General features: G+C 36.4%; 2 protein-coding genes and 2 long non-coding RNA genes across 4 annotated transcripts; 2 read left to right on the forward strand and 2 right to left on the reverse strand.

Annotated features, from left to right (window-relative positions):
• Nucleotides 1-1,489: 1,489 nt before the first annotated feature.
• On the reverse strand, nucleotides 1,490-3,341 carry LOC142169881 (uncharacterized). The gene is made up of 3 exons (XR_012699515.1): nucleotides 3,029-3,341; nucleotides 2,525-2,588; nucleotides 1,490-1,748 (listed from the first exon to the last, which is right to left on the reverse strand). It is a non-coding gene; the product is annotated as an uncharacterized LOC142169881 (long non-coding RNA).
• Nucleotides 3,342-37,917: 34,576 nt separating this feature from the next.
• On the forward strand, nucleotides 37,918-41,098 carry LOC142169882 (uncharacterized). Its single transcript, XR_012699516.1, has 3 exons — nucleotides 37,918-38,180; nucleotides 40,111-40,179; nucleotides 40,803-41,098. It is a non-coding gene; the product is annotated as an uncharacterized LOC142169882 (long non-coding RNA).
• An 8,646-nt stretch (nucleotides 41,099-49,744) lies between these two features.
• Nucleotides 49,745-59,147, forward strand: LOC107799751 (transcription factor TCP2). The gene is made up of 3 exons (XM_016622896.2): nucleotides 49,745-49,878; nucleotides 50,180-51,965; nucleotides 58,855-59,147. Exon 2 carries the CDS (start codon nucleotides 50,670-50,672, stop codon nucleotides 51,933-51,935), a length of 1,266 nt encoding a protein of 421 aa, XP_016478382.1. The 5' UTR covers nucleotides 49,745-49,878; nucleotides 50,180-50,669; the 3' UTR covers nucleotides 51,936-51,965; nucleotides 58,855-59,147.
• LOC107799750 (uncharacterized) lies at nucleotides 56,073-56,920 on the reverse strand. The gene is made up of 2 exons (XM_016622895.1): nucleotides 56,290-56,920; nucleotides 56,073-56,158 (listed from the first exon to the last, which is right to left on the reverse strand). The coding sequence occupies exons 1-2, from the start codon at nucleotides 56,918-56,920 to the stop codon at nucleotides 56,073-56,075; spliced, it is 717 nt and encodes a 238-aa protein (XP_016478381.1).
• Nucleotides 59,148-72,089: the final 12,942 nt, after the last annotated feature.

Genomic DNA, 72,089 nt, shown 5'->3' on the forward strand with positions numbered 1-72,089 from the left:
AGTACTTAAAGAACGGGAAGCTTCCATCAGATCCAAAGGAGTCGAGAACTCTACGCACAAAGGAAGTACGGTTCACTTTGTCCGAAGATGGAACATTGTTTATAAAGACGTTCGATGGACTATTGGCAATATGTTTGGGACCGGGAGATACCGACTACATCTTACGGTAAGTTCACGAGGGCACTTGTGGAAATCATTCAGGTGTCGAATCACTGGTCCACAAAGTAATTAGAGTAGGGTACTATTGGACCCAATATGGGGAAGGATGCAAGGGAGTTCGTTCGAAAATGCGACAAATGCCAAAGGCATGCGCCCATGATTCATCAGCCCGGGGAACTACTCCACTCGGTCCTCTCCCCATGGCCCTTCATGAAATAGGGAATGGACATCGTTGGCCCTCTTCCATCAGCCCCAGGTAAAATTCAATTTATTTTATTTATGATTGATTATTTCTCTAAATGGATTGAAGCACAAGGCTTTCGAGAAAGTCAGAGAAAAGGAAGTCATAGAATTCACTTGGGACCACATCATATGTCGATTCGGGATTCCCTCCGAAATTGTATATAATAATGGAAAATAATTCATCGGCAGCAAAGTAATTAAATTTCTCGAGGATCACAAGATCAAAAGGATCCTATCAACACCTTAGCATCCCAGCGGGAACGGACAAGCCGAATCAAACAACAAAATCATCATCCAAAATCTTAAGAAGAGTTTGACCGACGCCAAAGGAAAATGGAGAGAAATACTACCCGAGGTTCTTTGGGCATACCGCACAACATCAAAATCCAGTACCGGAGCAACACCGTTCTCGTTAGTTTATGGCACCGAAGCTCTAATCCCAGTCGAGGTTGGAGAACCTAACATCAGGTTTCGATATGCAAAAGAGGAGTCGAATAACGAGACCATGAATACGAGCCTAGAATTTTTGGACGAAAGACGTGAAGTCGCTCTCGTCTGATTGGCCACTCAAAAATAACGGATCGAAAGGTACTACAATCGAAGAGTCAATCTTCAACATTTTAACATCGGGGTCTTGGTGCTAAGAAAAGTTATCCTCAACACCCGAAATCCGAATGAAGGGAAACTGGGTCCGAACTGGGAAGGACCGTACCAGGCTCTCAAAATTATCGGAAAAGGATCCTACAAGCTCGGCACGATGAATGGAGAACAACTGCCGAGTAATTGGAATGTACCGCACCTAAAACGATAATACTGCTAAGGTACGACCCCTTCCATTTTTATTTATATTTTAAACTAACCTTTGCAGGTGTTCTGTTATGACCCAATTTAGGATCATGACCGACACTTAAGAGCAAGTTCCCCCAAATAAGTCTCATCGGTATTTTACAGAAAATCAGACAGAGTTTCCCCTGTTTTTGGACTATCCCAAAAAAATTTCTCTGTCTCAAATCAACAACCAACATCCTAATGTCAATTCAAACAACAATAACTTTATCAATTAATCAAAATAAATATCTACCATTAATAGTCCACCCACTAACAGCTAGAAATATTAATTTATCTCCAACTTTGATAAGAATGAGCGATACTCAACATAAGTCTATAATAACAAAAGAATACTCATAACACTAAAAGAATGACTATGGAGCGACTCTAAGAGTTCAAAGAAAAGGCCGTAACAATAAATAAAATCTCTGCCAACGCGAACAAGTATGAGGCTCACCAAGAACTATCAACTTGTGCGCTCTAATTAACAAAATTCTCGCCCGCGTCAACTGCTATCTCTGTAAAAAATTTAGCGGGAAATGAGTCACTAGCTCAGTGAGTAATAACACCTAACCACAACCATTTTTATTGGGAACAAGTCAGAAAACATGCTAGTATGTATATTAAACAGAAAATATCATAAGAATACCCTTTCAGAAATAATAAACAATAATCAGTCTCATCATATTTTTTATGTAATATAAATCAATTGACAATTCGGTAATAAGCTCGGTAAATACTGTGTAATATCAATATTCATGTTTGGGAAGTTTCAATGAACGGATCATGTAATCGGTATAATTGTAGACTTCTTCGCAAGAAGTCAAATATAACGGTAGTCCCTACTCGAGGAAAAACAGTAATGGTATGCTAGTTTTACCTTTCCACTAATGAAGGTTATAACGGTAATCGGTAATTACAAGGTGCACCAGGTCTAACGAACCCGCCGTTAGCTACGGAATCCTTCAAAGTCTACTCCCATTTATACTTATCTATGTAATCCGTATATACTCATAAAAAAATATTTTAAAATAATATAGGGTATTTCGGTTCTTATCAAATCATGAAATTTCATTTCGATAATCGTAAATTCAAGTAACGGTAAAACATATCTAGTGACAACAAGAATATTTAAAACAACGGTAATCATCTCAAATAACTATTTCGGTATCATATCGAGTAAAAGACTTGTCCCACATGCAACTCAAAATAATCGGTAATATATTCATATTAAAAATCATGTGTAAATCATGCAAGTTATGAAAATATAAATTGCGATAAGATTACTACTCACAATACTCGTGCCGAAATAACAAGCGCACAACTTCGAGCGGTCCGTACAACTTCTTTCGATCAATCTATATTATCACAAACACTAGTTAATATCAACTTCATGAACTACCGACATAGTCGGGTATTATTCTATCAAATTCATCCTGATTCCATTTGAAATAACCTCAATTAGGCACCCATGGGCCTATCAAACTATTTTCTGTCATTCTTTATTTCTCAGTTCATGAATCGAACATTAATTAATAACCTTATCATAATAAAAATATTCAAACCCAATTTTACCCATTATAATTAAGCACCAACTAAATTCCAATATCAGATTTAAAGATCCAAACAATTCAAACTTAAACAATCTCAAATACTCTTCAAAATAGGTTATACCTAATTATGTGCATAGCTAGACCCAATTAAAGTTAGTGTACATCATCTTTCTCACTATCATTTAGCTTCAGTTTCCAATGATTACTCGGGGAAACAACTCAAATAGAATCAAAGTAACACTAACCTGTATAAGCCGATGTGTGGCAGTAACTATGAGCTTCAACTCTGGTCCTTCTTTTGTCTTGAATGGTTTAAAGACGAAACTTTATTTTTCTAAACCTTCTTTCACGTTGCTGAATTATTTCACCTTGGTTTTTAGTTAAGTTGTTGTCCAGTATCTTGCTCCAGGTACCAGCTTTCCTCTCTATTGCCTTTTGATTCTTTAATCTTGGAATATGCCTCCCCCAAATCTCTAACTCCCGTAGTGTAATATTATGGCGGGCTCGGTCCATTAATTGCTCTTAGCATTTTTTTTCTTTTGTCTCTGCTTTTATAATATAATGCTCTATTCCCTTTTTTTCCTTTTCCTTTTATTTTATTTATTAAATGACCAATAAGACCCTAACTTAAATATGGGTTACTACATGTTCGACCAGAAACAACGATAGATTCTTCGACACGAAGCCTTTAGGTATGAAAGCACACGTTGCACTCTTTTTTCCTTAGATCGGTTTTGCCCCAAATGGATTTTCCGGCGAGGTTTTTAATGAGGCAGCCATTGATCGTACTAACTTAGAACAATTCAACAGTATCCGAAGTTTTTTTACAATCAACCTCGAATACTGGGGGGCATTGCCCTCGAATGTCAACTTTGATGCGAAGAAATTACTTTATGGCAGCAGGGTCTCGATAGGAAAAATTTGTAAGAGCCAAACGGTCAAACGAACCGTGCTCACGTAGTTTGCTCGAGCCTTGGCATAGAACATGTACGCATGTATAATCATTTATAAAGAGAAGTATTTTTCTTTGCCGATATCTCATGCCTTAGAAATATTTTTCTACTTTGCAATTTCATACTCTCGATCTATTATGTAAACAAGCTTAAGGGTCAACCATAACCAGAGTTTGGATAATTACCCCCACGCTCGGGGACTGCCGTCCAAAAAATAAACGAGATCGAATCATTAAAACTCAGAGATCATAAGACCTTTTAGGCAACTCTCGATTTTTATAGGCCAAGGCCAAGGCCCCCCCACTCGGTGACAAACACTTCGGGCAAGCTCGAAGTAAAACGAAAAAATAAGTCCAAGGGGTAAATTCCGAACTAAAAAGGCTACAGCCAAATTAATACGGTTCGGAGACGTCCGAATTCCGTAACAAAATTGGCTTTCGAATTCCCTCATAAACCGGTTAAAAGGGATACCCCCGGCAAAATCATAAAAGGTTTCGATAATATCAAGCCTCAAAAACTCTAATGAATACAAAATTGTTCGAACTCCCGAACAGTTCCTTATTGCATGCTAAGGCATTACAAGTTTTGTAAATACAAATAAAATAAATCTTTTTCAAGCCGAAAAGGGGAGAAAGCCACAAACAATCTTTTTACAAAGCCTATATCGGCCTAATACAAAATCCTAAGGGCTGGTTTTGCTTTGAGTTCGAGAGACTAACCTCTCTCAAATACAAATCCTAAGGGTTACCTAACTTCGAGTTCGAATAAGCACTCACTCGATCGTAAAGCCTAAGGGCTATACTAGTTCGGTTTCAATCAAATTATCTAAACCTCGGACCTTAGAATACAACTTCATAATTTTATAAGGCAGAAAGGAAGAAATTTTTTATATATATTCATCTCAAAAATCATTTACAAAGGCAACATGGACCGATCAAATTTCTCTACAAAAAAACTGAAACGATCTTAAAAGAAATACAAAAAAATACTAAAGGACTTAGTCCTCTCCAGGAGCAGCATCTCCGCCCTCGAGGCCTCCTTCCTTTCAGATCCGCTCATACTCCCGGTATTATCATCATCATCATCATCAAGAAAGGCCAATATTCTGGTTTCGGCTTCAAGCTCCTTAGCATTCTCGATCTCAGTTGTAAGATCGAAGCCATGAGCATAGATCTCCTCGAGAGTCTCCCTCTCAGACTGCATTTAGCATGCTCGGCAACCCCGTTTGCTCGAGCCTGAGCAGCCTCGGCATCCTCCTTTGCTCGAACCTGAGCAGATTTAGCATCGGACCGGTAGACGGCCACCATTGTATCAGCATTAACCATGGCTATTTCGACCTCAGATTTGGCCGTTGCAAATTCTGTAGACAGTCTCTCTCGATCAGAAGTTGCTGAGCCCAACAGAGACTGGAACTCCTCGATTTTCTTGGCTTGCACCAAGGCTTTCTCTTTCAAGCTTCGGATTTGGATCTCAGCCGAGGCCAGTTGAGATCGGGCAGCCTCCTTTTCTGAGGCAAGGCGGTCCATGTTCTTTTTCCACTCCTCGGCCTCCGCTTTCACGGCGTCCACTTCAACACGAAGCTGCCTGATCACATCGAGCTTTTGCTGGACCTGTGGAACCGAACTGTTAGCCATCACGCTCGAGTCAGTGTCATTAACTTTAAATATTCTTTTTATCTGCTCGGACAAATCGGCTTGTTCTCTCCGAGCTGCTTTTAGCTCAGCCCGAAGTCCTTTTGCTTCTCCTTCTCCTTCTCTCTGCTCACTGAGAAGCTTGAAGGCATCTCTATCCTCAGTAAGCCCTCGAATTTTAGCTTCATACCGGCTCAACTCCCATCGGGATCGGAGAAACACCTCGTGATGAAGCACAGAGGCCTACAAAAATAGAAAGAAGGAATTATACAAGGAAAGAAAAATACAAGTATGAAAATTAACAAAGAGAAAATGAACCTACCTGATTCAGGGCCTGTTGAGCTTCTTTGAAAAGACAAGAAACCCCCGCCTCGCCCGAGCTCTTCTTCGGAGCCTCTAAGTCACTCAGACCAGTGACATCTTCTACCCCGACAAAATAACCACGAAAAGGATCTTCCTCCTCGTGGGCCCCCTCCCCGAGACAAATCTCCATGGCTTGAGCGTCATGTATCATCGACTGGGAAAATGAAGGAAACGATGGGTAATCCCCGATCTCTATTACCCCAAGTAGGTTTTTTGGGGCACTGCCTCCCTCTCGGCGAGCTTCAAGCCCAGTTTCTGCATCGGCATCCACCGCCTCTTCAATGGTCTCTTCACCCCGAGGTAAAGTATCTTCGGTTCCCCTTGGTTCGGAAACTTGGGTCGGAATCTCCTCTTTGACCTCGTTGAACCTAGACGGAGCAATATCGACTTCCACCGGTTTCGAAGTCTTCTGAATATCGGTGCTAGCTCGAGCACGGGCCACCAGCCCAATATCACCTTCTTCTTCTTCTTCTTCTTCTTCATCCCTTACCTTTGGACCGACTCCCTAGTCAGTGGGATTGTGTTCCCCTTGGGTTTACGGGGCATTCTTTTCTTGGGTTTTTGACGCTCGGAGTCCAAGGCCCTTTTTCTTTTAATCACCTTCGCCGGTTTCGAGATAGGTGGCAAGGCTTTTTCATCACCGGACGGGGATCTCATAGCCGCATCCTTTCCGAGACCTACAAAAGGAGAAAGTAAGTAAACTCATGTTTGAAAAGATGCTTGAACGATATATAAATCGGCAAGCCAAGAAGAAGGCTTACCATGAGTACGAGCCTCCCACCGGCCCTTTGACAAATTGCGCCACGCGCTCGGCGTATGTTGACATCAAAATCAGGCTCCTGACCCAGTTCTCAAGTGGGGAACCACACCGGACATCCAAGCAACGACTGCGTCGAGAAAAATACTAATAAGAAAAGATGAAGAAGTAAAAACAACAAAAACTAAAAACGGGATCATACTTACGTTTCATATTCCATTTCTTAGGAAATGGCATACTCTCAGCCGGGATTAGGTCCGAGGTCTTCACCCGAACAAACCGGCACATCTAGCCCAGATCTTTGTCTTCATCTATACTCAAGATAAACGCCTTGGTGGCCCAGCGTTGAAGCTTTATCAGCCCACCTCGGTAGAGTCGAGGGCTATATAATCTTACGAGGTGGTCGAGGGTGAAGGGAAGCCCGTCGATTTTGCTCCCAAAGAAACGTAGAAGTATCATGATCCTCCAGAAATAAGGGTGAATTTGGTTGAGGGTTACCTTGTATTTCTTGCAAAAATCGACGATAACCGGATCGAGGGGACCCAGCATGAAAGGATAAGTGTAAACACTCTCTTACCCTTCCACGTGGTTAGTGATCGCTTCCTCCGGTGTCGGTATCACAACCTCTTTGTTTTCCCAATTGCAATCTTTCTTCACTAGATCAAGAAGACTTTTGGGTATCGAACATATATATCTTGATAACGGCTCACATCGACCAGCAACCGATGAGGTTTTCTCGACCTTAAAATCGGAATCAATAACATACCCCCCGGGAATAAGTTCCTCAAGGCGTGGCTCCACCACTGGTTTCTCGCCGGCCGGCCGAGATGAGGAAGCAGCCTCTTTCTACATAACGGTTTTATATGTTTTTGCCATTTAGTTTTTGTGAACGAAAGAGGATGGAGATTGAAGTATTTGGTGTTTTAATAAGAACAAGCAACGAAATTTGAAAACCTGGAATTAGGGAGCTTTGGAGAAGGCGAAAAACTATGAAGATAGGAATGGAAAAGTTTCGTAAATAAAAGTTTGGAATGATGAAGAAAGGGGCTATTTATAATTTTCACAATGACGATTCAAAACTGGTAGTGGCTGACCATCGACTTACGCGCATTAAATACCTGGGAAACTGTACCGACGAGACATTTCTGTCACTTTTACTGCTTATGTCACGACGATTACGTCATGATCGAAGGATCAAATCGTTTCTTGTCATTGATCTCCAAAAAATGAGGGAACTATCTGTATACGATCAAAATCGTGCTTGTCCGATTTTGTATGATTAATCGAGACTAGGGTGGCAGATCGAGGTTCAATCCCGAGTTATATTGGATCGTTACATGAATAAATATTGCCTAGTTCGTGATTCAGGGATCGATCGAGATCAAGACCAGCTAAGGTCGAGACCGAGAAGGATATGGAGCTAGCGAAATCGAAGAAAGTCCGCTAGGTCGAATAACAGAAAGTCGAGAAATCTGTGACCGGACGAGGATTGTAGAGGAGATCTCGGCATATATCGAGCCAAGACCGGCTGATTAGCCAATCAGAAGATTTCCTTCTGTATTTAGAATTGTACCATATGAATAACTCCTTTACTATATAAATGGGGTTCCAATCATTTTGTAAAGGCACACTCATAACAAATCAATATATTATGTTTTCTATCTTAAGCTCTTTTATTCAGTTGTTCAGTTCTTACTTTTCAATAATATACTCAGTTGGTTCGAAAACGACCTAGCTCGAGGGCCGAAGTTGCGCGTTGCATTGGTTTGTTTTATTTTACAGTTAATTTCTAACTTCAATTCTTATATTTCTCAGTTTGTGCCAAGTGAAATCACATATCCTTAAAATCACTTACAAATTTAATTGTTATCCGATTTTAAGAGTAAACACACATAATCTACGGATCTCAATATGCACATTCAAAGTTGCAAATTATTTCTCTTTATATTTTTAGGGGTGAAAAGAAAAGAAACCAGACCTCTTAACGGTTTATTGGCAACATCAATGTACATTTATTTTGATGGTAAACTTTTGCTAACTGAACTAGCCGTAATCAACATATTATACCAAATAGTCATACCATAAAAACTCAAAAATTTCAAGCTTATATGTTAAACAAATAGCTTCATTTTTAATTTTTGGATCCTCACAAGCATCTACTAATTTTAATGAAATATTTCATATTTGTGGAGCTTGAAATCTTATGCTTTAATACTTTTGATACGACTCTCCGACATGTTTGAGACAATAATTTAAGAGTTAGGTTGGATACGCTATATTGTAAAATATTTCATCGCTTATTAGAAGAAGAAAAATAGTGGATATATACGTTGTACTATTTCAAAAATTTATCTAGCTTTTGTACAAGAATTAATCATGTCATAAAATACCAATTAAATTATAACAATTTTTTATTATATTAATATGAATTTTGGGGCCTAAAGTACTTGTTTTAACTACCTTAGGCTTCAGCTGCCCCTGCTGAAGTCGATTATAAAAATTCTTACTGATTATATTTCTCCATTTATATTCATCCCAGGGAGTCACGGACAAAGGACATGTGCCTAGGTGACGAGCATGTCCCAACTAGTGACGAAGATAAAGGTATGGAAGTGGGTTCAATTGAATCCTTTCTCCCTAGAAATTACATTTTGCAAGTAGGGTAAGCTGTTGAATCACTTACTATAAGGAACCTAAATTATTTTGTATATATATAAACTGGAGAATCCATTAAAATAAGGGGAGCTTCTAGGGATAGCAATTTTTTAAATTTGTTGAAACCCCTTGTCAAGATTTTTTAGCACTGTCATTGGTCGTAACGATATATATGTATTATGAAATTTATCATGAATTGACTAGTTTTGCACTGGCTATCAATTTGGGGACGCGCACAACTCTCCTTTTCTTGATATTTCACTATCAAACTGCAACTATTATGTTCTAAATGTACATTTCTTTATTCAAATGATTATCGGATTGACCCTTTTCTTTTTCTAATAATGCCCCCCTCCAACAGCTGGACAAAACAAAAAAGTCTCGTTTATGTTTGATTTTAGCAATATAATTACTGAGTACGACCATTTTTGCTACATATATAGAGGACATAATACTCCCAAAGATGAGAAAAAAGCAATTGGGTGAAAACTGAAAACTGAAAAAAGCAACGAAAGATTTAAATCTAATTTTTGACTATGTTTGAATTTTTATCACCTTTTACTATGTAAATATTTTTAGAAATTTAATATATATATATATATATATATATATATATATATATATATATATATATATATTAGCTTTGTTACATTTTTTTATATAGGGTAAAAATTAATAATAATTTAAAAAGTCAATTATTAATATTAGTATTATTTTTATTTTTATTTTTATCTTTATTTTTAAATAAAATGAATTAAAAAGCCGAAAATAAATAAATTTATTTTTTTATTTATTTATTTATTGTAAATTTCGGATGGGAATTAAAAAATAGTAAAAGTAGAAATATAAAATTAAAAAGTAAAAGTAAAAGTAGGTGGAAATTATTTAATAAAAAGGTAAAAGAAAGTGAAAAATTAAAAAAATAAAAGTAAAAGAATGTGAAAATTTAAAAAAATAAAAAGTAAAATAAAGTTGAATTAAAAAATAAAAGTAAAAATAAGTGGGAAATAAAAAAAGAGAAAAGTAAAATAAGTGGGGGGAAAAAGTATAAAAGTGGGAATTTAAATATAATAAAAGTAAAAAAAATAAGAAATTAAAAAATAAAAGTAAAGGAAAGTGGAGAATTATTTTTTAAAAAAAATAAGAAAAATGGGAAGTGGAAATTCTTTTTAATTAAAAATTAAAAATTATAAAATAAATAAAAAATAAAAAAAATCTGAAAATTTTGAATTTTTTTCTATAAATAGAAGAGAAATGTAAGAAAAAAAGAGGGGGGAGAGAAGAAAGGGAAAAAAAAGGAGAAAGGAAAAAAAATATGGAGGAAGGAATTGAGAGAAATTTATTTTCTTCTTCTAGGATAAGGAAATTTCTACTCGTGTCATTCTTTCTTCATCTTTCTTTCGAAAAATCCAGCAAAATCATCCCCTCCCCCCCCCCCCCCCCAAAAAAATAGCTTTAAACCCAGCAAAAATAAAGCACTAAATCACTGGTCTTGCAAGGTCAATCAGGGTTGCAAGTCGCGATTTTTTGTTCGAGATTTCATGGCCGGTGAAAGCTCCAATCAACACTCGTCGAATTGTTTAGCGCTCTTATAATTTTAACTCTGTTAATTTATATCAAAGGTCCGTTATTTCCCTTTCTTCACTGATTATAATTGTCTATTTACCTTCTTGTCTATTGGTGTGATTATTGGATAGCATGAAGTAGTAGTTCACTCTATTGATATTTGGATCATTTGAATCTTATTGTTTCCTTGTTCATATGTTTATTGGACCATGATGTTAATTTTAGAGTTGAAAAGTTTTGTTTTGAGTTGATTTAACCGGATAAAGGGTCTATTGAATCACTGTAATTTGGCTTGTTTACTAATTTTATTTATGAGATTGTGGTGCCATTAGTTTTGTTTAAGAAATGTACAGAATATGGGATAATGGGTTGGATAATTTGCTTGGGCCACGATTTGTTTCTAAAGAAATTGGTTTTGGGGCTGTTGGAGAAGAAAAGATTTTGGGCCAAAAGATTTAGTCTCATCAGACCCAAAGTAATAAATAACATAGCTGGCCCATCTTTCTCTAAACTAGACCATTTTTCTATAAATAATAAATCCAATTCTTCTACAAACAATTACATACCTCATGACCTTACAATAATCTCAAAATTAGTAATTAAATAATATTCGAACATCATAGCTTGCTTTAGGCACGATTAATAATAAATCATCGTGACTGTGGGTACGGTTCCTGTGGCATGGTCACGATACGTAATCCCTAATTCGAGTGTGCATTTTATGTGACTCGACCACAACTTCAAACAGTAATAAATAAAATTAAACACGTTGTAGATTGCGAGTGCGTTTCACGTGACGTGATTTGTGATGTGTATAAACAATGAGTGTACGACATCGTAGCTTATTCAACGAAATTCCATAAATACTAAAAGCGGTTAAGCAAATAATTAAAAGTGGTCAAAAGGTAAAATGCACAATAGGTTTTAAACATATAATGAATCAAATAATTAGGTCAAGTATTAATTGTTAAGCGACCGTGCTAAAATCACGGAATCCGGGAGTGCCTCACACCTTCTCCCGGGTTAACAGAATTTCTTACCCGCTTTTCTGTGTTCGCAAACCATAAATAGAGTCAAATTTCTTCGATTTGGGATTTAAAATAAATCAGTGACTTGGGACACCATAAATTATTACAAGTGGCGACTCTGAAAAATTAAATAAATAATCTCATTTCGAATAATGTCGCTTAAATTGGAAAAACTCCCCTATCCCCCGGGAAAAGGGAGGTGTGACAGCTCTGGCGACTCTGCTGGGGACGAACCCAGAATCTCTGGTTCAGGGTTCAAAATTCGATCTTAGATAACTGTTATGCTTGGCTTTCATGATTGTCTGATTTTTACGTGTTTGAACCTAATGTGCTAAATGTCGCTTTTTACCGCTTTGATATTGATTGAACTGTATATAAACTGTTACGAAACCCTCTTCTCTCTGAGTCTTCTGAATCTTCTGTGAAGCGTGCGCTTCGCGTGGTTTCTTTTCGGTTAGAGTCATATCCTAATTTTAGAACGAGGTACGGACAAGTTGCAAAGCCGGTGAACGGGTCTGATTCGCACCGGATGTGAGATACGTAGGCAAACCTCATCGGTTCCGGCCCCAATTTTCAAAAATTTAAAAATATTTTCCTTTAATTCCTTCTTTATAAGTTTTTCTTTGACACATAAAATCCAAAAAATTTCCTTCTTTTACAGAAGTTTTTCATTTGAAAATTTTAAAAAAAAAGTCAAAATCCAAAAATATTTTTCTTTAATTCATTCTTTAGAAGTTTTTTCTCAGAAAATTCCAAATAAAAAAAAATTAAAACCAAAAAAAAAAAATCTTTATAGAAGTCTTTCATTTGAAAAAAGAAACAAATCAATTCAAAATCCAAATATATTTTCTACTTTTTTTTTAGAAGTCTTTCTCCCAAAATATTAAAATAAATATCCAAAATAATATTTTCTTTCTTTTCAAAAATTCTCAAAATAAAAAACAAAGAAATCAAAATCAAAAAAAAAATTCTTTCTTCTTTATAAGTCTTTCGAAAATTACAAAAAAAAATAAAAAATCAAAATCCAGAAAAAAAAGAGTTAATTTGTTTACTTTATTCCTGATCCTTCCCGAACTACGTAAGATCTGATTCATGCAGCGTCATGATACGTAGGCAACCCCATCGGATTCGATCATTGACATCAAATAAAGTGAGTGAAAAAAAAGAGAAGAAAGAAAAAGAAAGAAAAGAGTGACAAAAATAACAAAAAACAAAGAGCGAAAAAAAAAAAACTTAAAAAAAAAAAGAAAGAAAAAAAGCAAGAGTGAAAACTCCAAAAAGAGAACTCTGTGTCTAGATTGACAAAGAAAACCGCGGAATATTTTTGTGAATATGCTGTCATATGGCACGAGCAAGCCGCCAGGGGAAAACCTTCAATGGACGAAACAGAAATGGTTACGGTCTTCCTACAGGCCCAAGAGGCGAACTACTTCCAGAACATGATGTCTACTATGGGTAATCCATTCGCCGAGGCTATCAAAATTGGAGAGATGGTCGAAAATGGTTTTAAAACGTGCCAAATCTTGAGTCATGCTGCCTTTAAGGCCACATCACAGGCCGTTCAGAGTGGTTCAGAGGGTTTGATGAACAAAAATTGGAGAGATGAGGAATTTGATACGGCACTGAAGGCCCTTATAGCCCTTGCCGAGACAGAGAAAAAGCCAAAAATGGTCGCCAAGCCTGAAAGTTCCCTATCAGACGGGAGTCTTAGTAGCCAGTCTTGCTATCCTTTCTGCGTCCGGATTATCTCAGGGTGTGATCCGGATGTTTTACTTTATTGTCTTACTTTCCGGTGTAAACCCTTCTATCTTTAAAGTTCAAAAAAAAAAAAATCGAAATCAAAAAAAAAAAAGAACAAAATCAAATAAAATTAATATTTCATTGTCGAGGAATGTCTCTTTTCTTAATTTTGTCACTTCTCTTATTCTTTTTTCAATTCTGTTAAATGCATATTTCAATAACATGGCATACTTGCGGACTTCATGCCCCGATCCTAAAACGCTGTCAAACTTCGAAATAATGAATCAAGAATCAGAATGCAATAAAGATAGGTTTAAGGAAATAAAATAAAGAACCGGAACAGCTAAAGGAAAATTGGCTTCAGGTTGGAAAGGTCCATACATTGAACAAGAGTACTGCCAAAAGAGAGCGTTGTACTTGGGACACATCGAAGAAAATGTCCCTGAAACAACTGTCAATGCAGGTGCAGTCAAAAGGTACTATGTTGGATCCTTTATATAGCATTAATGTTCTCCGGTTGGGATGAAAAAGGCTTTCTTTCTCACTATCCAAACATTTATCCCTTTGCAAACCCTTTTGAGCCAGCTCCCATTCTTTGATTACCCTCATTGGAACTCGGAAGTCATTAAAAAAATGAATGAAAAAAAAAAATGAAAAGAGAAGAAAAAAGATATATAAAAAAGGAAGAAAAGACAAAGAAAATGAAATGAAAAATGAAAAAAAAGAGAAAAAAGGAAAGGAAAAAGAAAGAGAAGAAACCAAAACAGAAAAGAAAACCAAAACAAAAGAGAATAAAAAACAAAGTTCTCATCCTTGAACTACGTTTGACTTGATTCTAAAAGGATACGTAGGCAGCCTCTCTCTGGGGTTCAGTCACACCAAAATAAAAATCCACATTCCCCAAAAGTTGAAAATGGGGCAGAATTTATAATGGTTTGGCGATGGTTTTGTCTTAAAGGTTCCAAAGTTGTAATTCAATCCAAATCCTTTTTACCCAAATCCTTTTCAAGTCCTTCCGATCAATCGACAAAGAGATTCAAAATGGGAGGATACAGTTACCCGGATCTAATATAACAAAATGAGAGAAATAAAATGAGAGAGTCTTATCGGTGAAAACCCTCACGGGCACCGTAAGGCGATGGTAAGCAGAAAAATACGAAAATGAGAGAGTCTTGTTAGTGAAAACTCGCAAAGAGCACTATAAGGCGATGGTGAGAATTGAAATGAGAGAGGCCAGCTGGTGAAAACCCGCAAAGGGCACCACGGATCGAAAAGAGGATCCTCACAGTCACTGGCATCGACACAGTCCTGGGCAAAGTTTCTTAGTCTCAAGGCAAGAGTTGTGATGAATTTCTGAGAGTTAGACGGTTTACACAGATCAGGCATCAAGTCCAAGAGGCATGTTATGTTCATTGAAGTCCGTATAAACTCCAGATAAGTCCTTCTTTCTTTTTTCCGAAAGGGATACCTCTCGTCTAAATTCATTTGTCCATTCCATTATTTGCTTTTCTTTGAATCCTTTCGGCCTAACTCTGTTTTGAAACTATGACAAAGAAAGGATGGCAAGACTGATTTACAGGATTCTCACTTGATACAAGCCAATATGCAAAAAAGGCACCCAGCATCAGCAGGGGCATCAAGTCGACTCCGACTGGCCATGGTGGCCGATGCTTCAAAATCAAAAACTGTTGAAAGAGGAAATTCAAAGTCAAATACCCACAAAGGCAAAATAAAGTTGGAAAGGTTAAGTCCCATGTGACCGACCGTCATGGCAAAGTCTGGAAAAGCCAGAGGTTCTCCAAGGAAACAAGTGCAATCCAAAAGCAACCTTGTAAGAAGCAGGTGCAACCAAAAAGAAATTGCGCAAAGGCTAGAAACAGTTTTGCATCAACCACTCCAAAAGGGAAGTCTCCTCCAAAAAATTATTTCTCGCACTTACTCATTCTCTTAAATAAAATAAAAATGATGAAAAGAAAGAAAAAAGAAGAAAATATTCAAAATCATGCTAGTATAGGGTCTCCAATCCCTAGCTGCATTTTTCCAATATAGGGTCTCCACTCCCTAGTTGATTTTATTTTATATATAGGGTCCACTCCCTAGTCTCTTTTTCAACATAAGGTCTCCACTCCCTAGTTGATGATTTTCCAACATAGGGTCTTCACTCCCTGGTTGAAGTTATTTTAGACATAGGGTCTCTACTCCCTAGTTGATGAGTTTCCAACATAGGGTCTCCACTCCCTAGTTAATGATATTTTAGACATAGGGCCTCCACTCCCTAGTCTCTTTTTGTAACATACGGTCTCCACTCCCTAGTTGATGATTATTTTAGACATAGGGTCTCCACTCCCTAGTCTCTTTTCCAACATAGGGTCTCCACTCCCTAGTTGATGATTTTCCAACATAGGGTCTCCACTCCCTAGTTGATGATATTTTAGGCATAGGGCTCTACTCCCTAGTCTCTTTTTCAACATAGGGTCACCACTCTCTAGTTGATGATATTTTATACATAGGGTCTCAACTCCCTAGTCTCTTTTCCAACATAGGGTCTCCACTCCCTAGTTGATGATTTTCCAACATAGGGTCTCCACTCCCTAGTTGATGATATTTTAGATATAGGGCCTCCACTCCCTAGTCTGCTTTTGCAACATAGAGTCTCCACTCCCTAGTTGATGATTATTTTAGACATAGGGTCTCCACTCCCTAGTCTCTTTTCCAACATAGGGTCTCCACTCCCTAGTCTCTTTTCCAACATAGGGTCTCCACTCCCTAGTTGATGATTTTCCAACATAAGGTCTTCACTCCCTAGTTAATCATTTTCCAACATTGGGTCTCCACTTCCTAGTTGATGATTTTTAGACATAGGGTCTCCACTCCCTAGTCTCTTTTCCAACATAGGGTATCCACTCCCTAGTTGATGTTTTTAGACATAGGGTCTCCATTCCCTAGTCTACTTTTCCAACATAGGGTCTCCAATCCCTAGTTGATGATTTTCCAACATAGGGTCTCCACTCCCTAGTTGATGATTTTCCAACATAGGGTCCCCACTCCCTAGTTGATGAATTTTAGACATAGGGTATCCACTCCCTAGTAACGTTTTCCAACATAGGGTCTCCACTCCCTAGTTGATGATTTTTGGATATATGGTCTCCACTCCCTAGTCTCTTTTCCAACGTAGGGTCTCCACTCCCTAGTTGATGTTTTAGACATAGGGTCTCTACTCCCTAGTCGTTTTTCCAACATAGGGTATCCACTCCCTAGTTGATGTTTTTAGACATAGGGTCTCCATTCCCTAGTCGCTTTTCCAACATAGGGTATCCACTCCCTAGTTGATGTTTTTAGACATAGGGTCTCCATTCCCTAGTCTGATTTTCCAACATAGGGTCTCCACTCCCTAGTTGATGATTATTTTAGCTATAGGGTCTCCACTCCCTAGTCTCTTTTCCAACATAGGGTCTCCACTCCCTAGTTGTTGTTTTTAGATATAGGGTCTCCACTCCCTAGTCGCTTTTCCAACATAGGGTCGCCACTCCCTGGTTGATGTTTTTAGACATAGGGTCTCCACTCCCTAGTCTTTTTTCCAATATAGGGTCTCCACTCCCTAGTTGATATTTATAGACATAGGGTCTCCACTCCCTAGTCGCTTTTCCAACATAGGGTCTCCACTCCCTAGTTGATGTTTTAGACATAGGGTCTCCATTCCCTAGTCGCTTTTCCAATATAGGGTCTCCACTCCCTAGTTGATTATTTTAGACATAGGGTCTCCACTCCCTAGTCGCTTTTCCAACATAGGGTCTCCACTCCCTAGTTGATGATTTTTAGACATAGGGTCTCCACTCCCTAGTAACGTTTTCCAACATAGGGTTTCCACTCCCTAGTTGATGATTTTTGGATATATGGTCTCCACTTCCCTAGTCTCTTTTCCAACATAGGGTCTCCACTCCCTAGTTGATGTTATTTTAGACATAAGGTCTCCACTCCCTAGTCTCTTTTCCAACATAGGGTCCTCCACTCCCTAGTTGATGTTATTTTAGACATAGGGTCTCCACTCCCTAATCTCTTTTCCAACATAGGGTCTCCACTCCCTAGTTGATGTTTTTAGACATAGGGTCTCCACTCCCTAGTCTTTTTTCCAATATAGGGTCTTCACTCCCTAGTTGACATTTTGACATAGGGTCTCCACTCCCTAGTCGCTTTTCCAACATAGGGTCTCCACTCCCTAGTTGATGTTTTAGACATAGGGTCTCCACTCCCTAGTCGCTTTTCCAACATAGGGTCTCCACTCCCTAGTTGATGATTATTTTAGACATAGGGTCTCCACTCCCTAGTCTCTTTTCCAACATAGAGTCTCCACTCCCTAGTTGATGTTTTTAGATATAGGGTCTCCACTCCCTAGTCGTTTTTCCAACATAGGGTCGCCACTCCCTGGTTGATGTTTTTAGACATAGGGTCTCCACTCCCTAGTCTTTTTTTCAATATAGGGTCTCCACTCCCTAGTTGATATTTTTAGACATAGGGTCTCCATTCCCTAGTCTCTTTTCCAACATAGGATCTCCACTCCCTAGTTGATGTTATTTTAGACATAGGGTCTCCACTCCCTAGTCGCTTTTCCAACATAGGGTCTCCACTCCCTAGTTGATATTTTAGACATAGGGTCTCCATTCCCTAGTCGCTTTTCCAATATAGGGTCTCCACTCCCTAGTTGATTATTTTAGATATAGGGTCTCCACTCCCTAGTCACTTTTCCAACATAGGGTCTCCACTCCCTAGTTGATTTTATTTTAGATATAGGGTTTCCACTCCCTAGTCGCCCTTCCCAACATAGGGTCTCCACTCCCTAGTTGATGTTATTTTAGACATAGGGTCTCCAGTCCCTAGTCTCTTTTCCAACATAGAGTCTCCACTCTCTAGTCTCTTTTCCAACATAGGGTCTCCACTCCCTAGTTAATTTTATTTTAGACATAGGGTCTCCACTCCCTAGTCGCCCTTCCCAACATAGGGTCTCTACTCCCTAGTTGATTTTATTTTAGACAGAGGGTCTCCACTCTCTAGTCTCTTTTCCAACATAGGGTCTCCACTCCCTTGTTGATTTTATTTTAGACATAGGGTCTCCACTCCCTAGTCCTTTTTATTTTAGACATAGGGTCTCCACTCCCTAGTCTCTTTTCCAACATAGGGTCTCTACTCCCTAGTTGAAGTTATTTAGACATAGGGTCTCCACACCCTAGTCTTTTTTCCAATATAGGGTCTCCACTCCCTAGTTGATGATTTTTAGATATAGAGTCTCCACTCCCTAGTCTTTTTTCCAACATAGGGTCTCCACTCCCTAGTTGATGATTTTTAAACATAGGGTCTTCACTCCCTAGTCTGATTTTTCAACATAGGGTCTCCTCTCCCAAGTTGATATTTTTAGACATAGGGTCTCCACTCCCTAGTCTCTTTTCTAACATAGGGTCTCCACTCCCTAGTCTCTTTTCCAACATAGGGTCTCCACTCCCTAGCTCATGATTTTTAAACATAGAGTTCTCAACTCCCTAGTCTGCTTTTCCAACATAGGGTCTCCACTCCCTAATCGACTTTCCAATATAGGGTCTCCACTCCCTAGTTAATGTTTTAGACATATGGTCTCCACTCCCTGGTCTCCTTTTCAACATAGGGTCTCCACTCCCTAGTTAATTTTTATTTTAGACATAACATCTCCACTCCCTAGTCTCCTTTCTAACATAGGGTCTCCACTCCCTAGTTGATTTGATCTTAAATGCAGGGTACACCACTCCATGATATATTTGCCAATATAGGGTATCCCACTTCCTAGCTACATTTTTCCAACATAAGGTACACCAATCCTTAGTTGAAACATACTTTTGACAATAAAGGAATACCATCCAAAAAAAGGACTTTTTCGTGGTACACCACTCCCGACGTTTTATTGCTTTCAATAAAGAAGTAAATTAGAATTTTGTTACAATAACTCACGAAATTTTTCCAGTGCAAACTGGGGCAGAAAATTTTATTCGTTTATTTATTTTGGTGTCTGAATAGGTTTTACCTCAAGACACAGGATTCGAGATGACCAAAAGAAGAAGTCTCAATTCAGAATAAAAGAAAAGAATAAAATAAGTGAATCCAAAATGCAACAGCAGTTGAAAAGATGTGGAATGCTCAAGACATGACTGAAGCCACGAGCATTGGAGTCCCGGTTTGATTAGAAGAAGCTATAGAACAATGAACTGGAACCCACAGCTAGTGAGCATCAAGGTTTAGATCATAGTCTGCATGAAGAACCAATTAAGACTCAAGATCAAGTTTCAGAAGACTCATAGATAGGAATCTTGTAACTCATAACTCATAGGCTTGTTTAATTTTTTTTTATTTTGATATAATAGCAGGACAACGGATCGGAGCCTCGACGGAACCTCCCCCGACTCCTCAACTCATCATTCCACCATTCTTCTTGAACTACACGCGACCTGATTCCCCTATAACCCGGGATATGTAGGCTGTCCAAAATCAGGACTCGGTTGCACCCTATCTTTTATTTCTTTTCCTTTTGAATAATGGTTTGGCCAACAATTAGTCACATGGCTCACCTAATCTTTGCCTAAAAACTCTTCATGTTTTTAAGCAAAGAGGGGCAGCTGTGAGCACCTAATTTTTGACTATCTTCTATTATGTAAATATTTTTAGAAATTTTATATATATTTATTTATTTTTAGGCTTGTTACATTTTTTTATATAGCGTAAAAATTAATAATAATTTAAAAGGTCAATTATTATTATTAGTATTATTTTTATTTTTATTTTTATCTTTATTTTTAAATAAAATAAATTTAAAAGCCGAAAATAAATAAATTTATTATTATTATTTATTTATTTATTTATTGTAAATTTTGGATGGGAATTAAAAAATAGTAAAAGTAGAAATATAAAATTAAAAAGTAAAAGTAAAAGTAGGTAAAAATTGTTTAATAAAAAGGTAAAAGAAAGTGAAAAATTAAAAAAATAAAAGTAAAAGAATGTGAAAATTTAAAAAAATGAAAAGTAAAATAAAGTTGTAATTAAAAAATAAAAGTAAGGGTATCTGATTTATTTTTTTAATAAAAGTAAAAGTAAGTGAAAATTAAAAAAAGAAAAGTAAAATAAGTGGGGAAATAAAAAAAGAAAAGTAAAAAGTGGGATTTTAAATATATTAAAAGTGAAAAAAGTAAGAAAATAAAAAATAAAAGTAAAGGAAAGTGGGGAATAATTTTTTTTAAAAAAAAAATGGGAAGTGAAAATTCTTTTTAATTAAAAATTAAAAATTATAAAATAAATAAAAAATAAAGAAAATCTGAAATTTTCGAATTTGTTTTCTATAAATAGAAGAGAAATGTGAGAAAAAAAGAGGGGGGAGAGAAGAAAGGAAAAAAAAGAGGAGAAAGGAAAAAAAAATAGGGAGGAAGGAATTGAGAGAAATTTATTTTCTTCTTCTAGGATAAGGAAATTTCTACTCGTGTCATTCTTTCTTCATCTTTCTTTCGAAAAATCCAGCAAAATCATCCCCTCCCCCCCAAAAAAAATAGCTTTAAACCCAGCAAAAACAATGCACTAAATCACTGGTCTTGCAAGGTCAATCAGGATTGCAAGTCGCGATTTTTTGTTCGAGGTTTCATGGCCGGTGAAAGCTGCAGTCAACACTCGTCGAATTGTTTAGCGCTCTTGTAATTTCAACTCTGTTAATTTATATCAAAGGTCGGTTATTTTCCTTTCTTCACTGATTATAATTGTCAATTTACCTTCTTGTCTATTGGTGTGATTATTGGGTGGCATGAAGTAGTAGTTCACTCTATTGATATTTGGTTCATTTGAATCTGATTGTTTCCTTGTTCATATGTTTATTGGACCATGATGTTAATTTTAGAGTTGCAAAGTTTTATTTTGAGTTGATTTAACCGGATAAAGGGTCTATTTAATCACTGTAATTTGGCTTGTTTACTAATTTTGTTAATGAGATTGTGGTGTTATAAGTTTTGTTTAAGAAATGTACAGAATATGGGATAATGGGTTGGATAATTTTCTTGGGCCACGATTTATTTCTAAGAAAATTAGTTTTTGGGCTGTTGGAGAAGAAACAATTTTGGGCCAAAAGATTTAGTCTCATCAGACCCAAAGTAATAAATAACATAGCTGGCACATCTTTCTCTAAACTAGCCCACTTTTTTATAAATAATAAATCCAATTCTTCCACAAATAATTACATACCTCATGACCTTACAATAATCTCAAAATTATTAATTGAATAATATTCGAATATCGTAGCTTGCTTTAGGCGCGATTAATAATAAATCATCGTCACTGTGGGCATGGTTCCCGTGGCATGGTAATGATACGTAATCCCCAATTCAAGTGTGCGTTTCACGTGACTCGACCACAACTTCAAACAGTAATAAATAAAATTAAACACGTTGTAGATTGCGGATGCATTTCACGTGATGCGATATGCGATTTGTATAAACAATGAGTGTACGACATCGTAACTTGTTCAACGAAATTCCATAAATACTAAAAGCGGTTAAGCAAATAATTAAAAGTGGTCAAAAGGTAAAATGCACAATACATTTTAAACATGTAATGAATCAAAAAATTAGGCGAAGTATTAATTGTTAAGCGACCGTACTAAAACCACGGAATCCGAGAGTGCCTCACACCTTCTCCCGGGTTAACAGAATTTCTTACCCACTCTTCTGTGTTCGGAGACCATAAATAGAGTCAAATTTCCTCAATTTGGGATTTAAAATAAATCGGTGACTTGGGACACCATAAATTATTCCAAGTGGCGACTCTAAAAAATTAAATAAATAATCTCATTTCGAATAATGTCACTTAAATTGGAAAAACTCCCTATCCCCTCGTGATATAAATGTCTTCTTGGATTTTATGGCTCCCTACCTTTTGAAAAGGGATCTAAAACGACAAGAAGCACAAATGTGGTCTGAAATATTTTTTTTATCTTTATGCATTGACAAGAGTGGGTTGCTCTAGTGGTAAGCACCCTCCACTTCCAACCAAGAGGTTGTGAGTTCGAGTCACCCCAAGAGCAAGGTGGGGAGTTCTTGGAGGGAGGGAGCCGAGGGTCTATCGGAAACAGTCTCTCTACCCCAGGGTAGGGGTAAGATCTGCGTATACACTACCCTCCCCAGACCCCACTAGTGAGATTATACTGGATTGTTGTTATTGATGTTGTTGTTGTTGTTGTTGTTGTTATCACTTGAATATTGGGACCCAAAAAAAATAGGAAAGAATAATCCTCTCCTACATAACACGATAAATTTTATCAATTATGCTTAATTGTTCCACGTAGCTGTGCTACCATATCCTGTGAAATTAGTTCATAGTTCATGTTCATCAAATTTATGATAAACTAATTTTTTTCTTAATTTTCAAAAGGTTGAAATGGTGAATCTTACTCCTGAGTCCTGAACTAGAGAGGAGAGATGATATCAGATGAAAGGGATCGTACACTGAAACCATATATATAATTTTATTGGTGTGAGAAGATTATTCAATATTCATAAGGCAAAATAATTTACAATTTTTATGTTATAAATTTATCGATAAGTTTTTGAGAAGATTTTTATTCTTCACCGACAAGCTACTTGGATTAAGGGTATATAAGATATGAAAGAAAAATATTTTTTGGAATTTTTTTTGGCTCACAATGCAACACTCACAAAAATTTTAAAGGTGGAATGACCTTGTGGCCAGTTAATTGAAAAAGGCAAAAACACACTATCACTTCATTTTTAATGGTCGTAAAATCATATTCATTAATGGGCAAAGGTCCAAATATGCCCTTGTACTATACGAAATTGAACACATTTGTCATTCGTTAATACTTTAGCTCAAATATGCCCTTATCGACACACAGTTGGTCCATATATGCCCTTAGAGTTATACAGTTGGCCCATATATGCCCTTTTCGAAACGGAATCCACCCAAATTAATTAACACTTCCGTTAATTGTATTAAAGTGTATTACAAACACTATTTTCTTTTTATTAATACTTTTTTTTCTTTACCTTTCTCTTTTCTTCCTTCTTTTTTCTTTTCTTCTCTTTTTTTTTCTTACTTTTTCTTTCTCCCTTATCCGATTTCCTCCATTACTGATGTCTTCTCTATTTTCATCACCAATTTCACTTGAAAAAACTTATGAATTTTAATTACTAAGAAAATTCTCCCATACGAATATTTTTATAGATCATATGTTTGTCAATTTTTTTAATTTTTACTGAACATATATTTAGTTTTAAAACATTTAACAAAGTAGATTGAAATAATATTTATGTAACAAAAAACCCGAAAAATCTAACAAAATTGAACAATCCAAACTGATATAACTGGTTTGGTTTGGTTTTGATAAAAAAACTAACCAACCTGTTCTATGTGCACCCCTAATTTACATAGTTAATAAAAAAAATAAAAAATGTCCAGCTGAAAAAAGATGAAAAAAGGCTAACAACGCAAATTTATAACACTACAACTTGAACTCTAGGTTTTTAATCATTAAATTATTTTTTTGAAAATAATTTAAATATTCTGGTCTTTTGAGTATTATTAAAGGTTGAGATGTTTTTATTATTTTAAAGTTTAAACCATAATTTTTGGAATAATTTAATTTCGTTTATTTAGAGGGCCAGTGAAATTGGAACTTGATTACCTTACGGGAGAATTTTCTTAGTAATTGAAATTCATGAGTTTTGTCAAGTGAAATTGGTGACGAAAATGGAGAAGATATCGGTAATGGAGGAAACGGATAAGGGAGAAAGAAAAGGGGAAAAAAAAGAGAAGAAAAGAAAAAGGAAGAAAGAAAAGAGAAAGGTAAAGAAAAAAAAATACTAATAAAAAGGAAATAGTGTTTGTAATACACTTTAATACAATTAACGAAATAACTAATTAGTTTGGGTGAATTCAGTTTCAAAAAGGATATATATGGGTCAACTGTGTAACTCTAAGGGTATATATAGACCAACTATGTGATGGTAAGGGCATATTTGAGCTAAAGTATTAACGAAGGGCAAGTACAAGAGCATATTTGAACCTTTGCCCTTGAGAAAATGATTACTAATAAACACTTGTGATGATGCGTGTTGTTCAATTACTGCTACATGGATTTAATTTTAATATTTTGTATAGCCATATCATCCATTCATTCACATTTTGTTGACACATGTATGTTCAAGGTCCCACTTTTTTCTTCTTTTTTTGTTAAATTAATTTTTTCTGCACATATCCCTTCCACTCCGTCGTAATATGCCGGAAAAAACCTTTCTGAATTGGGAATCGACCTGAAAACCTTTAGATTTTATCATCGGCAACCAGTCAAATATGACAATTATCTTTTTTCTCTTCCACCCAACACTTTTCACTTTCATTATTTTATCACCTTCTCACCTACAAAATATGAACCATCCGCAAAACTTTTTACCACCAAAAATCATAGAGAAAAAATATCACCAAAAGTCAAAGTCAAAAATCACCACCTCCAAAGATCAAAGAGAAAAATCATGAAGCGATATACAACTTTTACCATGATCGAAATCAAACTCGATTTCTCCCAACAAATCAGCAAATAATTTTAGCAAATCAAAAAGTAGCGAACACTATTTGCTTTTCAATTTCTTTTGACCCATTCATACTACAAAATCAGACCTGTTTTTATGATAATGGATGTGGAGTTTTCTCTAATATGGAGCTTTGGAATGTGATTGATAGTGAAAAACTGAAGAATAGTGATGCGGCGATTTAATATGGAGCTTTGAAGTGTGATTTATCAAAATTTATCAAAGTAAAAGGGGGAAGAGAGGGAAAAGGAAAAAGAAGAGAAATGGAGGAGGGATTGGAGAGGGGGGTGGGGGCGACAATTAAGGTGGGGGGAGGGCGAAGGGAACATGAGTGAAGAAAAGGAATAAATAAAGCTGAATCTGTTTTTTTTTCTTTTTATTATTAATATTAATTATTTATCTTTTATTGCATTCACTCGCTTTATATTTGTGATTAACATGCAATTGACCACATCAGATTTAATATTATCACATAAGCATAGTCAACGGTCAAATGTGTTTATTAGTAGTTATTTCCTCAAGTAGAGGTATTCAAATGAGAAACCCAAGAGTTCATATATCGGGTTTATAAACTGGTGCAAGTTTAAGTAGTCACGAGGTCATTTCGCAATTTAAAAACTATTCCAAATGGAATATTAATGGAGAAAAGTATAAAAAAGAACGGTTTTTTTTTTTACCTTTTAATGGATTTTTGTTTTTGGGTGTTCAGTAAATGAAAATAGAAAAAGAAGATTGAACTCCACATAAGGGCATATACCATTATGATTAAGCAGTGTTTATTCTTCTTTAATCGTGATTTTTGATTATTCAATTTTGATAGTGTCCACACTAGATTTGTCGAGCTTTTGCTTGTAAGCACAGGGATAATACTAGGTGTGGGTTAAGAGGTTACTTTTGTAAGAGAATGGCCCATCATTTGCCATCTTTAATGACCAATTATTATGAATTAAATAATTAGAGAAATTATCGGAAGGTAACGAGACACATCATTACCTGTACCGATGTACGGACATAAATAGTTTAGTATTCTATGATCCACAATAAATGATTTTTTGACTGTTTTCACACAGATTAAAAAATCTACCTTTTCACATTAATTAGCAATAAAATTGATCATATTAACTTTTACTATCACTTTACATAAGCACTCCTAATACATACTCCAACACTATTTACTCTAAGAAAAATATAAAAAAAAGATAATTGTAAATTATTTAACTCAATTGAGGTGTAAATAAGGGTGGTGTGAAGGCTGTGTTCCCCTTCAACTTGTACGAGTTTTAAGTTAGAGAGTCAGCTTTGCAAAAGTGTGAAAAAAGTTAGGAGAAAATAGCTTTGATCTATTTCAAATATTCTTTTTAGTTACTCCTCTGGTTACTTTTACTTTGGAGGTATATTAAAATATATTTTTATTTTTACTTATTACTTTACTTATACCAAGAGAAGATAAAAAAAAATTTCTGTTATACCCACATTATTTATTACTCATTTCAAATCATTTTCTTAAATCCAAAAAAATATGCATCAATTAATATGGGTATAATGATAAATTATACACTTCATTTATTATTTTTTAAGAGGCGTGAAAAGTCAAAATGTGCCAAGTAAAAGTGAACGGAGGGAGTATATAATTTCTTTTTCAGGAGATCGGTAAATATATCATAGAATAATGATAAAATATTTTTTAGAGTCATATACGATCATTTTCTCTCCAAAATTATATAAGTTGATGGTCAGATTAGATATTAAGATAATTTTGGAGAAAAATATCCAACGGTTAAAGTTGGTTGAGAGTTTATTTTTTTTTAATTAATAAGTTATTGTGGTGGGAGCAGTGAAGTGTGGGGTCAGTATATACAGAGGTGAACCCAGGATTTGAAGGTGACAAGTGCACATGAGCGAACTGTTTAACCAGTACCCCGTCAAGTTTTTGATTTTAAGAGTTTCAACGTAAATAATGACCGTTTTATATATATATATATATAGAAAATTTTTTGCTATATATATATATCTAGAATTTTTGCCGAAGTTAACGTATCCCTCTTCTCTATGCATGGGTCTGCCACTAAGTATCGGAGGATCTTACTGTACTGCTTGAGAAACAATGAATTGAGCTCTAAAATTTTTTTCCTAATAAAAATGAAATAAAAAATAAAAATGCACACTATTTCGTCAGTATGGGCAATTAGTGACACATTAAGATTTTAATGTGTATTACTATAATATATGAATTGTATGTATTTGCTATGGTGATTTGGCTTTTGTCCTCTCTAATCCATGTGTTTTCCTATTTTGGTGTCAGTTTCATTGAGTAGGTAGCCACATCAACATTTACAATGGCATACCACAAATACGTTGTGCAATTGGCCACTCACTTTGTAAGCACCTTAATTTCCAATTGGAATAATTTCTTTGCTCATACTATATAGTTCTACTATGAACTATCTAATGTCATGATATATTAAACAATGTCTTAGGAGATTATGAAGTTGACAACACACAACAAAAAAACATTTGATTAGTGTTAGCCTTTTCTATATCATTGATCACGTCTAACTATGCCCTCTAAGAACACTATGACCACTACGCGCAACCTGTCCATTGAATTGATCAGTTAAAAAAAAAAATAGAGAAGTTGCATTGCAGGTATCCACAACAAACTGAAGTGAAATCTTTACCATTTTCCTACCATTTCCTTTTATCTTTAAGAGTAACACTACTAGAAATTCGGCAAAAATCGACCAAGGTCGACCGACCAACTTTGGTCAGTCAAAAAACCGACCAAAAAACCAACCAAAGTTGGTCGATTTTTCAAAATATTTTATTTTTAAATTTTTTTTACGAAACCGACCAACTTTGGTCGGTTTTCTTTGGCGCAAAAATGCGGGAAACTATTTTTGAGTCCCGCAAAATTTATTTTTCAAGAAACCAACCAATTTTGGTCGATTTTTCTATTAAAATAAATAAAAATTAATATTAAAAAAACCGACCAAAATTGGTCGGTCTTTTTGCAATTTTTTTTTGAATTTAATTGACCGACCAAAGTTGGTCGGTAATTTCCGACCAACTTTGGTCGGTATGCCTTTCCGACCCCTAAAATACTGTCCACACATAAATGGTTGCATTTTGGTCGGTTATTGGCCATTACCGACCAACGTTGGCCGGTTTTTTTGGTCGATTTTTACCGGATTTCTAGTAGTGTAACAAATACTAGAATGCAGTAAAACTATCAATTAACAAGGATAAGGATTGGATACAAGATTAAGGAGGTCTAGAGTTATGATTTTTCCAATTGTCAGAATCCTTCCCGCTACATCTTTTATAATTTTGCCTAAGTATTTTCTACTGATCATGAACACTCTCAGTGTCGTGACTCTCTCCCCGAGTAATTACCACAATTTACTAGACATATTCTCCCGAATTACGCTAGCTGACATTAAATACGGCTCACTCGGATCGTACCAAGGTTTCGTTATCCCTAATCTCACCTTTAAACCCTTCGTATTGATCCCTCATATACGTTAGGAGTGATGTTGTTTAACAACTACCTAAATAGGCACAGTCGATTGAGAGCTCTTCAACCAACTACAATAATAACGTAGTTGAACAAATAGAGAAAATACTACGGCAAGTCTATATTAACGTAACAGAAAAATCATCCTCCAATAGGTTCTATCAAAACCCTAGATAACAAATTAGCTATTCATAATAGTATGCAAAACTACAATACTAGAATTCATAACCAATAATGGAAATAGGAATAATGAAGTGAAAAACTCGTAGAAGAATTCTCCGCCTTGCTTCTAGTGTGTTCTTGCCTCCTTGGTCGAATCGCGGTCTAATGTCGGTCTCAATCTCGGTCTAAAGTGGTATTTTTAGGTCTATTTATATGTGTAGAAAAAGACCTAAACGTGCAGGCGAAGTCCTAGTCAAACCAGGAGATGAAATAAGTCTTCAAAACTCGAAATGTGCATGCCCAGACCTGGCCTCGCAAAGCATAACGCTTGGTGGACCTCGCCCCAGGCCTGGCATCTCCAAGTATACAGCCTGCTTGAGCTCGCCTCTACCTCGCCTCGCAAGCTCCTACGCGAGCTAAAGGCCTGGCGTCGCCAGGTATAAAGCCTGCTATAGGCTTGGCTTTGCCAGCTTTCTCCTTGTCACTGTTCTCGAGCACGCTTTCAACATTTAAGTATCCCTTTTGCTCTACTTTCATCTCCAATTTACCTATACATAAAATAGACTACATTACGCGCAAATAAATTATAATTTATCATTAAATCATATAAAATACAAGGCAAATAATGTACGAAATTATGAAATTATAGCCACACATCAATACCCTACACTTAAAATATTGCTCGTCCTCGAGCAATCAAGCTACACTTATAGACACAACCTTTTTTTAAGCAATTCTCTTAACTCATTACACCAAGAATGTTTAAAATAGTCTAAGCACCAAGGTGTAATATCTTCACCTCAAGATTTGGCTCACAAGTACCATGCATTATTCACAACTCACTCACTTACTCTAACATGGAGGTCAATGAAATTACCATTCCTTCATGAATCACGTGCCCTCACACAATAAAAGAGAGTAGTTCCACACAATAAAATTTAAGAATACTTAGGAACTCAAGATAGGAAGAATTCACTCACTCTCAGAAATAACATTCATATGCCACAAAAGATGCACCATAGGCTTTTCCGTAGTGTACTACTCTACTAATCGAGCTCATTCAGTCTAGGATCAAGTAGGACTTTATTTGGTTGTAATGTAGGCTACAGGTCGGGTAGGATACATTTGGATATAAAAGTGACTACACCTCCCTAAGCACTTTAATACATATACTTTAACATTCAAGCCCATACTTATGTCAAACCAAAACTCTACCTTCACATCAATATATATTACCCATACTTCTTTAAGCACAATTACATCAAAAGCCACCACCATCAAGGAATATTCTTCACAACAATACAATTATTTTTATTTTCTTTCTTTTTCAATTCAAGTGGCTTTTATCACCTTTCTCCTTATTTCACTAGTTCCACTCAAAAACCAAACCAACCACCCCACACTTTAATTTTTACAAAGTTCATAATAATTCAAGTGCTCATGAGAGGTGAAAAGGTTCAAATAGATGGTTAATTCAAACAATTGGGTAAGGCTTGTAGTGTGGTTACCAAAAAAACAGGATTACAAGCTCAAAGTGGTTAACTACGTTACATAATAATTAGGCGGGTAATATATATATATGGGGCTTAATAAAGAAACGCCTATATCACTTCCAAGACTGAACAAAACTATTATTTCGCTTTGCAAATACACGGGGCAAGTTCTAGACATCAAATGCAATGCACAGAATAACCCAAAACCTTACACACACATGGCACATAACTCACTCAGGATTGGACTCATCAAGACACTCTAGTCAAAGCAGTCAAGCAAATTTAAGAATCTACGATTTAAGGTACTTATACTAGAGTCAAAAACTGAGCCTAAGCGTTACAATCAAAGTACTAACTATTCTCAAGGCATAACAAAGTTAAGAGATATCGTTGCAATTCAATTCATCTCACACTAGCTCCTACTCCTAAAAAAATAAAACTAACTACACCCGATTCAAATAAAACCCTTGAAAAAGAATCGCGGCACAAAGAAAAACCAAGGGCGAATTACTACACTACCTACAAAGAAAATCTTTTCTTTTTTTTAGACTTAGATCCCTCAAGAAAAAAAAATTAATTAATTAAACTAACACAACTAAAATAGTATAAAATATCACCCAGACAATCTCCTCACCCCACACTTAAAATTGTGTATTGTCTCAAATACACACCATAATTAATAAGTGGGTAAAAGAAACTCCCTGGTAGGCCAAAGGTCGAAGTACTAGCAGCTCATGGGGTACTCAGACTTCTCCCAAGCATGGTCCTTCATGCGGATACCTCACACTTAGTTCCAACCATCTGGTTTGATGTTGCATCCTTCTAATAGCTTTGCTTTCCATACTCCTATAAAATAAAAAATCGACACTACAAAAATAATACAATTAAAAATTAAAAATAAAAAAATAAAAGAAAGCAGTAAAGCTGGGTTGCCTCTCAACAAGCGCTTGATTTAATGTCGCGGCACGAGCGAATCACTTTTTGCCTCCACCTCGAGCTTATGAATTGAACCCCAAGTTTTGCTTCAAACTTATGATTATGCTCTTGGGGTGGTACAAATTCTTGCAAGCCAAAAATTAGATAAAGTCTTATGCACTTTTTGGCTCTCGACCGAGGAGTGTTACCTTTCCTAGATGGCCTTGAAAATTTCAAAATATAAGGCTCATCTACCTCTTCCTTTGACTCCAGCATTGGCTCATACAGATCAGTTTCCATTTCACCATCTGAACATAATGTAGAGAAGTGTTTGGAATGAGGTCCAACGCGCTCAAATATGTGAACTTCAAGATTGTCAACCTACTCAATACCAATCACACAAGAGTCGACTAAATTTGTATCTTCAACGTCCCTGGTTGACTCTAGTATTACTTCTTCAACATCGGCATCTTCAAATTCTAGTTGGTTAGGTTATTGGTGTTCTACTCTGGCCTCCTCCATTAGAACCTCAATTTCGGTATCTACTACATGCTCTTCTTGGCTACTATCCCCAACATTAGCTTGTTGAGCATTAAATGCTTCAACCAATTGACTCACTTGTGCCTCCAGGTTGTGAATAGTTTCCTCTTGCCTTTCTATCTGCAGCTGTCTTTTACTATTTTATTCCACAAGGCAATTTAACATATCCTTGATCTCTTTCAGGTCATCATCCCTGGGTTCTTTATTTCTATTAACTTTACAAGAAAAAGAAGAACCATCAAAGTAAGGGGTTGGGGGAAGATAAAAAATATAAGCACAACCATGAAAGTGACAATCTTGACCACCGCACATATCACACACATTCCACACATAACTCGATCTCGGGAATATTTTGATAATTTTGCAATGTGTGATTTCCTCCATAATATGCATAAGGAGGATCAAAAGTAGAATTACCAACATCAAAACTCTCATAATTCCAAGATGCCATATTCTCAAATCAACAAGTAAAACAAAAAAATTAAAATAAATAAAAACAAATCAAATACAAAAATAAAATAAAATGAAAGTTCAAACTTGAAACCTAGCAATATGTACACCTACAGCTACACTGTTAATTCTCCGGCAACGGCATAAAAATTTGATCACGCCCAACTATGCCTTATAAAAAGGACTAAGCGGTCGTTGCAAATATAATCCGGTTTACAAGTCCGGAGTCGAATCCCACAGAGAACTAAGACTTAGCTACAATTATTCAATATCGTTAAGAAACACAAGTCCAAATAATTTTCTAATGATAAAGATTATAATATTTATTTTTATCTAATTAACTAACAAATACTAGAAAGCAGTAAAACTATCAATTAACAAGGATAATGATTGGAGACAAGATGAAGGACGTCTAGAGTTATGATTTCTCCAATTGTCGAAATTCTTCCCGCTACGTCTTCTATAATTTTGCCTAAGTATTTTCTACCGATCATTAGTGCTCTGAGTGTCGTAACTCTCTCCCGAGTAATTACCACAATTTACTAGACATATTCTCCTGAATTACGCTAGATGGCATTAAGTACGGCTCACTCGGATCGTACCAAGGTTTTGTTATCCCTAATCCCACCTTTAAACCCTTCGTATTGATCCCTCATATACGTTAGGAGTGATGTTGTTCAACAACTACCTAAATATGTACTCTCTCCCGAGTAATATATACTAAATAGGCATAGTCGATTGAGAGCTCTTCAACCAACCACAATAATAACGTAGTTGAACAAATAGAGAAAATACTACGGCAAATCTATATTAACGTAATAGGAAAATCATCCTCCAATAGGTTCTATCAAAACCTTAGATAACAAATTAGCTATTCATAATAGTATGCAAAACTACAATACTAGAATTCATAACTAATAATGAAAATTTGAAGAAGGAAGTGAATAACTCGTAGAAGAATTTCCCGCCTTGCTCCTAGTGTGTTCTTGCCTCCTTAGGTCAAATCTCGGTCTCAATATCCGTCTAAAGTAGTATTCTTAGGTCTATTTATATGTGTAGGAAAAAATCTAAATGTGTAGGCGAAGTCCTAGTCAAACCAGGAGACGAAATAAGTCGTCAAAACTCGGAATGTGCACGCCCAGACCTGACCTCGCGAGGCATAATGCTTGGTGGACCTCGCCCCAGGCCTGGCGTCACCAAGTATACAGCCTGCTTAAGCTCGCCTTGCCAAGCTCCTACGCGAGCTAAAGGCCTGGCGTCGCCAGGTATAAAGCCTGCTATAGGCCTGGCTTCGCCGGCTTTCTCCTTTTCACTGTTCTCGAGCACGCTTTCAACGTTTAGGTATCCCTTTTGCTCTACTTTCATCTCCAATTTACTTACACATAAAATAGACTACATTACGCGCAAATAAAATGTAATTTATCATTAAAGCATATAAAATACAAGGAAAATAATATACGAAATTATGGAATTATAGCCACACATCAATCAAGCCTATGTTATGGAATTAATTGGAGGATCTTGCTTTCGTAGCTAGAGTACCTTTATGAAGATTTTATGTTTAATATTCAGCTTAACTTGTGTATACCGATTATACATAATTCTCTCACTCTGTCAAATTAAAATATATTAATAGTGTACAACTTATTTATACCATTAATGTATATAAATGATTACCCACAAAAAAAGTACAATTGAATTTGTATACGTGGTTTATAGACACGTGAATTAAGTTGATTTGATTAGTAAAATAATGAAAAATAAAGGAAACAAAACATCTATAATTTAGGAAGAACAAACCTGGAATTCAGATTGATCTGACCGGAACTAAGGGTAATTAACTGGAAAGCCTTGATAACAACCTTATGTAAAACTTAAGAAAATAAGAGACATAGAGATAGCCTTTACAATTCTAGTCCCAAAATTACGCGCTATTAAAGATGAATAAAAATTTCTCTTGATAATTGCATGACGTTGGGAATAAATGCTGTGATTTTTTATAACGATTGTTCCTTTAAAGTTGTTCATTCCAACCGGTACCTTACTTTCAAATTCTCTTCTCCACTCCTTGTGTTCTCGGAATTCATACAATATGGGTCTCATGATTGTATCAGGTATTAATTATTTGTTGACTCATCTCCGCCTTGTTATCACTGTCACATATCTGCTCGAGAGATGTCCACGTGTAAACTGCAAATTTTATCCAATACAATAAATTAACTCCTTTAACACATCCTACATAACTCATTCTTTCTTTCTGTTCTCTTTCATTTGGTCTATTCTTTAAACCAAATTGAAGAAGGCAAGGGCGTCATAAATTAAGTGCAATTAATTTCAATATAGAAAATTATGAAACGCAGTTTAATTTCTACAACAGCACAAGTGTACGTACTATAGAGTATAAAGTTAGTTGCTAGTCATTACTCATTTGTGATAGGTCTAATCTATCTTCAACAGCTAGACAGCTAGTGCATCCTTAAATGAAGTTTAATTGAACTTCAACGTAGAATAGTTATATGAAATGAAACTTTAATTTTTGCAGTAATACATTGTACATAAAAAGAGTACATTGCTAGTTACTTTGATGATATTTTCACGCTACTGGTTATTATAAACAAGACAACTAGGCATAATAGTTTGTTTTCTGCAGCTGCCCTATATTCAGCTATTGAGTAGTAATAGTAGATTGAGATTTTGTAGAGGGGTAGATTAATTTAGATCGTCAAAATAGTTAATGGACCTTTGGTCCCTCAGTTATTAGTAATTTTGATTAAGTCCTTGTGATATCTGACTAAGCACTGCATATTTAACCTTCAATTAATTGAACTGTGCCCTTTTAATTCCTTTGCTTGAATAATATTCACAAATTCACCGTAATTATTAACCTTTCGACAACTTAAAAATAGTCCAAATATAGCATACATCCTACATAAAGGGACCGAAAATATACATATCAATTAATTGAAGGTTAAATGTGTTTAGTCATATCTCACAAGGACCAAATTAACAATTACAAATAGTTAAAGGACCAAAAGTATTATTATCTATATATTATTAAAAGCCAAAAAAAAATGCACCACATAAAGCCAAGTGGCACCTATTTGCAACAAATTATTCATGATACAAAATAAATTGCAACCACAATATAAATATGAAGAAACATAATTTTATTGATAAAGTGATGCAGGTACAATTCTATTTGCTCCATTGATTGTTCTCTCTAGATCGTTCTCCGTGATTCGAGGGCTTAACCAACTTATTTCTCGAACGTGGGATGATGCGAACTTCCTTAGGATGTATTTGATCCCCATGAAAAGGAAGAACAACCGTTGATCACTTCGGCGACTTTGAGAAAGACAATATTTGATGTCTTTGATCTCTTTGTGAATATTTCATGAATTTTTATGGAATTTCGAGATGCTTTCATAGGGAATATGTGGTCTCTTTTTATAGGTGTAGCTAAGGTTTTGGGTAGAGTACCCTCCAAGCTAGGGTTTCAGGTAGAGTAGCTTCCAAGTTAGGGTTTCAGATAGAGTCGCCTCCAAGAAAACCTCGATGGACTCTACTTGTAGTATCTTAAATTTAGGATTTTGCCCAAATTTCATATGGATTTGATCCGATAAAATTTTGATGTCTACAAATATAGTAAAAGGAGTACAAGTAATAACTCAATTAAAAATTAGTTATTAGTTATTGTTTTTGAATTTAAATATCTATAAAATTCGAAAATAAGAAAAAATAAAAACTACTCAAATTCGAAAAATCAAAAAATATTTTAAAAAAGATAAAAGAAAAAAAAATGAAAAAAAAGACAAAGAAATTAACTACCTAAAATTAACAGAAAAATAATTATATGATGCCAAGTAGCATAACCATACGATGACACGTGCAGATTTTTAGGACAAAGTTGGAGTTTTAAAATTATTTTAAAATAATAAAAAAAAATTGAGTTCAACTTTGGGAGTAGTTTCTTCCTAATATGATACTCTATATCAATATCAATATCTATCCATATATCTATTTATGTATATAGAATAGGAGAAGCAAATAATTGTCACATTTTAGGACAAATCTTCCACAAATTTGGAGATTCAAAATTTATTTATTTTTAAAATGAAAAAATATATATATAAAAATTAACTACCTAAAATTAACTACTCAAACATGGGTGAGTGTTGGTTTAGGTTAGTTATTTTCTTTATTTAAATCATTTTCCTTTTTTTAAAATACAAGTGTATTTATTCATTAAAATTCAGACAATATTATTGAACATAATAAAGTAAAATTTAAGATAAAACTAATTCTATATAAAATAGGAGAAGCAAATCAATATGATGATGTCAAGTATAACAACAAAAATTTAATAAGTGTCACATTTTAGGATAAACCCCCTACAAATTTGGAAATTCAAAAATTATTTAAATAAAGAAAAATAAAAAAACGAAGACATAAAGAAATTAACTACTTTAAATAACTACTCAAACATGGGCGAGTGTTGGTTAAGGTTAATTAATTTCTTTGTTTCTTTTGTTTAAATAATTTTCATTTTATTATAAATAAAAAGTATATTTATTGATTAACATTCAGACAATATTATTGGGAACAATAGAATAAATAATTAAAAAAATATTTTAAGTGTAATAAAATATATATATCTTCTATTATTACAATAAGAAAGTAGCTGACAAAAATATTAAATAAAATAATATGCTAATAAAAAATTCGATTAACAATGTAATAATACTAAATATTGGATAATATAATAAAGAAATATACAGAACAACAAGGTTATTCGATGACTATATAAGTCCCTTCCATTTAATAGAGATTTTATTCATTAAAAATCAGACAATATTATTGAGAGCAATAGAATAAACTACAAAATAAAAAAAATATTTCAAGAGTAATAAAATATATGACAAAATATTAAACAAAGTAATATGCTAATAAAAATTTCTATTAACAATGTAATAATAGTAAACATTAGATAATATAATAAAGAAAAATACAGAGCAAAAAAAGTTATTTGATGACTATATAAGTTCCTTTAATTTAATCGAGATTTTATTACTGGGTATATCGTATTGACAAATAAGATGGCAATTGAACCTTATTAAAGCAATACAATCTAATGTTCAAACAACCCGGTCACAATTTAATTAAATTAATATTTTTTAATATTGATCGTGCATCGCGTAGGTACAACTACTAGTTATTAGTAAAGAGAATAAGCAGTTATCACGTAATCTACAACCCAATCAGCAACAGCTAGGGGTGTGCATTATTCGGATAAACCAAAAAAACAAATAGAACCAAGTTTGTTTTTTATTTGGTTTGGTTTTTTGGTTTGCTTTAGGGTAGATTTAAAAGATTTGGTTTGGTTCATATTTTTAAAAATAAATTTGCATCAGTCTGTCCCAATATGTGGCACTTTTTATATTTCGAAATTCAAATTTCCTTATTTTGACCGTGTGTCTGAATATAAAATCTTTAAGCTTTTGAAATAAAATTTACATAATTGAAAACTATGTAAAAAGCACTATAAATCATAATAATTAATAATTTAAAATATTTAAAAGACATATAAAAAAATTACAGTTAAAGACTCAAAATTCACACAAATTGAAACGGGGTGAGTAACGTATAGAACTAAAAAGAAAATAGAAAAAGAGGCAGCAAAAAAAAGGAAAACAATATCAAGGCATGGCATAGACATAAAGGTTAGTTTTGATTCTACCCTCTCTCTACCCATTTTATTTTTTAAATTTTAAGTACTATCTAAACTTTCTCCTCATAAATCTAAAGAAACAAACAAAGGAAAATAAATTATTCCATTTTCCACCAAAGATAGAGAGAAAAGGACTTAGCATAATTTTAAAAATTGTGTCATAATAAAGCAAAGTTACAGGAAATTCGGGTAACATTCTTTAAACTTTGTACTTAACCTCTTCTTCTTCTTCTTGGTCTTCACCTTTTCCTGCATTTTCTCTACAACAATGTTCCCAAGAGCTACAATTTGCAGATCTTTTCCAGGTAAATTTTTCACATTTTTAAGTACCAAAATTGCACATTTTTTGGGTTTCCAAATGTAATTCTTGTGAATTATAGCTCAAAAATTGTGAACATGTTCAAGATTTTAGTGTTTTCCTTTTCTTGGAAACTGTTGGTTTTCTTTCATTACCATTTTAGCTAAGCAGTGAAGATTTTTCCCCATAAGAGGAGAAAAAATAGCATTTGAAACCAGGGGCTGATCTGAGCACACTCATAAATCCAACAGTTGTGGACAGGGGTCAGGGCTGAAGCTATATTTGGCCAAGGGTGGTCAACTAAACACCTTTGGCCAAAAAAATATATTGTGTAATAGAGTAAAATATTACTTGTTATTGAATATTATTAATGGGTAAATTTATGAGTGGTAATTCAACTTTGTATTCATTACCCAAAAGTCATTTTTCTTTTTTTTGTTAGGTAAAAATCTGTGACGACCCGGCCGGTCGTCTTGAGAGTTATAGCCCCGATCCCCTATTTAACTGCTTCTTCCATATCTATTTTTGCTATTGTGACTTGCCGAGAGGTTTCATTTTTTTTTTTTGGAGTGTTTTGGGACACTTAGTCCCTAAATTGAGGTTTAAGCCTTAGGATTGGCACCGTAGTCGGAACTGTGTGAAGACGACTCGGAAATGGAATTCCGTCGATTCCGTTAGCTTCGTTGTGTGATATTGGGTTGAGGGACGCGTTCGGATTGTGTTTTGGAGATCCGTAGCTCATTTAGGCTTGAAATGGTGAAAGTCGAATTTTTGAAATTTTGGGCCGGTAGTGGAATTTTGATATCGGGGTCAGCTTCTGATTCCGAAAGTTGAAGTAGGTCTGTAGTGTTGAATATGACTTGTGTGCAAAATTTGAGGTCAATCGGACGTGATTTGATTGGTTTCGGCATCGGTTGTCGAATTTGGAAGTTTCAAGGTTTTTTAAGTTTGAATTGGAGGGTAATTCATGATTTTAGCACTGTTTGATGTGATTTGAGGGCTTGACTAAGTTCGTATGGTGTTTTAGGATTGGTTGGTATATTTGGTTAAGGTCCCGGAAGTTCGGGTGCTTAACGGACTAGTTTTTGAACTTGAAAGATGGCAGATTTCTGGTGTTTTTGTTGAAGACAATTCTTCATCGCGTTCGCGAGAAAGGTCCCGCGATCGCGTAGAGCATCTGGGAAAGGCAGCTGAGGTTGTTCTTCGCATTCGCGACGTTGTTCCCGCGTTTGTAAAGGTATGGAATACTAAGGCTACGCGTTCGCAATAAAGACCACGCGTTCGCATAGAGTCAACGGTCAGATGGGTTCCAGGCATGATAGCTTACGCGTTCGCGATGAGTGTCCCGCATTCGCATAGAGTCAGGCTAGTTGAGCTTCGTATTTACGACCCGTACATCGCGTTTGCGATGAGTATATTTTGGTCTGGAGCGCTTGTGCTTCGCGAACGCGAGGCTTTAACCGCATTCGTGAAGAAGGGCATACCTGGGCAGAATTTAAAGTTCAAAAACGAGGGTTTTGAGTTCATATCACAAAATTCAATTGGGAGCTCGGTAGAAGACGAAATTTCGAGAGATTTTCAGAGGGAGTCATTGGGTAATGATTTTTAATTCCTTTATTGTTATAACCCACTAATCTATCATTAATTTTATTATTTAATTTCGAATTTGGGGTGTAAAATTGGAAAAATTGAGAAACGTTCTTAGACCAAATTTTGGGGGTTTTGATCGAGATTTTGGTATCGGAATTGAGTGAATTTAGTATGGTTAGACTCGTGAGTGAATGTATGTTCGTATTTTGTGACTTTTACCCGATTCCGAGATGTGGGCCCGAGGAGGCTTTTTGAGCGATTTTTTAATTTCTTGCGTTAGCTTTAATTTCATTAGCTAAATTAGATTCTTGTAGTTATATTTATGCTATGTAATTGATTTTGGCTAGATTTGGGCCACTCGGAGCCGGATATTCGCGGGAAAGACATTGTGACTGATTGATTGAGCTTGGTTCGAGGTAAGTGGCTTACATAACCTTGTGAGGAGAACTCCCCTTAGGATTTGGTACTGTTTGATATGTGAGCGTTGGGCTATTTGTTGTAAAATTTCATTTTCACTAAGTCATACCTTGTTTTCTCCTTAATTGAAACACACTAGCATATGTAAATATCCTGTTTAGACTAGGATAACATGCCTACTTGTTTAACTGCCTATTTGAACACTGTGCAGTATGTTTAGTGAAATTTTCTTCTTTTCTTGACTTGAACTTAGTCTAAACTGTAGGATTTCTTGCTGTAACTGTTTTTTCGGTGGGTTGTGCTGCATATTTATTTTGGGACTACGGAACGGTATTCCGGGAGATCCCCCTGCACATTTACGTTTGGGACTACGAGACAGTATCTCGGGAGATCCCCTGTTGTTATCACCGTGTTTTGAGCTATTGTCTTTCATTGATTCTATTTCTGTTAGATTTCCGTATTCATTTTACTGTGATATTTCATTCTGTCTTATTTCATTATATGTATACCAGTAGGGTCCTGACCTGATCTCGTCACTACTCGACCGAGGTTAGGCTTGTCACTTACTGGGTACCGTTGTGGTGTACTCACGCCCTTTCTTGCACATGTTTTTCGTGTGCAGATCCAGGTTCATCTTACCAGCCTCATCACTAGTTGCAGTCGTTGCTGCTTATTGGAGACTTCAATGTACATCTGCTCGCGCCTGCAGATCTTCGGAGTCCCCCCTTTATCCCCCTATATTCATTTTGCCTTCTTTATGTAGAAATGATGTATAGAACGGTTAAGACTTCTTAGTAGCTTATAACTTACGGTATTCCGGGTTTTGGGAATTGTTTTGTACATTTTCAGAGGTGATAATTGTATATGCACGAGTGGCATTCAATTGCTTATTAGATATTTGTTACTGTTAGTAGTTAATGTTCGTGTTTTTGCTTCATTTCCGCAAAGTGTTAGGCTTACCTAGTCGTAGAGACTAGGTGCCATCACGACGGTTCACGGAGGGAGAAATTGGGTCGTGACAAATTGGTATCATAGCTCTAGGTTCATAGGAGTCGTGAGTCATAAGCCGGTTTATTAGAGTCTCGCGGATCGGTACGGAAACGTCTGTACTTATCTTCGGGAGGCTATGAAACTGTTATGAACAAACATACTTCTTTGATTTCCTTGTCGTGCGAGTTATTGGCATCAAATTCTGAAAATTTTCTATTCTATTATTTCTCACAGATGGTGAGGACCCATACCAGAGGATTTGACGACAAGGCACCCGCGCCCCTGCTAGAGCCGCCAGAGGCTGGGGCCGGGGTAGAGTACGACCACGCAGTGCAGCCAGAGCACCCGCGTGAGCTGCGACAGAGGAGCCCCCAGTAGTTCCAGCTGGAGGGCAGGCACCGGAGGTTCCTATTGCTGCACTAGCCCTCCAGGAGACTCTAGCCCAGTTCATAAGCATGTTCAACACCTTAGCTCAGGCTGGATTGATTCCGTTAGCTCCCACCACATCTTAGGCCGGGGGAGGGGCACAGACTCCTGCAGCCCACACTCCTGAGCAGAGGGTCCGGGTTGATCGGCCCCTAGAGTTCATTCCTATGCGCCCGGTAGCCCCGGTTCAGCATGAGACTAGGAGAGCCGCTTCTGAGGCGGAGCAACTCAGACTTGAGAGGTACCGGAAGTACCACCCACCTACCTTCAACGGATTGGCTACAGATGATGCTCAGGGTTTTCTGGAGGAGTGTCATCGTATTCTCTGTACTATGGGCATATCGGAAATGAGTGGGTTTCTTTTACCACTTTCCAGCTTAGAGGAGCAGCCTATCAGTGGTGGCGCGCTTATGAGTTGAGTAGTACGGATGAGGCAGATTCACTTATATGGACTCAGTTCTCGAACATATATTTGAGAGAGTATGTCCCTCAGAGCCTCAGGGATGCCAGGGTGCTATGATTGTGTCAGAGTATGCAGTCCGCTTCAGTGATTTGGACCGACATGCACCGGCCTTGGTTTCCATAGTTCGAGAAAGGGTTCGACGATTTATTGAGGGACTTCACCCAGTATTAGGATTAGTATGGCCAGGGAGCTGGAGATGGATATTCCTTACCAGCAGGTTGTGAGTATTGCTAGGAGATTGAAGGGCATGCTTGCCCGGGACCGAGAGGAGAGAGAGGCCAAGAGGTCTCGCGAGACTGGTTCTTATTCTGGAGCTCGTGCCCCAGCAGATCGCCATGGTAGGGGTTATGTGGGTCGCCCCATTCATTCAGCTCTTCCAACTTCCAGTGGTATTCCAGCCCCTTCTAGGCCCCAAGAGCCTTATTATGCTCCGCCAGTATCTAGTTTGCCTCCTTCTCGTGGTACTTTTAGCGTCCAGTCCAACAGACCTGGCTCGAGTTAGTCACAGCAGCCACGCCCTCCAAGGGATTGTTTTGAGTGTGGCGACACCCGCCATATGGTGAGGGATTGTCCCAGACTTAGGAGGGTTGCACCTCCACAGACTTCTCAGCCACCACGTGCTCTACCAGGTCCTCAGGCTACGATTCCAGCACCATCTACCGCCCCAACTACTCAGCCAGCTCGAGGTGAAAGTCGGGGAGGTCGAGGTCGCCCTAGAGGGAAAGGCCAGGCCAGGTATTATGCTCTTCCGGCTCGTACAAAGGTAGTTGCTTCCGACTCTGTCATTACAGGTATTGTTCCAATCTGTCATAGAGATGCGTCGGTATTGTTTGAATTAGGCTCTACGTATTCATATGTGTCCTCTTATTTTGCCCCATATTTGGGCATATCTCGGGATTCTTTGAGTTACCTTGTTTATGTGTCTACTCATGTGGGAGATTCTCTTATTGTGGACCGCGTGTATCGGTCGTGTTTAATTGCTCTTAGTGGGTTTGAGATCAGAGCCGACTTATTGTTACTCAGCATGGTAGATTTTGATGTTATCTTGGGCATGTACTGGTTGTCGCCCCATTATGCTATTCTTGTTTGTCACGCTAAGACGTGATGTTGGTTATGCCAGGCTTACTGCGATTAGAGTGGAGAGGTACCTTAGAGTATACTCTCCGCAGAGTTATTTCATTTCTTAAGGCTCAACGAATGGTTGAGAAAGGGTGCAACGCGTATTTAGCTTATGTGAGAGATGTCAGTATTGATACCCCTACAGTTGAGTCAGTTCCAGTAGTGAGGGATTTCCCAGATGTGTTTCCAGCTGATCTTCCGGGCATGCCGCCAGATAAAGTTATTGATTTCGGTATTGATTTGTTGTCGGGCACTCAGCCCATCTCTATTCCTCCATACCGTATGGATCCTCTTGAGTTGAAGGAGCAGTTCTAGGAGTTACTTGATAAGGGCTTCATTCGGCCCAGTGTGTCACCTTGGGGTGCTCCTGTCTTGTTTGTGAAGAAAAAGGATGGTTCTATGCGTATGTGTATTGATTATCGCCAGCTGAACAAAGTCACAGTGAAGAATAGGTATCCCTTGCCTCGTATTGATGACCTATTTGATCCGCTACAGGGTGCCAAAGTGTTTTCCAAGATTGACTTGCGATCAGGTTATCATCAGTTGAAGATTCGGTTGCCAGATATCCCAAAGACTGCTTTCAGGACTCGGTATGGCCACTACGAGTTCCTTGTGATGTCATTTGGGCTGACCAATACCCCCAACAAGCTTTATGCACTTGATGCAAAGTCTGTTCCGGCCCTATATTGATTCTTTCGTCATCGTATTCATTGATGACATTCTAGTGTATTCCCGGACTCGGGAGGATCATGAGCAGCACTTGAGGACGGTGCTTCAGATTTTGAGAGAAAAGAAGTTGTATGCAGAGTTCTCAAAATGTGAGTTCTGGTTAGATTCCGTGGCATTTTTGGGTCATATTGTGTCGAGTAAGGGGATCAAGGTGGATCCGAAGAAGGTGGAAGCAGTGTAGAGTTGGCCCAGACTTTCCTCAGCTACAGAGATCCGGAGTTTCCTTGGTTTGGTGGGGTATTACTGTCGGTTTGTTGAGGGATTTTATTCTATTACATCACCTATGACTAGGCTGACCCAGAAGGGTGCTCCGTTCAGGTGGATAGAGGAGTGTGAGGAGAGCTTTCAGAAGCTCAAGACAGCTTTGACTACAACCCCAGTATTGGTATTGCCTTCAGGTTCGGGGTCTTATACAGTTTATTGTGATGCGTCGCGAGTTGGCCTCGGTGCGGTGTTGATGCAGGATCGTAGGGTGATTGCCTACGCATCCAGATAGCTGAAGGTGCATGAAAGGAACTATCCTGTCCACGACTTTGAGCTAGCAGCTATTGTTCATGCCTTGAAGATTTGGAGGCACTATTTGTATGCCGTTCCTTGTGAGACCTACACTGATCACCGGAGTTTTCAGCATCTGTTCAAGAAGAAGGATCGTAATTTGCGTTAGAGGAGGTGGGTAGAGCTGCTTAAGGATTATGACATTACCATTTTGTACCATCCCGGGAAGGCCAATGTGGTGGCCGATGCTTTGAGTCGTCGGGCAGAGAGTTTGGGGAGTTTAGCATATCTACCAATAGCAGAGAGGCCCATGGCATTGGATGTTCAGGCCTTAGCCAGCCAGTTTGTGAGATTGGATATTTCTGAGCCGAGTCGAGTATTGGCTTGTATGGTCTCTCGGTCTTCTCTTTATGATCGTATCAGGGAACGTCAGTATGATGACCCCCATTTGCTTGTCCTTAAGGACACGGTCCAATACGGTGATACTAAGGAGGTCACTATTGGGGAGGATGGTGCATTGAGGAAGCATGCCAGGTTATATGTGCCCAATATGGACGGTTTGTGTGACTTGATTCTCCAGGAGGCTCACAGCTCGCGGTACTCCATTCATCTGGGTGCCGTGAAGATGTATCAGGACCTGAGGCAGTATTATTTGTGGAGAAGGATAAATAAGGACATAGTAGAGTATATAGCTAAATGTCTAAATTGCCAGCAGGTGAAGTATGAGTATTAGCGACCGGTGGGTTGTTTCAGAAGATAGAGATTCCGGAGTGGAAATGGGAGCGGATCACTATGGACTTCGTTGTTGGACTCCCAAGGACTCAGCGGAAGTTTGATGCAGTTTGGACGATTGTGGACAGGCTGACCAAGTCAGCTCATTTCATTCTTGTGATGACTACCTATTCTTCCGAGCAGCTGGATCGAATTTACATTCGTAAGATTGTCAGATTTCATGGCGTACCGGTATCTATCATCTTTGACCGGGGCACGTAGTTTACATCGCGGTTCTGGAGAGCCGTACAATAGGAGTTTGGTACTTGGGTGGAGTTGAGCACAGCTTTTCACCCTCAGACGGACGGGCAGTCGGAGCGCACTATTCAGATTCTTGAGGATATGCTCCGTGCGTGTGTGATGGAGTTTAGAGGTTCTTGGGATCAGTTCTTGCCACTTGCGAAATTTGCCTACAACAATAGTTATCAGTCCAGCATTCAGATGGCACCGTACGAGGCTCTGTTTGGTAGGCGGTGTCGGTCCTCAGTGGGTTGGTTCGAACCGGGAGAGGCCAGATTATTGGGTACGGACTTGGTTCAAGATGCCTTGTAGAAGGTGAAGGTGATTCAGGACAGACTTCACACAGCCCAATCCAGACAGAAGAGCTATGTGGACAGGAAGGTTCGCGATGTTGCATTCATGGTTGCAGAGCGGGTCCTGCTTCAGGTTTCGCCTATGAAGGGCGTTATGAGGTTCGGAAGGAAGGGCAAATTGAGCCCAAGGTTTATTGCCCCCTTTGAGGTGTTGCGGCGAGTTGGGGAGGTTTCTTATGAGCTTGCCTTACCTCCCATCCTAGCAGGAGTTCATCCGGTATTTCATGTTTCGATGCTCCAGAGGTATCACGACGATTCGTCTCATGTGTTGGATTTCAGCTCAGTCCAGTTGGACAAGGATCTATCATATGTTGAGGAGTCAGTGGCTATTTTGGACAGGTAGGTTCAGAAGCTGAGGTCAAAGAACATTGCATGAGTAAAGGTTCAGTGGCGGGGTCAGTCGGTCGAGGAGGCGACTTGGAAGACCGAGCAAGATATGCGCAGCTGTTATCCTCATCTTTTCACCGCTTCAGGTATGCCTCTATACTCGTTCGAGGACGAACGATTGTTTTAAGAGAGGGAGGATGTGATGACCCGACCGGTCGTCTTGAGAGTTATAGCCCCGATCCCCTATTTAACTACTTCTCCCGTATCTATTTCTGCAATTGTAACTTGCCGGGAGGCTTCGTTTTAGTTTTTTTGGAGTGTTTTGGGATACTTAGTCCCTAAATGGAGATTTAAGCCCTAGGATTGGCACCATAGTCGAAACTATGTGAAGACGAATCCGAAATGGAATTCTGTCGATTTCGTTAGCTTCGTTGTGTGATTTTGGGTTTAGGGGCATGCCCGGATTGTATTTTGGAGGTCCGTAACTCATTTAGGCTTGAAATGGCGAAAGTCGAATTTGAGCTACGGACCTCCAAAACACAATCCAGACATGCCCTTAAGCCCAAAATCACACAACGAAGCTAACGGAATCGACAGAATTCCATTCTATAGTCGTCTTCACACAGTTCCGACTACGGTGCTAATCCTAAGGCTTAAACCTCTATTTAGGGACTAAGTGTCCTAAAACACTCCAAAAAAACCAAAACGAAACCTCCCGGCAAGTCACAATAGCAGAAATAGATATGGGAGAAGTACTTAAATAGGGGATCGGGGCTATAACTCTCAAGACAACCGGCCGAGTTGTCACATCCTCCCAATCTTAAAACAATCGTTCGTCCTCGAATGAGTATAGAGACATACCTGAAGTGGTGAAAAGATGAGGATAACGGATGCGCATATCTTGCTCGGTCTCCCAAGTCACCTCCTCGACCGGCTAACCCCGCCACTGAACCTTTACTGATGCAATATTCTTTGACTTCACCTTCCGAGACGTGGGCCCGGGGAGGCTTTTTGAGCGATTTTTCAATTTCTTGTGTTAGCTTTGATTTCATTAGCTAGATTAGTTTCTTATAGTTATATTTATGCTATGTAATTGATTCTGGCTAGATTTGGTCCACTCGGAGCCGGATATTCGTGGGAAAAGAATTATGACTGATTGATTGAGCTTGGTTCGAGGTAAGTGGCTTGCCTAACCTTGTGTGAGGGAACTCCTCTTAGGATTTGGTACTGTTTGATATGTGAGCGTCGTGTACGTGAGGTGACGAGTACGTACATGGGCTATTTGTTGTAAAATTTCGTTTTTCACTAAGTCATAACTTGTTTTCTCCTTGATTGAAACATACTAGCATATGTAAATATCATGTTTAGACTAGAATAGCATGCCTACTTGTTTAACTGCCTATTTGAACTCTGTGCAGTATGTTTAATGAAATTTCCTGCTTTCCTTGACTTGAACTTAGTCTAAACTGTAGGATTTCTTGCTGTAACTGTTACTTCAGTGGGTTGTGTTGCATATTTATTTTGGGACTACGGAACGGTATTCCGGGAGATCCCTCTGTACTGCATATTTACTTTGGGACTACGGAACGATATTCCTGGAGATCTCCCTGTTCTGCATATTTATTTTGGGACTACGAAACGATATTCCGGGAGATCCCCCTGCACATTTACGTTTGGGACTACGAGACGGTATCTCGGGAGATCCCGTGTTGTTATCACTGTGTTCTGAGCTGTTGTCTTTCATTGATTCTATTCCTCTTAGATTCCTGTATTTATTTTACTGCAATATTTCATTCTGTCTTATTTCATTATATGTATACCAATAGGGCCCTAACCTGATCTCGTCATTACTCGACCGAAGTTAGGCTTGGCACTTACTGGGTACCGTTGTGGTGTACTCACGCCCTTTTCTGCACATATTTTTCGTGTGCAGATCCAGATTTATCTTACTAGCCTCATCACTAGTTGCAGTCGCTACTGCTTATTGGAGACTTCAAGGTACATCTGCTCGCGCCCGCAGATCCTCTGAGTCCCCCCTTTATCCCCCTATGTTCATTTTGCCTTCTTTCTGTAGAAATGATGTATAGAACAGTTAAGACTTCTTAGTAGCTTGTGACTTACGGTATTCCGGGTTTTGGAAATTGTTTTGTACGTTTTCAGAGATGATAATTGTATATGCGCGAGTGACATTTAGTTGCTTATTAGATATTTGTTACTGTTAGTAGTTAATATTCGTATTTTTGTTTCATTTTCACAAAGTGTTAGGCTTACCCAGTCGTAAAGACTAGGTGTCGTCATGACGGTTCACGGAGGGAGAAATTGGGTCGTGACAAAATCATTCAATTTTGTGTTCGTTACCCAAAATTTTACTTTTCTTTCTTTTATTATACAAAAATTATATTAGTATGCTCTAGTTATCACAATAGTCATTTTGGCTAGAATTTACAAACCTTTCACCTGAAAAGTCTATTATGCCCTTGACATTATAAATCCTCTCATTTATGCAACACCTTCTATATTATATGCTATATAATATATTTTTACCTAGGTATTTTCTTATAATTAAAATAATTTAATATTTTTTATTTATTATTTTTATAATATATTTATACATTTAAATTTTTTCTTAACAAATGTATGAGTAACATTATTAAAGTTATTAGTAACATTGCTTTGAACAAATCTCAAGTCCATGTTCTTAACCATGCTTAATGAAGTATTTTTAATGAAATTTTTTATAAAATCAAAGCTCACTGATTTATTAGCCAAACTATACTCATTAATCCAATAAATAAAATACTTACATTTAGCACAATGGAATATATAATACTTCAAATAAATAATATTAACAGATAAAGCTTTAAAAAACTTAATATTAAACACAAATATTTTTGAAACTTTTTCTAAAATTCTTATTAACTCTAAAAATGTTTGAATATGATTAAACAAATTGAGTTCCATGAAAAAATTACATATACTGATATATCATAAAAATAATAAATAAAATAATATAAAGTTATTTTAATTATAAGTAAAATACCTAGGTAAAAATATATTATATAGTATATAATATAGAAGGTATTACATAAATGAGTGGATTAACGCCAAGGACATAATAGACTTTTCAAGTAAAAGTATTATAAAATCTTACCAAGGTGACTTTTGTGATGAATAGAGCAAAGTAAAATAATATTTGTGTAACAAAAGAAAGAAAAATGACTTTTGATTAATGAAACAAAGTTGAATGACTTTTATGTAATAAAAAAAAATCACTTTTACGTAATAAACATAAAGTTGAATGACCGCCTGTGAAAATTACAATGACCACATGTGAAAATTACTCTGTTATTAATACTATGTTACTGCATCTATTTTCAAGAGACAACAAAAGGGAAAATGAATATGTTATTAATACTATATTGTTGTGGTTGTTGTATACACTCACTCAGTCGCACAAACACAAACATGAAAACAAAAACATTTATTTTATCCAATTAATTAATGGTATAGTTATAAACCTAAGTCCTAGTGGAAATAGTTTATTTTTTAGCTAATATGTCATTCTTCATTTTATTTCTTTTATTTGTGTGGTTTATCTTCTCTTTTTGAGCATAGCATTAACCTATGCAATTTCTAGGGTATGCAAATCTTTAATTACACACAAAAAATGTTCTCCGCTCTGCCTTCTTATTAGTCTTCTTTCTTCTTCTTAGGTCAAGAACTAGCTGTCCTAAAGCTTAAATCTAAAGCCCTGTGAAAAACTACCTGTTTTAGCTCAAATGAAGGTCAGTCTCTTAAAAATGAAAAAAAAAAAATTCTTTCTGTTTCAGTTTATGTGAATTTTTTACTTTTTGAAAATCAATTTGATTATTAATTCAATATTTTAAATTTAATATTTAAATATCCAAAACTATACGGGAAAAAAACTATAAGTTCTACCTTAAGAGGTTGAGAGCTGTATATTGTAAAGATAAAAGCAGTGTCCCTATTCTCTTAGCATAGATATTTTTTGGTCATTTCTTTAAATTTTGTATTTTTTGGAACTTACTGATTTTTGTGGCTATGGTTTTGACTGTTTTTCTACAGTATAACACAGAGCTGTGGCGCTGAGAAGAGTTCTGAACAAATACACAGGTCCTTTGTTTTGAAATCACCGCAGAAAAAAGAAAAGAAAAAAAGAAGCCTTCTTTTTCCTATCTCCTCTACTTCTGACATTTTGAACAAAGCCCTATATGTAGCTGAACGTGATATATCAAACCGCAAAAAACGCCTTTTTACACAAACACATACTATTATTTCCTTTCTCTTTATATAAAAGCCAAAGTACTGTTGTAATCATGATCAATGCAAAGGACATCCAAATCCCACGTCTACATACAGTCCCCCCAACTGCACCCTCTTACACCAGCTCATGTTTTTCTCTTTTTCTTCATTTCTAAACCCTAAATCCCAAATCCACATATAAAAAAAAAAAAAAAAACCTATAGTACTACTTAGTCTCAAGAAACTACTTTTGTGAGGTGGGGTTTTCTTGATTTTGGAAAAATTGTTTGAGAAAAGGCATGAAAGTTGTAGTATGGAGATTGAGGAGATTCAAGCTCAAGAGTGTAAGTTTCCAAGAATTAGCAACAAGATAGGGTACCGAGATGAAGAATTAGATGATGTAGGCGAAGTAAAAAAGAGTAGTTTTGGTGATATTGGTAAACTTTATGGGTGGCCTTCATCAAGAATTGTTAGAGTATCTCGTGCATCAGGAGGGAAAGATAGGCATAGCAAGGTTTGGACTTCAAAAGGGCTAAGAGATAGGCGTGTTCGCCTTTCGGTTAATACAGCTATACAGTTTTATGATTTGCAAGATCGGCTCGGCTGTGATCAGCCGAGCAAGGCCGTGGAGTGGCTGCTGAAAGCTGCCGCTCCTTCTATTGCTGAGCTGCCTCCTTTGGAGGGATTTCCAGATGCACAGCAGCTCAGTGATGAGAAAAGGTCTAGTGCTGGGGTCGAGCCGGGTTTTGATGCAGCTGATGTTGAATTGGATGATGATGATCCGAATTTCAACCAGCAACAACAACAACAACCTTGTAGTAGCAATTCTGAGACCAGCAAAGGTTCTGGATTGTCACTTTCTCGGTCCGAAAGTCGGATCAAGGCAAGAGGACGAGCAAATGAAAGGGCGGTGGAAAAGAAAAAGGAGAAAGAAAAAGAGTCTGATCATCACCAAAATATGCACCCTAGCTCTTCTTTCACCGAGCTATTGGCAGGCGGTATGAGCAACAATAACAACAACAACAACAATAGAAACACCAGTCCTATTCACCAAAACACGCAGAGGCAATGGTCTACAAATCCCTTGGAATACTTTACCTCGGGACTATTAGACCCATCATCTACTCGTGGAATCGACAACTCTACTGGCTTCTCGGGTCAAGTTTATTTGGGAAATCCTCTACAGCCATTAATAGCGGTGTCTTCGCCAATGTTTAGCATTTCAGGAGACCATCAGCCCGAGCTGCAGCATTTCCCCTTCGGCGGTAACAACCTAGTCCCGGTTGTGACCGCCAATGGGGAAAGCAATACCCAGAGCAATACAAGTAACGAGTACAATTTGAACTTCAGCATTTCTAGGGGGACCCTTCAGTCCAATTCTTCTTCTACTTCACCATCTATTTTGCCTCATCACTTCCAGAGGTTTTCTCCTATAGATGGATCTCAAAGTTTATTTCTTGGCACTACAATGGCAACTGCTGCTGCTCCTAATGCTGCTGCTTTATATGATGCCCCTTTACAGCTCTTCTATGGCAATGGCTATAACCATTCAGATCAGAAAGGAAAAGGAAAGAACTAAGTTCATTAAAAAGCCCCATCTTCATCTAAGGTAAATATTCAGTTCTTGAACTCTATTCACCTTCCCAAAAAGACTCCATTTTTCTAAATATTTTCTCTTTGAATAAAACTCGGTAACGTTTGACTTAACCGGTAAAATTACTGTCATGTGATTACGGATTCGAACCGTAAAAATAATCTCGGTACAATAGATATTGTGATTTGATCCTTCACTTCACTATACCCGCATATAACGAGAGCTTAGTGTGCGGGCTTCTCTTTTTTAAATAAAACATTAGTATCTTGGGGGTATTTCCTTCTTAGAATAATGTGTTTTAGTACTATGAAATGTCTTTATTAGATTTCTTGGTTTCATAAAAAGTTAATAAGACTATTGGGGGATGTGTTTTTTGCTTTTAGGGATCGGCTGGGTTGTCTCTTAGTTTGTTATGTTGAATATGGTTTCCTTCTTGCTTAGCATGTCTGTGACAGGTGTTAATAGCTGGAATGAAGGGAACTTTAACAATGGTGGAGGTATTATTAATGGCTATAGACTAGAGATGCTGCTTCTTTTTAAATCCATATTTATTTTTGTCTTTGTTTAGTTAGTGTCCCACAAAGATGTCAGTGAACATTTAAACGCCCATAACCAAAGCCAACACTTGTCAGTTTCAACGGCGCTCGTTGTCTTTGCTTTGATGAGAGCACTTGTCTTAGGGTTAGGAAAGCTTTGGATTTTGAGTTCTTGCTTAGCTAGGTCAAATAAAACCTAAGATCCTATTTAGACCTATATTTTGTGTTAAAGTGCAGACAAGATTATAATAGATGACTAGCTCTAGAAATATTTTACGTTTTGTCACATTGTGTGAGATTTATTTATGTTTCTTTGTTTGATAAGTGGAATTTGTAAATTCAAAATTTTGAAATTTTGGATCACAAACGTCACTTGTCAAACAAAGATAATCCTCACACAAATTATCACAAGTTTGTGTCTGAAGATTATAGTGACTAGCTCAAGAAAAATATTACCTTATGTCTCACACAATTAACACAAGTTGTGTGAGGATTTGTCTGGACAAGTGAAATTTGTGAACCCAAAATTTTGAATTTTTGTGTCACAAACACTACTCGTCAAACAAAAAAATCTTCACACAACTTGTCTCAGCAGCGAGTGATGTGCAGTTTAGATATACTTTATGAGTTCATATTTTATCGCTTATAAAATATAATATTTTAAGTGAAAAAGTGTACGAACTAAATATAAATTGAATTTGAAACCATTAGTGACTGGCCTCCAAAAATTTCTCGGTTATAAAAAAACCAACTATGACAACTGGCTGGTAAGAGCTGTTTTTATGTATTAACTCTGAAGATTGATATTACAACGTCATAATGAATAGGTAGAAGTATTGTCAAACGGCAACATAAAGTAAGTCTTTTTGGACATTATAGAGTAGATAATTAATATTTTATTTATGAGATATAATAAACAGAGAGAAAATATAGCTTAGATAAGGAATCAGTAGTAGTTATACAGTTGATACTAAACAGTAAAATTGAAATTTTGGCTTGTAAAATTTCCAATTAAATTTTGCTTAAAAATGAAAGTCCCAATGGTTTCATTGCAACATACAATGTCATGTTTCTTACAAAATGTTTGCATTATTGAGTCAAAAAAGGTTTCTCCATATTTGTTTATTTTTCTTTTTTATAAAAGATGGAAAATATAAGGATGAGATCTAAATGGCTAGGAAGGAGGATAGATATATATAGCTAATTATTCACTAAAGGTTCTTGCTAACTTGGAAAATGTTATACTCTATCCGTTTTAATTTATATGATATAGTTTGACTCTATACGAGTTTAAGAAAGGCATCGAACAGAGAAATTTATTTTGAGATTGATATTGTTCTTGTTCAAGAGTCAAGACTGTTTTTGCTATTTGTGTATGTGGATTTCTGATCAGTTTGCTTGCACCTAGCTACACTAATCCATCGTATACAAACTACCTTCAAGTGCATATACAGATAACTTTTCCATATGAAAAATGTTCACCTAATGTCGCCTTTGTTGGGATTCAAATATTGATTCCCAAGGTTATTGGTCTAACTCTTTCAATTGCTAGGTAACTCCATTGAGTAAGGCATCATCAAATTTTAGGACGAGAGTCATGAGAATAAAATATATTGTCAGGCCTCAGTGTATACGTTTATGTTGTGTTAGGATCGGGATCCGGATCAGGTGATGCGGATTTTAAAGCAGCATTATAACAACAATGACAAAGTTAATGCAAGTTGATAATGATGACAATTAATGCAGATAAAGAAAACACAAATTTAACGTTGTTCGATCAATGTGACATACATTCATAAGTAGAGAGGAGCAAATTTACTATACTAACAAGAATACAAAAAAAGTATAAAATTAGAATAAATATTTTAATTAATTTCAAATACCCTAAGAAATTAATCCCACGAAAACACTCACAAAGGAATTCACAATTCACACAAGCAAAACAAGAACATACTCTCTGTTACAAAATAGTGCATAAGATGCCACTTTTGTAATACTTCTTGCTATCTATGAATTGGTGTGTTCTTCAAATAATGAGAATCGCCTCTATTTATAGCAAGAGACTCTTGGCCTCAAAGTTGCTACTGGAAAGATGTTATGGAAAATATCATGACAAAGTTATCCAACCACATATTTCAAACTTTGTTCGTGAGTTTAATTACCTCTCAGTTAAGTTTTTTTCTTGGGTGAAAAAATAGACTTATGCCTATAGTGGGATATACCCTACTCAGAGGCGGAGCCATAGTGTTAGCTACGGGTTCGGCCGAGCCCAGTAGCTTTGGTTCAAATCATGTACGTATTTGTCTTAAAATTTTTATTAAATATATACAAATTATTAATTTAGAACTCAGTAACTTGAAAAGATTAGGACCCCGAACTCATAAGTTTGAAATCTTGGCTTCGCCTCTGACCCTACTAAAGCCAAAAGAAATGACCGTATTACAAATCTTCACCTTGACCTAAATTTAGCAAATAAAATAAATTTGTTGCACCTTTATGCAAAAGCCCTTATAGGGTAAATCCTAATAAATTGGTATCAGAACTGAATCTAGCCAGGTTAAAAAATAATGGACGAGGAATTTGTTGTTACAGCCAAAACAAAAAAGTAAAATTAGGTATTATTTTAAATTTCTCAAATGAGTTTTAATTTGAAGTAGCTACATAAAGTCCAGTCAGATTTGTTAGGATGAAAGTAACTCGATTAGATCCGGCTCTTAGCTTGTACCAATTCGTTAGGATTTAGCCCACAAGAACTTTTAAAGAGAGGTGCAGCAAATTTTGCTATATTAGAAAAAATTAGATCAAGGTGGACATTTGTAATATAGTTATTTCTTTTGGCTTTAGTGGGATCCATCCCACTATAAGCATAAGCCTATTTTTCCTTCCAAAAACAAAAAAAAAGTGTGATCGACAGATAATTAAACTTGGGGACATAGTTTAAAATGTGTGGTTGGTTTGTTTTGTCATAATATTTACTATGGCATCATCTCAGCTATAGCAAGCTTGAAGGACATAAGTCTCTTGCTATAAATAAAGGAGTTTATCCTCATTTGAAGAACATACCAATTCGAAGCATTACATGTTGCTTAAGTTTATTTAGAACATGTGGAGACAATTGATGTCTTTGTAATTAATATAGCCAATTTTACTTTGTTTACATGTAAATAATTGATCTCTGAGTAAAATATTCACATTCAGTATGCATATTAATGAGTTGCAGAATTTGGTGCAAGCTAGATTTTAGCTAGCTATGCTTACATTGCATGTTTCATTACTAACTTGAGTTCTATGATTTGTGAGTATGCAATCTTTGTTATGGATTTTAAAAAAAATATACAAGCAGCAAGAAAGTTGAAAATAGGATTGAAAAACTGTCTCTAAAATTTTATTAATCATAGGGCTTTAAATAGCCAAATAAATAAAGTAGAAGACTCCTCCTACAACTAAATTACTAAACTCTTACTATAATTAAAATTCGGAATCTTCTAGCAGACTCCTCCTAAAACTAAACAACTAATTATTCTAGAAAACAGTAGCAGTAACAGATGCAAAATCCAACACTCCTCCTTGCTTCTGTTACTGCAGTCTAAAGAAAGTCATCCTCAATTCCTTCTTTTGCTATTAGTGCTTGTGCATGAGCATCTTTGAACTTGCACACTTTTGTAACATAACCTTTTTGTTTGCAATTTTCACATAATGCATCAGGTCTCCACCAACAAAATTTTTTTAAGTGTGTTTTCTTTTTGCAATATTTGCAATAAGGATAATCACTTTTTCTTTTTGGTGTTTCGCATAAAAAATACCCTCAGTAACTTTGTCTTGTCTGAAGGCCTTTCTTTGCTCTTGTGCTTGAAGAACACTTATTAATTCTGCAACAGAGATGGTAGAGAGATCTTTAGACTCTTCCAGAAAGGAAATTTTGGATTCAAATCTCTCAGAAATTGTCACAAGAATTTTTTCAACTATCCTGTTATCTTTGAAATCCTCGCCAAGTAACCTGATTTTATTGATAATTAAAGAAATTTGGTTAGAATACTTAGCGATGGTCTCATCATCTTGCATTCTAAGAGATTCAAAATCTCTTTTCAAATTTAAAATTTGATTTTGTCTGCCTCGTTCATTTCCTTGATACTCCTGTTTGAGTGTTTCCCAAGCTTCTTTTGCTGTCTCACATGCAATGATTTTAGAGAAGATCGAATCTGCAACTGAATTTTGAATTATAGTTTTGACTTTGTATTTTTTGGTTTTCTCATCCGAGTGAACTTTGATTTGGGCAAGAGCAGGATTTGCAGGAAGTTGTATAAGTTTGTCTTCTATTACAACTTCCCATAGATCATAAGCTTCAAGATAAGATTTCATCTTCACTGACCAAATCTGATAGTTTTCACCAGTGAAAGTTTGTGGGGTATTCAAAGAGAGACCGCTGGTTGCCATTGTTAAAAATTTAGTTAAAAATCGGTATGAGTAAAAATGCGTATGGTTTAAAAGTAGTTGAAATTGGTTGTTTTTCAGCAAATTCAGAGATCCGTCAAGATCAATGGAGGCTCTGATACCACTGTTAGGATTGAAAATCTGTCTCTAAAATTTTATTAATCATAGGGCTTTAAATAGCCAAATAAATAAAGTAGTAGACTCCTCCTACAACTAAATTACTAAACTCTTACTATAATTAAAATTCTGAATCTTCTAGCAGACTCCTTCAAAAACTAAACAACTAATTATTCTAGAAAACAGTAGCAATAACAGATGCAAAATCCAACAATCTTTATAGTGGAAGCTATTATATCTGGCTAAACCAAATAAAGATATGTTAATGCAGATTTGGGAGTTCTAAGTAATGTGACAATATTTCATTTTTATTCTTTTGTTCTTTCTATGCTAAAGACATCTAATGGAAACAGAAGCCAGGCACTTAGAATGTTTGATCATTTATATCCATTTGTCTGAATAACTGGAAATAGATCATTGCTCATCACAAGCTCTACTCTACTCAGCTCAACTATGCTTCTATTCAAAACTAGTTGGGGTCGTCGATATGAATACGAATACTCTACAGAGTTGGAACCAGTAGCTCATTTGCTTTTAAATACTCATGCAATTTATTTGAAATTAGGAATTCTCTAAACTAGAGATTATCTAAATCCCAAATGTATCCTTACTTGGACCAGATGTGAGTACAACTAGTAACTTTCTGAGCCTTTACCTCAATTAGTTAGTACTCCTATTAGCTATAGCTATCCTTTGCTTCTAATATGTTCGTTTTTAATTAAGTTTGCATTGATTCGAGATATGTAGCTCCGTTGGAACAAACTCATTTCTAGATTAGCAAGTAAAAAGTCTTAAGTACCATTTTTAGTGTCAAATATTGTCTCTTTTTTTCCTTGCTTCTACCTTTTCTTTTCCTTTCTTCTTTCTGGTTTCGTTGTTTTAATCCAAAAATATCATTCTAACCAGAGCTTTTACTCAATCTGTTCTCAGCTTCTCGTTAACCTGCAAAAGACTAAATCCCTGATTCTCTTGTTTTGTTGGCTTCATCACTGTTTATGCTTAATCACCGAGATTTTCCCTTCTAATCCTTTTCTACTTCACCCCTCGTTATGTTATACATGGTGGGGCAAACCTCATTGAGGACACTGAGTTCCAAGGGGGAGAGGGGGTTGAATGTGATGCCCGTGACGGAGGGCAGGCTGATGAGGGTAGGTCAGGCAGGACTTGCAGACTTCTAGGCAAGGGAAATGAAAGTGAAGAACTTTACAAGGCATGACACAAGTTCACAAGATACGCGTGCTTTTGGGGCTCGAGGTGGCGTAGCCAAAAAAGACGAATGCGTGCAGGCCTAGGCCTAAAGCGGATGGACATGGCCTAAAGCGTGCGGGCATGGGCTTGTGTCGTAACTAGTAACAAATATGGTGTGTGTGTATATATATATAAAATGAATCGTTCTTCCATTATAATTTGACAACACTAAATTTTTATTCTTTTGCAACCATAAAGAAAAAAGACATGCACAACATATGAGATGCATTTTATATTATAATAGGGAAATTTGGTGCACATAACCCGTTGGACTCACTTTTTGCCTAGTATCACTAACCAGGGATTTTCTTGAGTTGATTGTTTTCATTAGCCTATATTTTCGTGTACTGTATCAGGATAACTATTCTATCGGATGGTGACATTGTTATTGGTGTTAAATATTTACAGGTCAAAGTGGTTACCCAATTTTATGTAAATTATTGTTCTCATAATTCATACATTTATCTTCAGAGAATGAGTAGACTTGGTTAATATATTCCCTTTACTTTCTCAAAACCATTTTTACTGTTATCTGAAACTATATTGGCTTTTGTTACTCATAATTGATACAGGGAATTGAAGATGGAAGCAACAACTAAGTCCCAAAGGGAGCATGTTTTTCTCATTTTGAGTACTATTTCTTTTTATACCCCCGACAGCAGTTTGTGCACAGGTTTGAAACTCCGGGGATGTATGTCTGCCAAGTTATGTATTTCTAGTGAGACATAACTTTTGTTGTATTAAACCTAAGATGCTGGATTTTGCCAACTTCTTTGAACTGGTTTCGTTGTTCTGGGTTGTAGATTATCTTCGAATTTGATAATTTCTATAAGAAATGAGCAGCCGATGATTGATGTTGACTTCATTCTATTATGCATCTTTATTTGCGTTTAAAGTCTCAAAAAAGCCCTTCCTTGTATGGATTTAATTTATATGCACCGACATAATAAGTGTATTCTTTCTTGTTTCTTTATTCTAAGGGTCTTCTAACGTTGCCTCCTTTGGAGGTTTAATTTCGTCGTTTATACAGAGATCCCTTGTTAACCTTATTTAATTTATGTGAACCTGTTTGACTCGGCACGGAATTTAAGAAAAATTTTTATGTACGTGTTTCACAAGTAACACCCTAACTAAGAGGAGAAGGATGGAAAGAAACCAAAAATCTTAAGAGAATAAATTTAGAAGTGTATGATGCAATAAGCTTGATTAATATTGAACATGTTCATTTCGTGCAACTTATATCTTATGAAGATATTAAAGACATCACATTTGTAGTTAATTCATAGCATGTATGTTTATTACTACTATTAACGTATGTTTATTACTACTATTAACGTTTTAACTGTTAGGTTCTAAGTAGCAATCAACGATCCTTTTCTCTTTTACTGCATATAGCTGTTTTTCACTCATTTCCCTCATAGCTGAACAATAGCTAGGTTTTATTACCGATAAACTCAAATTTTCGTATTAGTTCTACCTAAAAAGAGAAAGAAAATGGAATACCAACAAGCGTCTATTATTGAATTTACTCGATCTCTTACGCATTATATATGAACAAAGCAGGTAAGGAAGACTTTTGTGGACATATGAGAAGACTTTAAAGATTGAACTATAAGAACTTACTTTCTCTTGTGGCTTTTTACTATAGGAATGAGAAGAAACTTTTAATCTTTGAAAATGTCAACAAATATATAAAGAATCTATCAACAATGTATGTTAGACTTGCAGTCTATCTACACATACACTCTTTTCTCTCCTCCTCTTTTTGTTTCTATTTTTCCTTTCTCTCTAGCTTATAATATTAAGATTTAAGTTTTAGTAGGTTGGTCTCAATTAATATACTATTATTTTATTATTGAAACTAAACGTTTCCAGTGATTTAATAAAGATAATCAAATCGATATAAGTAATTTTGTCTCGTATTTATGATTCTTTATGGTAGTTAATACATGTCTAATTTAAACTTGTTCTTCTCTACATTTATTCTCCTTTAATTTGAAACCAAACTCTAATTACTCTTGTACATACATTGATGTAATGGCATCTATTTTTTTTTTCCAATTCAATTGAAGCAACATTATGATTACATGAAAGTCAAAACTATAAGGTTGTAATTGATTCCTAGAGTGAACAATTCTGCTCTACAATTTCCACTTTTTTTTTTATTAGAGACGAATTTTAATTCTTAAATGTTTGTGTCACAAACTCAGCTCACTTGATACGCTGGACAAACAACAATAACATTACTCATTGTACTCCCATAAGTAGGGTCACTTGATATATATGCTGGACCTTCATCACATTAATTTATTCATCATAGTAAGGCTTGGTGTTCTTATAAACTCTTTTAAGAATGTGTAAGAATAATTATCTTATAATGGAGTACTCAAAATTTTCAATTACATAAACTCCACTCCCAAAATTTATTATGCTTCCTATAGTTAATTAGTTTAGTGTGCCCCCAGCTCTTTGGTGATTTTCTTTTCCCTTAAGTTAATACTCCTAGTACATTATAAATAGTTAGTGTAGTTAGGTCATATTAATTAGATTTTCTAAAACTCAAAACATTTTCATATCGAGCATCATATGCAGCAACAGACGTTGTTCACAATTTTAAATTAGTTTATAGTTACAAACTAAGCGTATATCCAGATATCCTACGCTTACAATATTTTCTTTTCGAGTCTAGAATTCCACCGTTATTTCATTTTGGTTTGAACTTTGTTAAAGAATCAACTAAATCCTAAAAAAGTTGTTATAGAGAAATTTATATAGTGTAATTAACAAATCTATCGTTGGGCTAAGTTTTTTTTCCTCCTATTGTGTTTTAATTTCCCATGAAGGATTTGCAAAAATAAACGTGGTAGAAATACATGTGAAAAGAAATAGTATTCATATCGAAATTTGATTCAAATCCATCGTTTTCACAATTTAACCAATCTAAAGTTATTAATTTATGCTAAATAACAAAGTAAAAAAAAGATATAAGATAAAAGTAAACTTAAGAGGAACATGACAGGTTAAAATTTTTGCCGGGTAAAACCTAACTCCATAATGTAAAGAAATAATATCAGCTAGACTATAATAATCACCAATGGCTTCATTTTTTACTGCCATTATGGACCTGTCACCTTTGTCATGATCTTCGTCCGATTCAATGAAGGAGTCTCCCAATGTAGTAAGAGCTTATTTCACAACATTGTCGGCAATATTTTTTCTTTTGAATCGTTTGTCAGGAACCTGGTTCCTCTTAGTTGCTTTATCTGAGTTGTGTTTGTACTGATCTTGCTTGAGAAGAGGACAATCTTTGATAAAGTGCCCTAACTTCCTACACTTATGACATAAGTCATATCCTCTTGGCTTGCTGGAGCTGCCCCACTTTGGAAAACCTCCATTTCTGCGAACCATTTTCTGAAATCTCTTTGTCAAGTAAGCCATATCAGCATCCTCACCACTTGATTCATTGTTGTCTGTCTTGAGGACCAGGTTTTTCCCCCTCTTGGGCTCTCTTCTCTCGTTATCCTTCTTCTTCTTCTTCTTCTTCATTTCGTACGTCTTCAGATTCCCAAAGAGCTCGTCGATTTTGGAATAATTTATTTATTTTAATTAAAAACCGACCAACTTTGGTCGATTTTTCTGGGTTTAATTTTGGCATAAAATGCCTGTTTTGGAAGCTAAACCACCTGCCAGCATACCAATACAACAACACAACAACAACAACACAGCAACAACAACAACAACAATAACAACAACAACAACAAAAACACAACAACAACAACACATCAACAACAACACAACAACAACAACAACACAACAACAACAACCAAAACATTCAATAAATACTTTAAAACTAACAAATTAAAGTTCAATTAAACATAAAAATCCAAAACCAAGTTAAAACTAATTATAACTAGTTCAAAACTGGTTCTATTTGTCTAGTTCAAAGTATATAAAAGTCAAGGGATGTTTTGTACAACATCATCATCACCGTCTGATGAACTTTCATCTACAAGACGATATAGAGAACAGTCTTGTGGAGGACGGGAAGTACGATCACGGAGAGGACGGGAGGAACGATCACGAGTAGGGCGGGAGGAACGATCACATGGAGGTCGACCCTCCGGAGATGACTCACGAGATCGGGGCAACGGAAAAGCTCCACTAGATAGGAGAGTTCTGATCTGAGCTTGCATGCCAAGGAATTGAGCATCTCTAAGCCTTTCTCTTTCCTTGGTCGCTTCTAGCTCTAATGTGAGCTTTGTCACTGTCTCCCGCATAGCGGAGAGGCTCTCCCTATTAAGTTGCTCGCCTTGCGAGGAAGTCCATTCCTCGCATTCCACACTTATAGCGATGGAAGTTTTTAGTAGGAAGCCCGTATACCTTCCCCCATTTTGGACCGCCAACAGACTCCAACCATATTCTTTCAGCATCCTCGTCCGAAGGTTGGGTTGGCTCACCCGATTCACCAGCTGGATGACTACGGATGAATTCCTCCATGTTACTTTGGTAGCGACCCTATATTATTTTAAATTAAATCAGTATTTCAAGTTTTTTATAAAAGTAAATTATAATACTTAAATAAAATTGAAAGCTTACATATGCAGTCGATGCCCGGTCCTCGACCCACCTATCTTGATCCCCCTCTTTCTTCTTCTTCACAACATGTGTCTCCTTGAATAGCTCATCATGACTCATTGGACGCCCATACTTCTTTTCCTGAAAATAAATTAATTTAGTTAATAAACAGAATAGATATACTTAGAAAAGTAAAATAATTTAAGCAATTACGTACCAATCTTCTTTTTATTGTCCCTAGGCTGATCGCACCTCCAGTGTGCAAGGAGCCTCCCTTCTCGGATGCGTGAGCTTTCTTTCCTTTTTCGCTCCTCTCTAAGAACTCTGCGGTAAGCCATTTCCTTTGCAAATCATTCCACAAATTCTCAAGTAACCAGCCAGGCCTCTTGTTCTTCTTTCTAGCATCCGAGAAAGCATCCGCCAATCTCTTGCGAGCTTTATGATGAAAATTTGTAGCCACTTCCGCGCTATAGCGGTCTTCCCATACACACTTGCTATGTATTTCAAATGTTAAATATTAGATGGAAATATCATAAATATAAATTATTAAACTGTTTAAAAGAACATTTATACCTTAAATTGATTGAAAATTTGCTCCTTCAGTGAGAATGGGCAATTAGTCCAAGTCGCATAAGGGCCATCATAAAGCTTTCTGATGGCATTGGTGATTATCCTCGTAGTCTTATTACCCGGCCTGAACCTGCAATTTAACAATAAAAACACATTAATATCTTAGTAAAAATGTTACAAATCAATAGACGCAAAAATAATGAATAACACTTACCCATTACCCTCAGGGACTATGATGATCCTTCCATATCGATCATAATGCACTACCTCGTCATCACCATCCGAAGCATGTGTATCAGAGGCATGTAAAGACGGTGTAGGCGGGTCAGAGCTAATGCCTCCCAGCCGAAGGCCTGCAATAGATGGAGTCGATGATGAAGATGGTTGTGATCCCTGTGACTGCGACATAGCTGGATGCGACCCAAGTAGATGTGATACCGATGGCTGTGACCCGAGTGGTTGTGACCCGAGTGGCTGTGACCTGAGTGGCTATGACCCGAGTGGCTGTGACATGGGTGGATGCAATCCATGTGGCTGTGATATGTAGGGATGTGATCTATATGGATGTGATGCAGATGGCTGTGAGGCAGCTGGACTGTATGTCGGACGTATAGTCCTGTGGCCCTGTAATGGAAGACTGGGTGTCTGAATGAAGGTGTATGGCTCGTGATGCTGTGGCAGCTCAGTATAGCCTTGTGGTGGAGGATAAGACATAGGCATCTCTAAAAAGGGTGGACAGGAGGGAGTATTATTTTCTACCCTCCTCTTTCCCTTCCTACCCTTTTCTCGACCCCGAGAACTAGTAGGGTCATTGTTACCTTGACCTTTGCCTGCCATCTGCAGTAATATAATACACATTTAGATTGAAACATATAAGAAAATAGCTATAAAATGAGAGTGCTTTAAAAAGCCAACTTTTTAATCCTCATCGACGTATTGTTCCTCGTCCGAGAATTCTTCGTCCTTACTTATTTGAGCTTCATCAATTGATTATTCGTCCTCATTTTCTATAATTGTTACTTCATTTATATCAACTTCTTCCAATATGCGTTCAGGATGTTCCAAATCATTTTCTAACTGATCGTCCACTATTTGGTGAATATTGGAGATATCGTTTTGATATGCAACATCTAACACATTCTCGACTTTCACCCTACCTACAGGCTTAGTTTTTATTACAACCCACCAATCGGACTTATTCCACCGCAATGGATAAGGAGTATAATACACTTGCCTAATGTTATGTGCAATTATGAAAGGATCATAGCGATCATACTCCCTCGTATGATTAACCTCAATTATGTTGTATTGGTTGTGTACTCTTGTACCTCTTGTTGGATTTGAGTCAAACCACTTGCATCTAAAGAGTATCAATTTCTTATATGGCCAATCTGTATATTCTAGTTGTAATATTTCTTTGACCACACCATAATAATCAATATCTCCAACTTGGTTGCCATCACCACCTTGAACCTACACCCCACTGTTGTTGCTATTTTTATTTTTAGAGCAATCCTATGTATGAAACTTATAACCATTCACTACATACTTAGACATTGTTGTGACCTGAAGCCCAGGTCCCCAAGATATATCTTTCAAAAATTAATTTACACCATTATTTGGATTATTTACCTACATAGAGTTAAAAAAGTCATAAGTTAGCACAACTTATGAATCAATTTTTATACATTCACTATATATATATATATATATACTTACAAACTGTTTGAACCACGTATCAAATCTCGTATATACAGCATCATAGCCAAATTGACCCACGAAGTGACTGTGACATATCAAATATTTTTAGTAGTTGCATCAATATGTAGTCACAGTAAATTTTACATTTTGATAACTAATAAATCAATACTTACTTGAGAAATGGTACAACTTCGGGAAAATTTAGCAACACATGAAGTGTAGCTGACTTGTACTCCATATCACTCAAACTTCTCTTTCTAACATCCTTAGAACATCGGCCTGGTTGATTGAATATGGACATTGGTGGATATAATGGATCATTCACACATTCGACCGTGTGCCTATTGGGCCTATTCCTAGAACATGGCACGTTACTCTCAAAATAATAAGAACAAAAATGTTCAGTTTCCTTTGCAAGATAGACTTCGCATATAGATCCTTCAATCTTATTCCTCTGCTTAACAAATTGTCTGCATTTGCCAATTGTCCTACATAATCTCATGTTAGCCAAGAACATTCAAATAAAATAGAATATTACATCAAACTTATAATATTACCTCTCAAAGGGATACATCCATCTGCATTGAACAGGCCCTCCAAGTCGTGCCTCGTGTACAAGGTGTATTGGAAGGTGTTCCATCACATCAAAGAAACCACATGGGAATATTTTTTCCATCTTACTAGAAATTACACGGATGTTCTGGTCCATCCGAAGTAGGTTTTCTTCCCTTAATGTGGTAGAACACAAGTCTTTGAAAAATAAACTAATCTCTGTGATGGGTTTCCAGATTCTTTCAGGCAAACCACAAAATGCAATAGGCACTAAGGTCTCCATGAAAACATGGCAGTCATGACTTTTCAAATGGCTCAACTTCCCTACCTCCATATCTACTTTTTTTCCAAGATTCGACGCATAACCCTCAGGCATCTTTAATTTCGTAACCCAATCACAAATTTGTCGTCTTTCCTCCAAAGTGAATGTGTAACTTGCTTTGGGCTTGAACACCTTACCATTGTTTGCTGTCTGCAAGTATAATTCAGGCCGCCTGCAATATTCTTGTAAGTCCATTCTAGCCTTCGGGTTATCTTTTGTCTTACCTTTAACATCCATCACTATGTTGAACAAATTATCAAAATAATTCTTCTCAATATGCATGACATCAAGGTTGTGTCGGAGAAGATTATCCTTCCAATAAGGCAACTCCCAAAATATACTCTGTTTCGTCCAATTATGATTAACACCATATCCGGGGAATCTATAAGGTGGAGCCTCAGTAACTTTACTGAAGTTCTGGACCCTCTCCCAAATTTCCTCACCTGAAAGTATCGGAGGTGGAGAATCATATTCCACTTTATTCTTTTTGAATGCATTTTCATCCTTCTAAACTCATGATCATCAGGCAAGAATTGACGGTGACAATCAAACCATGATTGCTTTCGGCCATGTTTCAAAGTGAACGCTTTACTATTTTCCATGCAGTAAGGACAAGCTAGCTTCCCAGCAGTCATCCACCCAGACAACATTCCATACGCAGGAAAATTATTAATAGTCCACATTAAATTAGCACGCATATTAAAATTCTGCTTGGTTGATATGTCATATATTTCAACACTATCATACCACAATTGTTTTAGCTCATCAATCAAAGGTTGCAAATATACATCAACCAAACTTTTCGGATTACGTGGACCGGGGATAATACAATTTAAGAATATATATGGACTAGTCATACACAACTCAGGTGGTAGATTATAAGGTGTAAGAAAGACATGCCAACATGAATATGGTGTCGCAGATATAGAAAAAGGCGTGAAGCCATCGGCACACAGACCTAACCGAATGTTCCTTGGTTCACTAGCAAAATCTGGATATGTCTTATCAAAGTGCTTCCAAGCTTCTCCATCTGAAGGATGACACATAACACCAAGTGGTCTTCTATTTTTAAAATGCCATCTCATATGAGGAGCAGAACTCATCGACGCATATAACCTCTTTAACCTAGGTATAAGAGGTAAATAATGCATTGCCTTGACAGCGACCATATTCCCGCTGGAAAGCCTCTTGAAACGAGGCTTTTCGCAAAATTTACAACTGTCTAAAGTTGCATCATCTTTATAATATAACATGCAACCATCTTCACAACAATCAATTCTCATTGACGAAAGTCCTAACTTAGAAACCAATCTCTTCGCCTTATAGAAATCACCAGGTAAGTTGATATTAGGGTCAACTAGTTCACTCATAAGGTCAATGAAACAGTCCATGGCTGCTTGAGAAATATTCCAATTAGATTTGATACTTAGTAATCTAACTGCAACAGACAGCTCAGAGTGCGGACTTCCTTCACGTAGTGGACGACTAGCTTCCTCTAACTGTTCATAAAAACGTTTTGCATCATCATTAGGAGTTTGTTCAACATTTTCATTGGGCTCACCCCCAAAAGCATCCGCAACCATATCCTGAATTCTAGAATCAAGATTTGTATTCTCCACCGACCTACTACTTTCACCAATAACCATGTTATGAAATATACCACGGCTACCATCGATCTCTCCATGATTAGTCCACACAAAGTAATTCTCTATAAACCCCTTCCTATAAAGATGAAGCTTAACTTCCTCCGATTTTTTAAACTTCATACAATCGCACCTGACACAAGGGCACCTAATTACTCCTTCACTTTGGTGTGGTGGATGTGACATTGCATGTCTAATAAAGTCATCAACCCCTTCTACAAAATCCTCCCGCAATCCCCGCCGATTAGGATAATTTCTATTGTACATCCAAGTACGATGTTCCATCTATACAAATAAAACAAGAACAAATTAATTTATTCTATAATTATAAATTAATTATATCTTTTTTAGTTAATTCAAGATAATTATTTTTTCCTAATTACACCAATTTATATCCTAAAAGTTCAATTCATATCCAGATGGTCCAATTCATATCTTAAAAGTTCAATTCATATCATAAAAGTTCAATTCACAAGAACAAATCCTAAAAACTAAAATTTCAATTCATATCCTACGAGTTTAAACATAAACTAACTAAACTAAAGAAATTCAACCCATACCCTAAAAGTTCGATTCACAAGAACAAATTAATTTATTCTACAATTATAAATTAATTATATCTTTTTAGTTAATTCAAGATAATTATTTTTTCTTAATTACACCAATTTATATCCTAAAAGTTCAATTCATATCCAAAAGGTCCAATTCATATCTTAAAAGTTCAAATCATATCCTAAAAGTTCAATTCACAAGAACAAATCCTAAAAATTAAAATTTCAATTCATATCCTACGAGTTTAAACATAAACTAACTAAACTAAAGAAATTTAACCCATACCCTAAAAGTTTGATTCACAACAATAAATTAATTTATTCTACAATTATAAATTAATTATATCTTTTTTAGTTAATTCAAGATAATTATTTTTTCCTAATTACACCAATTTATATCCTAAAAGTTTAATTCATATCCAAAAGGTCCAATTCATATCTTAAAAGTTCAATTCATATCCTAAAAGTTCAATTCACAAGAACAAATCCTAAAAACTAAAATTTCAATTCATATCCTACGAGTTTAAACATAAACTAACTAAACTAAAGAAATTCAACCCATACCCTAAACTAAACTAATTCATAAATAATTGACTAATTAATAAAACTAATTAGTTAATAAAACTAATTAACAAAACTAATTAAAACAAGACCTAAACCCTAATCCTCAATAAAATACAATGTTCAAATAATTAAAACACTAATCAATTGAAACTAATTCATAACTAATTAACAAAACCTGGAAATAATAAATAAATGAGTTGTAATTCAAACCTAGAATTTTTAGGAGATGGAGAAGGAGATTGAGGGGCGGCAGTGGCAGCAGCGACGGCGCGGCGACGGCGAGGGTGAGGGCTGGACGGCGAGGGGGAGGGCTGGACGGTGAGAGGGAGGGCTGGGAGAAGGAGAGAAGGGAATGAAGAAGAGGGAAAAATTTCAGAGAAATGGGGGTTTCCCCCGTTTTTCACTTCTCTGATTTTAGAATTACCGACCAAAGTTGGTCGGTAATTTTAAATATAAATTCTTAAATATTATAAAATATTTTAAATAATAAAATAATTATTAAAATTTAAAAAATTGGATCCAGATTACCGACCAACATTGGTCGGTAATCCAAAATTTTCTTGTCTGACCAGCTATTGACCAATTTACCGACCAACGTTGGTCGGTATGTTGTTTAAAAAAAATGTAAATGTTTTTTTCCCCAGTTTGCGTCCAACCTGGACGGTTTTTGGTCGCATTTTTTGACCGACCAACGTTGGTCGGAAATAGTTGGTCGGTTTTTAGCAGATTTTTAGTAGTGTATGGCCTTGCGATCAACATCATTGAATTCTTTTCTTGGTTTGGGAACTATTACTGCTGGGTCACCAATGGCCTTCGTAGGGACGAAGGGTCCATCACATATAACGTCCTACAGCTCTGAATCTTCAGCCATGATGAAATCATACATCCTTGTCTTCCACCATCCATTGTATTGGCCGTTGAACCTTGGTGGTCTGTAGGTAGATTGGCCTTCTTCAAAGTTTGGTGGAGAAGCCATGGGGATCCTTTCTAGGTGTTAGCCTGATAGAAAGAACCCGCTCTGATACCAATTGATAGAAACTAAGAGTACACCAAACTGTATAGAGAACTTGGTTCTCTATCTGTTCCCACAGAACACACGCACACATAATAGTAAGTAAAAGACACAGTAGAATTTTACGTGGAAAATTCCCAGCTTACGGGATTGAAAATCACGACCTACCCTTGTAGGATTTCAACTTCACTACTGAGCAAACTTTAGATTACAACCTCTTGTAACCTAGGAATTAACTCCTTAATCCCTTACTAACTTGTAACAACTCTATTTCAAGCAACTTTGTAATAACTCTATTACAAAAACTTACAACTCGACTAAACCTAGCCAAGACACAAACACAGAGTTTATGATTAAACAAAAGTTTCCTACACAATTGCTTCTAACCAAGCTAAGTAGGAATTGGTAACACCGGGAAAATTTTGAAGAACATAAGTGTAAAGCCCGGTAAAATTTGCAAAGAAAATAATGTTTCATAGTGCCAGACTAGGCTTATGTGTTTGAGGGTTGAACAATGCATCGGATTGTAAAGGAAAATTTTTGGCGGAAGAGTGCATTTCTGCGGTCCATTATGCGACTGCAGAATCACTCTGCGGACCGCATAATGGCCGCAGAATGAGGCAGTTAATTGGGTCAGTTGGAAGCAACTATGCGGTCGACTATGCGACCACATAACTGTTATGCGGTGCATTATGCGACCACATAACAGTTATGCGAACCGCATAGTGACCGCATACACCGACAGTTCTTTTGGCTATTTTGTAACCAATTATGCGATTCGCATATCGGTTATGCGATCGTATATGCGATCGTATATGCGATCGCATACCTTGTTCCGGAGCTCCATTTTTCGGTTTTTAAAACCCGACCCTATTTCGTTAAATACACTGTTTGGACCATTTTTGAGACATAATCTAATATTTTAGAGTGAGAGAGAGTGCCCTAGAGTGAGAAAGTGTTCTTCAATAATTTTTCTTCAATTCTTGCTCAAGTTTTGGAAGATTAAAAAGGGAATCTCACTAGATCTTCATCCTAGAGGTAAGATTCTACACCCTAAACCCTAATTTTGAAATCTTCTGAAAATGGGTAACTAGCAAGATACATTTTGGGCATGAGAGTTATTTATTTTACATGCACGTGTTATCAAAGGGTGTAGGAAGATTGTTGAGCTAAAAATAGTAAAGATTGGGTTGTGGGATGATGGAATCCTTCATAAAAAGGATATTAAAACCTTATGCACACCTAGTGTTTGATAAAATGCTCAAGTGAGCTAGAACCATGATCATCTTCCAAATTTTGATTCAAATTGTTATATTTCTACAATAGATTGAAGTTGCTAAGAATTCCGGGACGTTTTAGAGTTTAAGAAAGCTCAAGTGAGGTATGTTGGCTAAACTCTTCTCTTAGAATTGAATCCCACGATATTCATGTAAATTATGTAAGTCCCGAGTGATTCATTATGAAACTGGCTATTCCAAGTAAGATTGGGTTGAAAGATATATGTTCAACAAGCATCCCAAATGCTTTATTCATGTTATGCTACCAATTGAGGATGTGTTAAAATATGTGTTATGCATTAATAATGTTTCGACTTTAAGTCAAGTTCAAATGAAGGCTATTATGCCAAATTTTGTGAAATATCTCTATGTGTTTTAGACTCTAAATTGCTCACATGTGTATTACACACCTTGATTTGAATTGTATTTGTTGTTGATGATGATAATGATATTTGAAATTGATAAGGTGAGCATGAAATACTGAATATGGCCAACGTGCCAAGAATGATCTTATAATTATGGCCATTAGTGCCAATGAAATGAAAAAATGTGAAAGTAATACGAAATGCGACGATTTATATAAAAAGGTTGATGTCTCAAATAAGACAGCCTAGCCGGTCGGGTCGTGATCGGATACCATGCCGCACACATGATGGTGATTGTGCTGGAAATTGTAATTGAAATTTGATTGTGGTCTATGTCCCTAATGGATAGCCTAGCCGATCGGGTCATGATCAGACTCCGTGTTAAGGATGGTGGTATTGATATTGAGAGAAATTGTGGTTGATGTCTCTAATAAGATGGCCTTGCCGATCGGATCGTGATCGGACTCTGTGCTAAGAGTACGGTGGTACTGGTTTTGTGAATAATGGTATTGTGAATAATGGTATTATGGACAATGGTATATCGATACCAAAAATCTCCCAATGTGAGTTATGAGAATTAATTTGAACACTGTCTTGATCCAAAATTGAGGTTTGATGTTAATTAAGGCTTTCATTGATATTATGATAATCTTGTTTGTATTATTTGTCATTCTA

Source organism: Nicotiana tabacum, chromosome 15 (genome assembly GCF_000715075.1).
Source record: "Nicotiana tabacum cultivar K326 chromosome 15, ASM71507v2, whole genome shotgun sequence".
Classification (NCBI taxonomy): Eukaryota; Viridiplantae; Streptophyta; class Magnoliopsida; order Solanales; family Solanaceae; genus Nicotiana; species Nicotiana tabacum.

Bases quoted from the DNA above. Each gene is read 5' to 3' on its own strand.
- LOC107799751 (XM_016622896.2), top strand. From the start codon at position 50,670: ATGGAGATTGAGGAGATTCAAGCTCAAGAGTGTAAGTTTCCAAGAATT.
- LOC107799750 (XM_016622895.1), bottom strand. From the start codon at position 56,920: ATGGCAACCAGCGGTCTCTCTTTGAATACCCCACAAACTTTCACTGGT. The intron at 56,159-56,289 runs GTATTTTTTATG...GCAAACAAAAAG, and splicing joins ACAAGACAAAGTTACTGAGG to GTTATGTTACAAAAGTGTGC.